The sequence below is a fragment of the Microcebus murinus genome, chromosome 16 (assembly GCF_040939455.1).
Source record: "Microcebus murinus isolate Inina chromosome 16, M.murinus_Inina_mat1.0, whole genome shotgun sequence".
Classification (NCBI taxonomy): Eukaryota; Metazoa; Chordata; class Mammalia; order Primates; family Cheirogaleidae; genus Microcebus; species Microcebus murinus.
Window position 1 is genome coordinate 45,277,053 of NC_134119.1, and position 71,135 is coordinate 45,348,187.

Consider the following 71,135-nt stretch of genomic DNA (forward strand, 5'->3'; position numbering starts at 1 on the left):
CATGTCAGTCATCGGCTCAGGGATGGGGAGTCCCTCTGGGCAAGGTGGCTCTCACTTGGTCATGGTCCCCGTGAGCTGCCTCTCCCATCCACCCATGCCACATCCAAACGCGGAGCTGCAGGAGGCTGGAGAGCAGGCGCCATGCTGCGAGTGCCACTCAGTGGCTGTCAGTGCAGTCGCTCACAGGAGCCCGTCTGGGACGGAGCAGCTGCTCCCTCCTGTGCGCAGAGCCACAGCCTGGGTGGAGGAGACAGTCCCGCTCTGCAGAGCCTTGCCGCCTGCCTGCCACTAGCGATCTGTGGGCCCCACGGCCTCTGCACACATTCCTCTCCAGCGGGGATTTGGCCTTAGGCACAAAAGGGCTTTGATAACTGTTCACAAGCTCTTAAAAAATCACCTGCATCTGTTTTTCATTCCAGCAATTCATAAGCACAGGTTGTTTGTTTCGACAAAACTGTCTTAGCGTCTTGCTTGTCAGGTTCAAAAGAAAAAGCACAAAATTAGGGTTTATTTAAATATACCAAAGGTCATGCTACCCCAGGCCTGAACACTGCCAGCAACTAAAAGCCCGTCTGTGACAGATGAGTTAGCGTTTGATTTTTCAAAGGAGGCTTATTTCCAAGGATCACATAATTTTTATCTTTTTTTTTATCTCTTTTTTTTTGAGACAGAGTCTCGCTTTGTTGCCCAGGCTAGAGTGAGTGTCGTGGCATCAGTCTAGCTCACAGCAACCTCAATCTCCTGGGCTCAAGCGATCCTCCTGCCTCAGCCTCCCAAGTAGCTGGGACTACAGGCATGCGCCACCATGCTGGGCTAAGATCACATAATTTTTAAAAAAGAAGATTTTTACATTTAAAGGCTTGTAGTAAAAAACCTAGACTTTAAAGCTCCTTCTTCTTGGCCCCCACCATGGCAGTGACATAATGAGACACGCAGAGACAGTCCCATCCACAGCCTGCACTGCTCCCTCCCTGGTGCCTGGGTCCCTGAGGCTGTGGGTGGAGCCTGGCGAAATAGCTGACTTCCAGCCAGGGGCCGCTGTGCCACCACCGCCATGCCTGGCAGCGGGGTGCCCTCCCCTGCACACGTCCTCAGTGCCTCTGTCTCAGAAGAGTCTGTCGTCATCCTTTGGGTGCCCACAAGCACAGCCTTGTCACACAAGCATCCTTGTTATTGCACCGATTCTCTCCCAGGTATGATGCTAAGCGCTGTGCACATATTCCCTCCTTTGATATTCGCCACAGTCTTAGGAGTCATCGCCACTATGATCTCACTGTACAAATGAGGAAACAGAGGCAGAGAGGGTGAATGGTGAGCTTGCAGCACACAGGGAGGAGGGAGGAAGCCAGGGCCACTGACCAGGCCCAGCCGCGCCCGGGCTCTGCCTCCACCTGGGTCTTTCCACCAAGAACGCCTGGTGCAGCAGGTGTGCATTCGATTTTTCTAGTAAATGTGAGATTTCCCAGATTAGGTGATTGAAGATACAGCAATAGTAACTGGAGCCTCCCCCGCCCCTCCCCCACATGTACATAATCCAAGGATCAGAACAGATCAAGGGATGCTTGGGATCAGAAAAGGACTCTTCACTTGATGCAAAAAAAAGGAGGCATGTAGAGCCAGTGGGGAATGGATTTGAGGCACCCAGACTTCCCTGCAAGTTCTGCCCCTGCCTGACCCAAGCATCACCTTCCTAAGCGTCTCAATCTGTAGAGTGGGACGGACAGTCGAGAGTCCGCGTGGACGAGGAGAAAGTATATATATGTGCATTTGTGTGTGTGTGTGTGTGTCTGTAATTATGTAGATAGGTGTGTACATACACATGTATACATATATGTGTATATACATGTTCCCATATTCATATCTGAAGGTGCACAGGAATTTCACCCCAAAATATGACTCCTTGGTATGAAGAATATTTTGATTTAAAGGCCCTTCCAGATAAAAAGGGCATTGGAAGGGGCCTTCCTGCTATTTGCATAAACCCTACTGACAGATCAAAAAGAACAATGGACTTCCCTTCCTCTCCCTGTTATCTCAATATATTGCAGAACGCAACCAGACCTGGCCCAAATCATTTTAAACATAACACCTGTCTCTCAGGTTAACTTACACGTCAATCTGTTTCCTCATCCATTTGTCCTCCCTAGCAACCATTTATTGCCCCTGAATAGAATTACCTACACCCCTCGTTTTCCCCTACCCTCTAAAAGGCAAGCATAAAAATATCTGGATCCCACTGGGATATTGAGTCCACTACTCAATATCACTCTGTGATTCTCTGCCATCTCTGTGAGAGTCACTCTGTGATTCTCCCCGTGTGTGTGGTAAATAAACCTTTTCTTTTATTAATCTGCCTCAGCTGCCCTGCTCACTCTCTCCAAGGCCACAGAGAGGAAAATGGGGACTCCAACCAGCCAGCAACATGGTAAGATTCCCTAACTTTCCGGCCAGGCTCCTGGTTCTCCTGTCTCTCTGTGGGCTGCGGTTGAGCAGGTGGTGAAAGATCATTGTGCTTTCCAAATGTCAGATTAATGAGAGGAAAGCTTTTTGTGAGTGACTAGTCTTGTGAGGGACTCTGGTATTGGTGCTTTTTTTGGTACTTTGCGGTATGAATATTCATATTGTCTGATTCCCTCTGCTCTCAGAAATAGCCTTTTTTTTGTCATTGTTGATTCATTGTTGTTGATTTCTTCTGCCGTTGTCTTTCTGTGTTGTTTTTGTCATAAAGAGCGTTACCATGGACCAGAACCCAGGCCTAGCACCTCCAGATGCCCGACGTGTGAGTCGGCCCTGTGCACGGGCCAGTGACACGGTTCTGGCTAGACCGGTGTCTATCAAGACAAACTTTGCTGCAGGTTCCCGCAGACAAACCCGAGTCAGGTTTCCCTGTCGTCCTGTTTCATGTCCCTGAGCTCGTCTTCAGACTGCGTGGGGAATTCTCTCCTCAGTCTCCGCCATCCGGGGACATGTCAGACGGCCAATCTGAAGAGACTGGGAGTCCCAGACACACAAGATTCTAAACTGCACACTCTTTATACCGAACGTGTCAAGCTCTGGGGGAGTGAGTCGTTGTCTTAAAAGGTCTTTGTCTATCATAAGTCTATTTCTGAGAGTGAATTTTCAGGAATCTTGGGAACTGCCTTCTCTGTGCCTTTTCCAGGCTAAACCTGGAAAATTACCACCTCGGTTTTCTATGAAGAGGCGTTGGATTGAGTCGCTTTCGCAGTAAATATGCTCTTGAGATTAACGACCGCAAGGTGGTTCTTTTAAATTAAAAGACTTCTGATTTTTTAAAAATAAACTTTAGAGATCTCTTATTGGAAACAATTGCCTTATTTGTATTAATAAAGCTAGATTAAAAGAAAGACACAGATTTTTATGGCTAGCCTTAAAGATTCTCTTGACAAAATTGAAGAGCAAATATCTGATCTAAAACAAGATAAAAATCCTTTGACTCCTTACTATCCCTGTAGAAATAATAGCAAAAGCCAGTTTGTGTCATAGCCTAATGGCTAAGGTTTTATGCTTTTTACCCCAGCAGCCTGGGTTTGATTCCTAGACAGGGAATAGGCCTATTCTGGTTTGATATTTGTATAACTTTCACTGTTCATTGATTCTCTTCCCTTCTGCTCATAGCTTTTGCCTTCCTTTATTTTGTGGATACATTTGAGGCTTTTAGATATTTATGTATGAATGGTCAGCTGAAAAACTGGGACCCTAGAAAACAAGACTGGAAAAAATTCTGGGTTACACGATCTTTTTTATGACAAGTGAGACTTTTCTTTCTTTGAGGTGCTTTTGTGACTTTTCTGGATCTTGCAAAAATTGTTCTCCACCTCTTTAAAGGCACCTCTTTCTTCCTTGATTAAGTTACAACCTTGGTTAAGCCTTATTGGTTTCACTTAAAAAGATACTCAAGGCTGGGTGCGGTGGCTCATGCCTGTAATCTTAGCACTCTGGGAGGTCGAGGCAGGAGGATAGCTTGAGGTCAGGAGTTCAAGACCAGCCTGAGCAAGAGCGAGACGCTGTATCTACTGAAAATAGAAAAATTAGCTGGGAATTGTGACGCATGCTGCAGTCCCAGCTACTCGGGAGGTTGAGGCAGGAGAATCTCTTGAGCCCAGGAGTTTGAGGTTGCTGTGAGCTAGGCTGACACCACGGCACTCTAGCCCAGGTGACAAAGGAAGACTTCGTCTCAAAAAACAAGATACTTTAGTTTAAAGGTTCAAACATAGATATACAGACAGAAACAGTTCTAGTAGCTCTTCTAAAGAATTTATTTGCCAGCTCTTAAATATTTCTCTTCTTTTATTCAGACTACCAATCTTTTAATTACCTATTTTATTATTTTAAGCAATTACTAGCTAGGCAACAATTTGCCCTTATTAAGGCTTTGCCATTTCTGTAAGAGTTTGTTGTTTCCAGGGCCTAATATTTATATATGCATGGCATACTAGAGCACTCAGTTTTTCAGAACTTAAGGATCCTATTTTCACCTTGAACCTTGGCTTTAGCTCTCTCTATGATCAACTTAGGCAATGATTTTTCCTTACCCAAGAGCACAAGCAAAAGGAACAAAGGGATAGAACAAAGAAATCTCTGCAAATTCCTGAAAGCTGGAGTCTATACCCCTGCAGTGTTGCCATTTACTGTTGGTGTCTGCCTGACGCAGTCAGACATTTGAGGCCTGTAACTGGAATCTAAGCTCATTAATTGTCAGATCTAATCTGATCCCGGACCTAGTTCAGTTTCTGTCGTGACTTCTCAACCCAGTTAGGATAAAAAAATTTGCTCAAACAAACTCAGAGAGCTCAAAACACAGAGCTGTGGCACTTTGGGATCTAAGGAGAACTTACCCCCAAGCCCAGCTGCAATGAGAGAGAAAAGGACAGCAGGTCCCACGACGGGTCCCGCACTCGGACTCTCAGTGCCCCTGGGATCTCTGGGAGCTCTATCTCCGAACCCACTTTTGATAAAAAGTAAATTGATAGAGTTAAATTGAGCAAAGAGCAATTCGCAAATTAGGCAGCTGAACTAGAACAGGTTCAGAGAGACCCCAACGCTGGTGAAGAGTCATGGACAGAAAAGAGACAGTGACACACAGAGAGTGGAACTGAGGTATAGACACGGCTGGACTGGTTACAGCTCAGCATTTGCCTTACTTAAGTACGGTTTGAACACTGTCTGCCTTTGCTTTGCCAAAACCCTATGGTTGGCAAAGATGAATGGAGTTAACTTTGCTCAAGCAAAATGCCGGCTGTTTCCTCCACTAAAGTCTGCTCCATTCGCCTTCACTCTTCCCTGCTCCTTCCTCTTTGCCAATCATAGAGTTTTGGCAAATCAAAGGCAATAAAAAAAAACCATTTGTATATCAAGATTCTAAGTTCTTTTTGGTGCTCACGACTCTTTGCCTGGCATTTGGAACTCGTGAGATTGAAAAGGCAGTTTTGACTCTCCCCGTGGTAACAGGACAAGAGTTCAATATTGCCATACAATCCCTGGGAGCACCTCAGTTGGGTGTCAACAGCCTGCCTTCTGCTGTGTCTCAAAACCGTGTGTCCTGGGTGCCCTGACACCCCAACATGGAGGAGCTTGTGTGACTATTGGCAAAAACGCTTGCCACTCAGGGCGAGTGCAGACTGTCATCTATACCTCTTAAAACACCGGTCCCCCGCCCCCAACCTTTTTGGCATCATGGTTTCATGGAAGATAATTTTTCCATGGACAGGGTTGGGATTGGGGCAGAGCTCTGGAGGGCTGCTGTAAACATGCTTGCCCGTCACTCACCTCCTGCTGTGCACTCCCCCTTCCTAAGTTTCATGGAAGACAATTTTTCCATGGATGGAGGTGGGGGTGGAGAGCTCTGTGGCACAGTCCCTAACAGGCCATGGACTGGTACCAGGGGTTGGGGTTGGAGACCGAAGTCTTCAAAGAGAAGGTAAATATTCTCTATCAGATTAATGAGGACCTATTCCTAGGAATGGGAGATTGGTTTAATGGGGTATGGGCAAATGTGATTAGATCTGTTCTTTTTTACTTATTTATTCTCATTCTAATCTGTGTTCTTGCCTCCCTTTTCAGATCTCTTGTTACTTGACTTCTAAACACATCGCTCCCTCCACACCCATCACTCAACTTTTACTATGTGAAAATTCTAGGGCAGCTCCAGACAAAGAGAATGAAGGAGCTCAGGAAATTTCACCCCAAACATATGACTCCTTGGTATAAAGAATATTTTGAATTAAAGGCTCTTCCAGATAAAAAGGGCATTGGAAGGGGCCTTTCCACTACCTCCCTAAACCAGACTAACAGATCAAAGAGTAACGGACTTTGCTCCCTGTTATCTCAATATATTACAGAATGCAACCAGACCTGACACAAATCCTTTTAAGCATAACACCTGTCTCTCAGGTTAATTTACAAGTCAATCTGTTCCCCCATCCATTCATCCTCCCTAGCAACCATTTATTGCCCCTAAATAGAATTACTAACACTCCTCATTCCCCCCCCACTCTAAAAGGCAAGTATAAAAATATCTGGATCCCGCCTTTCTGCCCATGGACACTGCCAAGGAAGCATCATTAAAGTCTCTCTTCCCACTGCCGTTGTGTCTAAGTCAGAGTCTCCTAAAGAACCCCACAGCCGCGGAAGCTCTTCATTGGAGGGTTGAGCTTTGAAACGACCAATGAGAATCTGAGGAGCCATTTTGAGTGATGGGAATCGCTCATGGGCTGTGTGGTAATGAGAGATCCAAACACCAAGCACTCCAGGGGCTTTGGGTTTTGTCACATATGCCACTGTGGAGGAGGCGGATGCACAAGGTGGATGGAAGAGTTGTGGAACCAAAGAGAGCTGTCTCCAGAGAAGATTCTCAAAAACCAGGTGCCCACTTTGTTGGTGGCATTAAAGAAGACACTGAAGAATATCACCTAAGAGACTATTTTGAACAGCATGGGAAAATTGAAGTGATTGAAATCATGACTGACAGAGGCAGTGGCAAGAAGAGGGGCTTTGCTTTTGTAACCTTTGATGACCATGATTCTGTGGATAAGACTGTCATTCAGAAATACCATGCTGTGAATGGCCACAACTGTGAAGTAAGGAAAGCCCTGTGGAAGCAAGGGATGGCTAGTGCTCCATCCAGCCAAAGAGGTCGAAGTGGTTCTGGAAACTTTGGTGATGGTCTTGGAGGTTGTTTTGATGGGAATGACAACTTTGGCCATGGAGGAAACTTCAATGGTCGAGGTGGCTTTGGTGGCAGCCGTGGTGGTGGTGGATATGGTGGCAGTGGGCATGAGTACAATGAATTTGGTAATGATGGAAGCAATTTTGGAGGTTTGGGAAGCTACAATGATTATGGCAATTACAACAATCAGTCTTCAAACTTTGGACCCATGAAGGGAAGAAATTTCGGAGGCAGAAGCTCCGGCCCCTAAGGTGGTGGAGGCCAATACTTTGCCAAACCATGAAACCAAGGTGGCTATGGTGGTTCCAGTAGTACCAGTAGCTATGACAGTGGCAGAAGATTTTAATTACTTCCAGGAAACAAAACTTGGCAGGAGAGGAGAGCCTGAGAAGTGACAGGGAAGCTATGGGTTACAACAGATTTGTGAACTCAGCCGAGCACAGTGGTGGCAGGGCCTGGCTGCTATAAAGAAGACATGTTTTAGACAATACTCATGTGTATGGGCAAAAAAACTCAAGGATTGTATTTGTGACTAATTGTATAACAGGTTATTTTAGTTTCTGTTCTGTGGAAAGTGGAAAGCATTCCAACAAAGGGTTTTAATGCAGATTTTTTTTTTGCACCCATGCTGTTGATTGCTAAATGTAATAGTGTAATTATGACGCTGAATAAATGTGTCTTTAAAAATATATATATCTATATATGTATATAGATATATATCTGAATCCCATTGGGATGTTCAACAATCATTCTGTGATTCTCCCCATGAGCATGATAAATAAACCTTTCTCTTATTAATCTGCCTTATTTGTGAGATGATCTTTCAGCCAACTTTTGGAGGAAGGGGCAAGTTTCCCCTCAAACCTGCATATCCAGATACATATGCATGGCTCTGTGTATACGCGCACACGAACACACACACACGCACACGCCTACCATGCCTGGCGGTGTCTGGCACACGTTCCTCATCCTTGCTCCAGAACAGATGATGCACAAGTCTCCTCCAAACAATATCCTTCCTAAACAAACATAAAATGGGTATCATTTCTAAAATGTGATCTTAAAGAACACTGGACCTCTATCCTGTCACCAAGCCTTTCTAGGTCACCCCTCCTCCTCCCCACTGCAGACTGGAAAGTGCTTGGGCCCTGTGGAATTGCAGGCACGCCTACACCCCAGGCTGCATTCTTTCAGGAACTGAGCTCAGATCCCCTTGGGATCCTGTTAAAATGCAGATTCTGAATCAGACTTTCGGGGTGGGGCCGGAGGGTCTGCATTTCTGACTTGCTCCCAGCTGGTGAAGCAACTTCACACACAAGAGTACATTTCCCAGGAGGGCTGCAGAGGTCTCTGCTACTCCGTGGAATCTGGAAATCTCGGCTCTGCAAGAGGGAGCGAGGCCTCAGCGCAGCTCATAGTAGTTGGTTAGACATCCAATGATTTACTTACTTCAACAGGTATTTATTGAACAAAGGTGCCATGGGCCACAGCAGGTCTTTCATGACCAAAAGGTCTTGGTTTTATTAACTAGAGTGTGTTTTACAGCTGTCACTATTGAGAGTCTGCTCTTGAACACTAGCACAGAGTTCTGCAAATATAAACAGGTATTTCTAAGAAATTGCGTTATTTTTAACAACTGGCAAAGCAGTAGTAAATATATCTTTAAAAAAACCAACGAAGAAATACACATGGGAGAATTAAAAAAAAGTGGTTGGGGAGAGCCTCGGCTCTGGCCCTTTAAGACAAGGACAGGGCGTTCTAGCTCAGCAGAGAGCTTTTCTAGAAGCATTTCCTTCAGGCTCACCACCCATTGTTTGGAAGGAAAATGGAGTGCATTGACCACCCTTGGCAGAGATCTAAGGTCCTGATTCCACCCCACTGCACTTCAAGCTAATCAAGAGACTCCCTTATATTGTACTGTTTATGTGTCCAAAACCAAGCTCATTGTCCTGAGTCCCTCTGTGATCTGCCTGTGTTATCTCAGTAACTGTATTTGCAGAGGAGGAAGATCCTTAAAATAACAGCCATTATCTTGCATGCTTGGCATCTGCAAAGTATTGTCCTGATCTGCACATGGTAACAATGCTAAAATTACCAGAAAAGATAAGTATCTACATAATACCTCAAGATGCTTAGCCAGGCAGGCAAAGCAAAAGGAAGGTAATTTAGTGCCTCCCTGAAGGCCAGGTGACCTCACCCATGGCAGGACAAAGGAGCAAGCAGCTGCAGGATAGGAGAAAGAGTGTCCTTTAGATAGGATAACTGCTGGGAACATACTATTAACAATTTTGTGTGGGGGACAGATATTATCAGTAGACTAGGGCCTGGAAAAATTAGAGCTTCCGAAAATAAAGGGGCTGAGGCAGTAAATGGTCTCATCAGTGGTCGAATTAGTTAAATGTATAGTTTTGTCCTATTTTTTGAAATCAAAACAAAAATGCAGAGATGAATCTCTAAATTTAGCACCTCTTTTGGGAAGAAAGAATTGCAATTCAGGGTGCACACGAAGATTCTGTGGTCTTCAGAATGTCCAAAGAACAAAGGGAAAGTTGGAGGTTTTACAGCAAAGAGGAACGTTACATATTGCTCTGTGAGAAACTTCATTGGCACCACTGAGTTCCAATTGGTGAGCAAAGGCAGTGGGTAAAATGAGTCTCAGAGCTGCAGCAGGTCATTTTAGCAACTGGTATGTAAAACCGGTTTCAGGTTACAGCAAGCAGTTTCAGCAGCCCAGCTTTCAGAGAATTACATCCTTGGAGCAGGGCTGTGTATACTGAGTGTTTTTTCCTCCCAGCTTCTGGACTCCGTTTTAGTTGGTATGAGGAGAATGACTCAATTCCTGTGATCGACTGTCACAGGTGGTTCTTGTGTTTCTCACTCGAAGAGATTGCCTATCCTTTGGAAGAGCAGACATGGAAGAAAGAACAACAAAACATGGCACCTTCCAGCCAGCAGAAAAAAGAGAAAATGCAGGAGCCCCAGGACACTCCCAGCTTCAGGGGGTGGTGGCTGAAGAGGGTGAGCAATGGATGGGGGTGGTGGGGACTTCACGTCCTGTTCCAGCCTTCTAAACCTTTCTTTCAGCATACTACATTGAAGAAAGTATGAAAAGAAAGAGCCACTTTTTTCATTTCCTTTATTCTGCTCTCTTTTCAAGTATAGGTCATACTTATTATAGAATATTTGAGGGGAAACAGATTTTTTCTTTAAAAAAAAAAAAGAAATACCACCCATAATCCCACTACTCAAAAATTACTGTTAGTGACTTGAATATTCTTTCTATATATCTATACACAGTCCTTTTAGTAAATTTCCACAGAAAAGTTGTAACAATAGTTCAAAGACTTCCATATACCCTTTTCCCAGATTAAATGTTTACATTTCACCCCATTATCATTCTCTCTAACTCCCCTTCTAAATTATTTGAGGGTAAATCCAGGAAAGGTAGTTCACCCTGTAATACCAGTGCTTTGGGAGGCTAAGGTGGGAGGATCACTTGAGGCCAGGAGTTTGAAGCCAGGCTGGGCAAGATAGTGAGACCCCATCTCTACAAAAACAAAATCAAAAATTATCCGGATGTGGTGGCACCCGCCTATAGTCCCGGCTACTCAGGAGGCTGAGGAAAGAGGATCCCTTGAGCCCAGGAGTTTGAAGCTGCAGTGAGCTGTATCATGCCACTGCACTCCACCCTGGGCAACAGAGCAAGACCCTGCCTCTAATAAATAAAAAAAATAAATAAATACATAATTTGAGAATAAGTTACAACATCCTACAGACATACTCCCTAAACATTTAAATGTTTTTTTTTTTTTCCTTGAGAACATGAACATTCCCTTACATAACCATAGTACAATAATCAAAATCGGGACATTTAACATTAAACTGTACTACTATCAAATCCACAACCACATTAAATGCCAGCAATTGTCCCAGGGATGCCTTCGTGTCCCCCTCCTTGTCCAGCATCCAACACAAGACCACTCAGGCATTCACTGTGCAGTCAGTGCCCTTGCATCTCTTTGGTCTGGAACAGCCCCCTCGCTCTTCACTGTGCTCCTAGACCTTCATGTTTTTTGGAGAATATAAGTCAGTTATGCTGCAGGACAGCATAACTCGGTTTGGGTCTGCCTGATGCTTCCTAAAGAATCCATTTGGGCAGTAATGCCACAGACGTGACTTCTGTTCCCATCGGGGCATCACATCAGGTGTTATGTTAGCTGGTCTGTCCCGGTGTTGCTGATTTGAGATTCCATCACTTGGTTTAAGGTGGTGCTCACCAGGTCTCTTCATAGAAAAGCTACTATTTTCTAAAAGTGAAATTCTGTCACTTCATCTTGCATCAACCCAGAATGTTACTATATACTTTAGAGAACATTTCTGCCCCATAAAAGACAAAGAGCTTCATTTGAATCCTCCAAAAATGGTGGCAGTTGGATGTCAAGGAAATATGGGCATGTAGGTTGCAGGATGGCTTGGGTGCTGCTGCTGGTGGTAGGAGGAGGGAGGCGGATTTGGGGTCTCCATCCAATCAGAAGACACCGACTGTCCACCAAAGTCAAGAACACAGGCTCTCAAACTAGAGCACCAGCAGAATCTTCTAGAGGGGATGTCAGACAGCTTCCTGGGCCCCCAGAGTGAATGATTCAGAGCCAGAGCATGGAGTTTGGAGCCCAGAATCTGCATTTATCTGGGGTGCAAAGGGATGCTTATGCTGCTGGTCCAGGGATCCCACTTTGAGAACCAGTGGCCTGGTGGTCTTTAAAATGATGATGTCTAGCAGCGACCTGCCCAAACAGGGGATTTCTTTTTCTGGGAGTTATCCTGTCCTGCGGGCTAAACCTGAGAAGTTCATGGCCACCATCTCAAAGTCCGCTGTGGCCTCCAGCTCCTCACATCACTGTTGTTTAATGTTGGCTATAGAAATCACCTCATTCAAATCATGGAGCTCAGATTTTTTTTTTAGAAAAAGGTTTATGATGTTGAGAATACTGCAAATCCATTCTATCTGCTCTGCTCCAAAATCATCATCTTGTCCACATTTATAAGTAATGGGAATGTTTATGAATATGCACTTAGCTCCAGACTCTGGAGCTAAGTGGGCCCAGGAATCTGCACTCTAACAAGAAAATCCAAGAGACATGCATTCGCTTCTGAGAGTTCCTGTTATGAACCCTTCGCAGGGCTGCTTCGAGGATCAGCTGTGACAGTTTCTGATCTCCTTTACACTGCCCTTTTACCCATTTTTCAGAGCAAGACTCTCACATTTTGGTTCGTACTGGAATCATCTGGGGAGTTGTGTTAAAAATGCAGATCCCAGGAGTTGTGTTAAAAATACAGATCCCAGGCCACAAGTCCCCATCTCTCCCTGAGTTCTCAAGTCAGCGTTGGGCCCCAGAACCTGCATTAACCAAGCACGTTGGGCTCATCAGAGGAGTGTTGTTCAAAAGGAAAGTGGATAGCTCCATTCCCAGCCTCTGCACGATTAGTGTCAAGTCAGTCACTCAGGAAATATTTATTTTTAGCATGAATTTTGTTACCAAAACAGAAGAGTTGGAACCTGCTGGTGTAATTGCTTCTAATGCTATGAAAACACACCTCCTGGGGTTGTTCCAGATGCTGCCTTTGAACATGATCGTCACTCCCCACGTTCTGCAGCCCAGCTTCCAGGGGGTAGGCAGAGAAGAGAGTGCACATGGAGACCTAAAACACACCTTCTTTTCCTCTGAGCATGCCTCTGTGTGCACTTTTCTAGACATATTGAATTATACGGACAAAAGTGAACGGTTGAAGATTCTCCAGTCCAGGCATCCACCCAGAATCCAACTCTCTTTGCCAAAGTGATGGGGAGAAATGTCCTCCTATAAGGCACCTGTGGGGACCAGAAGGGGAAGGAGAGGGGAGATGAAGAGACGGTGCTCTGCTCTAGCTCATGGAGAAACTCAAGTCCTTGGATTGCCCCCTACCCACGCGGCTCCATCCCTGCCCTCCTTCTCTGATTCTCAAGCTATCTCCCACAGCGAAGTCTGCCCCAGGCCCCAAGCTAAGAAGCTCCTTCCTCCCTGCTCCCTAAATCATTGACCCGGCTCTGCCTGGGCCCTTGGTGTGCTAGGGGAGTTCTTTGCTTACCTGCCTGTCTCTACCCCCACAGTGGATTGTGGGGTCTCAAGAGAAGTAGAAGCCAGGAGTTTGTTTTCATCGCTGTTTCTCTCAAAATGCTTTATCTGATGTCTGAGCTTACGAAATCCTAGATGGATGGATGAATGAATGAATGAATGAATGGCCAAGGACCCCAGTTCTAGACAGACGGTGCAGATACAAGGCAGAAAGCCCCTGTTTGAGGAATGGAGTTCCCACACCCAGGAGCAGCACACAGGAGAGAGGAAACAGCCTCATGTCAGGGCTGCAAGGTGGGGACTCAGGCACAGGGCAAGGCCGGAAGCCAGTCCTGGCGTGTGTTTGGGAGAAGGCAGGCTTGGTGCTCAGCGTGTGATGAAATCTGCGTGGAAGGGGTTGACTGGTGGGTAGGGGTCATGGGATGCAGGACTCCCCAGTTATAGGAGCAGGGCAGGGAGCCAGAGGGGTCCAGATAATCCCAAGGGCAAAGGAAACAGGCCCAGCTCCCCACGCCCTCAAGCTTCCCCTTTAATGCTGGGTTTTGACATATTGTGAACTAGAGACTAGCTCTGACCGAGCACTCAAAGCTGCCCATTTCTTATCTCTTGCTTTGTCTTGACCAAACTTGAGTCATGCTTCTCTGACAGCTCGTTCATTTTATTAAGAGAGAATAATTAAAATGCAAATAAATCCATGAAGTATCCCGGGGAATGGAAACTCATCCAACACAAAAGCAGAAATTCACAAGATCAGAGCCTGTTCTTTCTGAGAGGTGATGGTTGGAAGACTGGAGGGATTGCACTGAGGAGGGTGATCATAGCATGAGGCCATGCCTGGCTAGTCCTACCCCTTGTTTACATTCAGCAGAATGGCACAGAGGGACACCCTGCAGGGCAGATGCAAGGAGCATTGCTTTCTCCCAGGACACCCTTCCCACTGGGCTGCGCTTCCTCTAGCTGCTGGCTTGGTTTGCAATTGCTGTTCTGTTTTTCTAAGTAGGGTTTACATAAACAGCACATTTCAGTGACAGTACAAATGATTCTGGCACTTTCCAAAGAGCATAAACCCAGCAAGCCATTAGCAATAAAAGAAGCTGTCAAGCACTGCTCTGAGTACATGCAGCTGCATGGCACAATCCACTTTTCTGAATATTCAGAATTTGTAGACATATAATTAAATGACTGTATTATGGTGACTGTTTTCTGCTGAAGTTATTTGAGTCATATTTGATGACTTTTTTTTAAAGATAAGTGATTTACAAGATTTCTAAAGAGACTACTGCTACTAACGACTATGATACCAGTTAAGCAGTAAATGTTTGTTGAATGAGCCTTTGCTAAACCTGTCTCCCTGTCCTTACCCATCATCTCCAGAGGGTGGCCAAAGTGTGTCAAATGCCATTGCCAATTCAATTAGCCCCAGCTAATTGAACAAGGCCTGGATACTGGGCCTGTGCTGGACCAATCACTTCCCTACTAATTTCAACTTGGACCACTGAGAATAATTTATTTAGAAAGCCGTGGACCACCAAGAGGTAATACTTGGGATATGGGGGCAGCTTAGAGCCAAATGCAAATACAGTGAGGGGATCTGCACAGATAAAAATAGGGTACACTTGAGGAGTATGGTAGAGGTGACAGTGACCATGGGGTTTCCACTATACTGGGGAGTGCTGGGAGAAAATTCTTCTGGGCCTGTCCCATTTCTGTGGCTCTGACAGCCTTTGCCTTGAACTATCTTTTCAAGGATGTTTGTATAGCAGTAGTCTTAGGAAACAGATAATATTTCTTTGGGGCAGAGGGAAGATTTGTTTTCTGATCAGGAAAATAAAGATAATACTTCCCACTGGGGCAAAGGTTGGGCAGGTCAGCTATCAGACCTTTGTAAGATTAAGATTTCTTAAACTCAGGGCTCTTGAGTTTATGATATAAACCCATAGTATGTGCAGCATCTACCTGACCCCACCTCCCTACCATGAGGGCAAGGGGAATGGGTGACCATGCCCTCTGTACCCTGAGTAAAGCAGCCCTCAATCTCTGACCCAGGAGTCTCCTGCCTTTGGCCAGCATCCGTGAGATTAGCTTTCAAGTAGGGTAAATCTTCAGCCCTTTATAGTCCTTGACAGACAGTCAAGAAATAGACTACTGAAGGGGCTCAAAAAATTTTACCCCAAAATATGACTCCTTGGCATTTTGAATTATAGGCCCTTAGAGATCAGCAAGCTCTTGGAAGGGGCTTTCCCTCTATCTGCATAACCAGACAGACCCATCAAAAGAACAATTGACTTCCCTTTCCTTCCCTGTTATCTCACTGTATTGCAGGAAAGATCAAGAATGCAACCAGACTAGGCCCAAATCATTTTTTTTTGTTTCAGCATATTATGGGGGTACAAATGTTTAGGTTACATGTGTTCCCTTCTTCCCCCCCCCCCACCTACAGTCAGAGCTTCAAGCGTGTCCATGCCCCATATGGTACGCATCGCCAAATCATTTTAAACATAATACCTGTTTCTCAGGTTAATTTACAAGTCAATCTGTTTCCCCATCCATTCATCTTCCCTAGCAAGCATTTCTTACCCCTAAAAGGAATTACCTATACCTCTCATCTCCCTTCCACCCCCAAAAGACAGGTATAAAATCTCTGGATCCTGTTGAGATATTGGGTAATCACTCTGTGATTCTCCCCCTGTGCATGGTAAATAAACCTCTTCCTCTCATTAATCTGCCTCATGGAAGAAAGAGGAACTTTCCCCACTCTCCTAGGGAGATACTCCACCTACGCAGGAAAGAATGATAGGTAGAGAGTACAGCGTACTGAAAAAGCACAAAACCCATTTCTAAACTGAGAAGTTTAGAATCCATCTAGAAAAACGCTTTTAGTTCTTTTAGCTTCCAAATAGATTTGCAAAATCTTTTAGTGAATCTATTTTTAAATATATTCATTATACCCTGAACACTGGAAAGGCAACATTTTCTATGCAATGATTCCTGTGCCATTCAATTGTGAGAGGATTTGCATTTCCGAAACAGTTTTCAAATGCTTCTGTAATTTTCCTCATGGCATGGCAAAAGGAGCACAGGAAAGGCTATTTTTCACTATTAGTAAATGTCTCAGAACAGAAGGTCTGAATTAATACCATGATTTCTGCAATTATGATGATCGCAAGGATGAGTCTGAGAACATATAAGGTTCAGAATCCTATGCTAAGCCTTTTATGTACGTTAAATGAGTCAATTCATTTACATGAACTCATAGATGAACAGGGTGCAGTATGCAGGAAGTGCAACATGAACGTCTGCTATTCTTATCATCACATTATCTCATTGTTGACAAGGTAAGAACTCTTGTGCTCTTCTCTTACAGATGAGAAAACTGAAGCTTCAAACAGACAGTGACTTACCCGAGGACAACAGGTTAGAGTGTTTTGGGCTGCAAGTAACAGAAAACACAACTAAACACAATAAAACAAGAATGTAGATCATCCCGCATATAAAGAAATTCAAGTTGGTTGCCTTATCATCAGCTCTCACCATGTTGCTTCCTGCCGTCTACCCTACCATCTTCAACACAGTGGCTATCACACTGCACAAGCTTTCCACCTCATGGTCACAAGGCAGCTGCAGCTCCTCCAAGCGTAATATCTCCCCAGAGCAAGAGCCAAGCCTTTCCTGCAGACCTCCCCCAAAGTCTCATTGGCCCGAGTTGGGGCCTCCATGCCCACCCTTAAAGCAATCTCAGATTCCAGGGAGGAAACCAACTTGAGCACACGAGTGCATTTAAAATGCAGTAATTAATAAAATCAGAGACCTGCCCACAAGGAAAAAGCAGCAGGGGAGGTTGGGAGGCATGTAACAGAGACTGAAACTGCCAAAGCCAGACTGGAACCCTGGGGTCTGACGGCTCTACTTTGCATTGTGATGGAAGCTTCCCAGGTCAGCACTGTCTGGCACGGTGGCCACAGTTGCGTGCAGCTACTGAGCACTTCAAATATAGTTAATGTGCTGAGAAATTTAATTTAATTTTTTGACGTTAATTAACTTAAATTCAAAGAGCCAGAGGGGTTTAGTGGATACTGTTTCGGCAGCACAAGGCCAGCATGATAGTAGCACTGTTTATGACCCCGGGCAGCATCTCTATAGGAGTAATAATGTCCTGTAGGCTTATAATGCTGCAGAAATATAATGTGAGGCACAAATGCAATTTAAAATTTCTAGTAGCCACAGTTAAGAAAATAAAAAGAAACAGGTAAAATCCATTTTATAATATACTTTATTTTACCTCTATATATATTAAAAATGTATCATTTCAATATGCAATCAATATAAAAAATATTACTGAGATATTTTACAGTCTTTTGTTTATCCTGAGTCTTTGAAGTCCCGTGACACAGCATCTCTTCGTTTGAACTCACCACATGTCAAGTGCTCTCTAGCCCATGTGGCCAGCACTGGCCCAGAGATTTCAGAAAGCATTCACAGAAAATCCTCTTTCTTGACGCTCTTTCACAACTCTGGGGAGTGGAAAGCCAGATGAGGAAAGCCAGGCTCAGAGAGCTAAGCCAGAGGCTGTCGGACTTGAGCGTCAATCTGTGTAACATCAGAGTCACACAGACAACTGGACTGCACCCTGAGTGTCAACAGTTTAAGAGGTCTGGGTGAGCCCCAAGATGTGCACTTCTAATGTTACTGAAAGCCAATGAAGAATGAGGACAAGTGGTTTGAGGAAAAGGAAAGAGGAGTTTATTCATTTGCCAGCAAATGAGGAGGATGGCAGACTCCCGTCTTAAAGAATCATAGTCCCCCTTTAAGCAAAAATACAGGGTTTCTAAAGGGGGTTTTCAGGCTATTGCTGTTTAACTATAGCAACTCCAGTGAAGATGATCTCATGACCTCTGTCCAGATAATTCTGCTGAGCCATCTCCTGTGGTTTTAGATACTAGAAAACAAAGAACAGAGAACATTCCCCTGCCCCTCTGATTACTGGCCTCAGGCAGGAAAGCAGGTTTTAATTCCTCAAAAAGGGTGAGAGGTTTTAAAAAGACAACTCGTAAAACATGTTGCCCTTTTTCAGACCCTTACCTGTCACACTAGCAGGTGACACTGATGCTGCAGGTCCAGGGTCCAGGGCCACGCCCTGAGAACCACTGCCCACCCCAGCCCACACTCAGAACCACTGCTCATCTAAGTTCACACTCAGAGAACCATTGCTTATCCCAGCTCACCCCCCAGTAAGTAGAAGGTTCAGAATTAAAACCCTTGCTTTCTGCTTTCCAGCTCATTCTCTTTCTATACACAAAGCCATAAGGCCCAGGTGCTGAGACAGTCTGGAAACAACTTCCGAAGAACAGAATGCCACTCGCATCTCCTCCAGTGGGCTGTGGCCCCTGTTCTCCAAAGGGTTAACAGCAGAGTCTACATAATTTGGATACTTTGTAAACATCGTGCCAATGTTACCTATCCCAGACTTGTGCCTTTTTCATGCTGACTCTTCCTTTATCTCATACGATTTTAGGTTCCATTTCTTTAAAGGAAATCAGTTAATAAGTAATCACATGTTAAGGAAGCCCTCACCCTTAAATTTAGTGTAAGAGTAGGGTCTTCGGAAGTAGATGCGCCCGGATGATACAAGCGCATTACATTTCTTGTGCAGGCAAACCTCTCTGCTAATGATAATCTGTATTTGAAGGAATCTGAAGATGCTTTCCTGATCCACAGAGGACACGGTATAAATCTGCAGTAGCCAACTCCCGGGCTGTGAACTGGTGCCAGTCGGTGGCCTGTTAGAAACCTGGCTGCACGGCAGGAGGGGAGTGGCAGGTGAGCAAGCAAAGCTTCGTCCGTATTTGCAGCCCGCCTCCTGTCAGGTCAGTGGCAGCATTAGATTCTTTCTTATAGGAGTGTGAACCCTACTGTAAACTGCTCATGCGAGGGGGCTCAGTTGCCTGCTCCCTTTGAGAATCTACTGCCTAATGATCTAGGTGGAGCTGAGGCGGTGATGCTAGCTCTGGGGAGCGGCGGCAAACACAGATTATCATTAGCAGGGAGGTTTGACTGCACCATAAATGTAATGTGCTTGGATCATCCTGAAACCATCTTCCCCACGCCTCCCCCATCTGTGAAAAAAATTGTCTCCCATGAAACCGGTCCTCGGTGCCAAAAAGGTTGGGGATCGCTTAGTGTAAATCACTTCTGGCAATGCCCTGCGCTTAGCCCTGGGTAAATCACGCCTTTAATGTGCTCCATGATAGAACTGGTCAAAGCCACTCAGAGCTGCTGAGAGCAGCTCAGAGGATTTTCTACAGCAGCAGGTGATAGGGAGCTCTCAGGGACAGCTGTCATTGCTGCCCAGAGCCAAGTCTCCCCTTGATGCATGGCTATTTGCAGGAGAAACTGCGTCCCCCTGACCTATGGGACAGAGGCTCTGAGGTTAGTTCAAGGTAGCAAGTGCCTGCAAGCCTGAGCAGTGTGGAGGTGAAGGAAACTTGCCTGGGAAGGTTTGCTGAAATACCAACTCACAATAAGGCAGGTTAATAAGAGAAAGAGATTTACTTACCTTGCACGTGGGGAGAATCACAGATTGGTTACCCAATATCCCAATGGGGGCCATATATTTATATGACCTCATTTTAGAGAGGAGGGGAAATGAGGAATACAAATAATTCTGTTGAGGGGCAACAAATGGTTACTGGGGGGGGGGGTTGTATAGACACTTGGGAGAATGAAGGGATGGAGGACCAGATTGACTTGTAAATGATTCTCTTTGCAAATTAAATTAACCTGAGAGATAGGTATCATATTTAAAATGATTTGGGCCAGGTCTGGTTGCATCCTTGATCTTCTTTCCTGCAATATATTGAGATAACAGGGAGAGGAAGGGAAATTAATTGTTCTTTTTGATGGGCCCTGGCTGGTTTATGCAGACAGAGGGAGAACCCCTTCCAATGCCTGTGGATCTCTAAGGGCCTTTAATTCAAAATACTCTTTATACCAAGGAGTCATATTTTGGGGTGAAATTTCCTGAGCTCCTTCGGTGGCACATCTGAAGTAGGAGAGAGGAGGCAAAGGATTCAAGTCGCTAACAAAGGAGCTGCTCCTCTCGGCTTGGGGGTGCTGTCCCGGCCCTGGCTCACGCTGTCATCACTGCCTGGAAACTCCACAGCCCTCCCGGCAGCTGGGCCCAGCTGGGCCTGTGCTGGGTCCTTTCCTCACCTGGAGGAAAAGGCCCCTTGGATCCAGCTCGGGCTCCACACCGCTCCTGACAACGTGCCGGGGAGCGGTGTGGGCCTGACGCCAGGCATGCCATCAGCAGAGCAGAAGCAGGCCCCAGGGTGCACGTCCTACAGCACAGCGGCTGGCCGGCCGGCTGGAAAGAATCTTCTCAACAAACTTCACTTTCCAGCACTTGTGCTCAGCGTGCGTGTTTCTCTGGGTCTCCTCTCCTGGTGGAGAAAGGTAGTGGATAATTCCACCTTTGGGTGCAAATTTAGTGTCCTGGGAGAGACAGGGGTACCCAGCTGCCCTGGGGCCCCCGGCTGCTCCTCCCCCATCTCTGGCTTCCTGCCCCTCTGAGCAGAGGGGTCTGTTTTTGGCTCTCCTGACATTTCTCCTGACTCTTTTTCCAGGCCTCCTGGAGGCACAGTAATAGCTGTACACTGTGGTCCCCAGGCTGCCTGCCTGTCTGTCCCTCTATCTAACTAAGGGCTATATCCATGCACTTTGGAAGTACCTGGGAGGCTTCAAAATATGTGGATGCCTGGGCCCTCTCCGTGCTAATGAACTCACAGTCTCTGAGGACGACAGGCCCAGGCCTCAGTGTCTGTGCAGCTTCCAGGTGATTCCAACATGCAGCCTGGCCTGCAAACCCCATGTGCAGAGGGGGCCTGGCACTCAGGGAAGTGAGTTTCCGGAAGCTGGGGCTGGGCCAGTTCCATGTCCTATGCACTAGGGCAGGACTGGACCTCCTCTTCTGTTGTCACAATCCAACAACTAGCACGTTCCGGGAAAGACACTCTGACAAACGGGATACGCTGTTTAACATCAGCATATTAAGGGGCAAAAGCAGGTGCACACAGGAGATTCGAACAAGTACCAGAGCCTTGGCTTGGGGCGTTAATAATAAGAAACACATGTAGAGCTCACCAGTGCCAGACGCTGTTCTAACTGCTTCCTGTCTGTCAACTGTACAACAGCCCACCTGTGATGGAGCTAGGATTAATACCATTTTACAGGGCAGGAAGGCACAGAGAGGTTAAGTGACTTGCCCAAGGCCACACAGCAGGTATGCAGTGAAGCCAGGATTCACACCAAAGCAGTCCCAGCATGCTACACTGCCTCCAGATTCAGAACTCACCCCCCCCCCCACCTCACACTGCCAGCAGAATCAAACTCCAACTAACTCAGCCTCATGATTTTTCTCTTGACTTTAGGAAAGAATTCTCATATCAGACCTGAATCTCCTAATCTCCCATTCTCCACCTTCAGGAGAATCTGTCATTGGGATGGGGCTCTGCTGAGAAAGGGGCCTCTTGGTATCAACACAACTTTGTTTTCCTTATTGTACAATTTTTAGCACCTAAGATGCCCTCCCCAATCCCTGAACCCCACATCTGACATGGGCTCAGAGTTCGAGGCTTAGTGGAATTTGAGGGTGAAGTAGAAATGCCGGATGGGGGGTCAGGAAAAGGGTCATATTCCCTACAGCCCTGTGTACCCCCTATCACTTCGGGAGGGGCCAAACACCCTGTCACTTTGGGAAGGGCCAAACACCCGTGTGCTTGATTGATCCATGTCTCAAATTCTTCTCTAATTCCTTCCTGAACACACAAGTCTCGGGAGGATGTGTTGTAAACAGAGTGGTCCCCACTCTCCTTGGACACAAAGGACATTTCAGAGCAACCCCCAGCAGCTCCTGGGGTTATGGGTGAAATGCACACCTCGTGTTCACCATTGCAAAACTCTAGTCCAGAAAATGTTTTGAAAATAGAAGCATCAACCCCTTGGAAGTTAACTTGGTGCCTACTTTTCAAATCTTTTTCTTCTGATTAAAAATTATAATATATTCATAAAAACCACTTAATGTAGTAATAAATAAATTAAAATGGAAAGTCTGCATGATTAGAGAATCCATTTGTCCTGGTTTGGCTGGAATAGCCAGGGTTACCCGTGCTGCTCCAGGCGGGGGGGTGACTGCTAGAGCCTCCTTTTGCTCTCCAAAGGAGCTGGTTGAGCACAGCCATCACCAAGGTGTGAGCTGGGGACAGAATAAGGGTCAGGCTATCACCGAAGCTTGCTCGGTTCTGGTCATTTGGACAAAGTGGGGACAGCATTCACACTTTTCCCACGTGTCAGGATTGCTTTAAATACAAGTTAGATGTGAAAAGACTGTAAATTGAAACCTACGTACAGCTAACAACAAAAACAAAAACAGTCATCCAGGATGGACCATGAATGGCCCACATCACCCCTTCCCCTTTGCCCTTTGCCCTCATGTCCTGCGGTATGGGAGCAGGGGACCTCCTTTTAGTCTCATCATTCAGATTCTACCTTTAAAGCCACCCTTAGAAGTGTCAAAAAAGAAATGACCGGGCGAACTGACCACAGGGCTGCGTACTCTCCCAGTCTTTGCACGCATCCTGATGTGGCAGATCCTCACAGCACCTCACAAGGTAGTTACCCACTTTCCAAATGGGGAAACTGAGGCATAAAGAGTTTGGAGATCTTGCCCAAAGCTGCATAAGAGGTGAAGCTGGGATTTGAACCAGGCGGCCTAGGCTCAAGGCCAGTAGTCTTATGCTAGGCTACACTGCAATGCTCCCTGCTCCGCCCAGAGCGTGTGCCTGAGCGCCTGGCATGTCCCGCTCTGCTCCCTGCGGCAGCAGCCTCGGCACAACACTAGCTCTTGCCTGCAATATTGCCCCAAAGGATTCCTTGTGCAGATCTCACAGACCTGGGCCCTCCACTGTTCTATGCCAGCAGCCAGGGAGCCAGACAGATCCATGTTCTGACCCTGACACCCGGCTTACCCGCACCCTCTGCATTTCCATGCTTCCATGACGGCCCCAGGCCTCCACTGGGCATGCAAGGCTCTCTCAAGCCTTTGCAGCCTCAGCACCTTCCTCTCCACACTCCCGGCAGGCACTCCACACTACAGACACCTCTCGCCCACCTGGGCCTCCTGTCCCAGGCCCCTGGCAGCACCTGCCCTGGAAGCCACCCTGCCTCTCACTGCCATAGCAGAACCCTGTTCTGTGTCTTCCCTGCAATCCCCTCCCACTCCTGCCCTTCTCCTACAATCCTAAGCACTTTGTCTTTGCTCTTCTGCCAGGTGGTGTGAAAGTCACAGGGGCCCAGTAGCTCTGTACACAGTGGGCTGTCATCTCACACTGAGGCAGACGACGCATTGCCTTGAATGCTGCTCCATGGCAGTGCTGGGCATGGGACAGAGTCTCCTGATTATCGTTTGTTGATTGAATGAACAAATAAATGAGTGACCTGTGCCCCCGCTCCCTGGGACTCCAGAAGTGCTGGTTTCGGATGTTCATGATATTACATCCATCAAGTTCATTAACATGAACTGCTTACCATGTCTGTCCAATAACCATGGAAGCAGAAGCACGTGTTTATCTTATTAAATCTAGCTTACTTTGCTTTTAGGTGTGTGTACATGTGTGTGCTAGGGGGTGGGCAGGATCAGGAAAACACTCTAAAGTAGAAATGGGGAAGATTCCAAAGCCTCACACTTTAGGCAGGACAACAGGAAATACCTTTTCAGGACAGGGAGGGGGCTGAGCATTGGGTGGGCAGAGAGAACAGCAGAAAAGAGGAGTCCAGCAAGATGGGACAGCTCCCAGCACCTCTGCCTTGGTCCCAGAGGAGGCTGTCTGCTAAGGGGCCGTTTAAGGGTCTCCCTAAGTCCAAGAGTAAAGGAAAAAGCCCCCATACTCCTCCTCCCACCCAAATCTGAGGCTCCCCTTGTTCCCTTCCACTAAACACTGGCATCATCTAAAATGACAAAGGTGTCATCTTGCCCTTTCTGGGAGAAGGGTCTCTCCCTTAGGGACAATGATGTCAATGAGACCAGAGGAAAGGACAGACCAACTCAGAGAGTGCACATAAAGGGGTGGAGAAGTGCCAGGCCAAATATTCCCGAGGAGTCCGCTTGGGTGGCAGAAACTGGAGACCGGCTGTGTCAACTACGGAGCTGCACCAGCGCCGACCACGCCACACCCCCATCCCAAGCCTGGGCGAAGAGCAGGGGCAGCCTCCAACCCCTTTCTGGGAAAGGGCACCTGTGGTTGGCCTCAAGCATCCTTACGCTTCCCCCACCCCGAGCCACCCAGCCTGAGAACTGGACCCAGCCCAGGAGGGAGGCCACTTCCAAACTCGCCAGAGGCCTTTCTGGGGGCTGTGTTGAAGGTAGGAGGAGGCCACCGCCTCACAAAGGTGGGGTTAAAGCCAGCCGGGCCCCTAAAAGTCAGCGATACCTTGAGAATAATTTTCCAAGACAAACCGCCACTTCAGGACTTCCGCCGCACCCGGGACAGCTAGGGAGCCAGGGCTGGCTTGGGGGCTGCCTGCGGAGGTTCCGCCCCGTGAGCTCACAGTCCCTGGAGTTTTGGGGGAGGGGGAAACCCAGGCAGGAACCTCAACGCTTCCCCGCTACCCCCTTAGGCAGGCACATTTCAGAGACCTGGGCTGGAGCCCCCACGTGGGTGACTGGCAGGGTCACAAAGTGCGGGTTCCCAGGCGTCCGGCTCTAGCACCTGCCACTGTCTTCTCACGTGGAGCCCGCGCACGGAGCGCCCAGGTTGGCTTTCTTCCGTGGCATCTCTACCTGCGCCTGCCCACCCCCATTCCCTGCAGCCACCACACCTCAACCCCTCGGAAAACTAAGTGAAAAGGCCCCAGATCCAATTGTCAGGGTCGGTGGGGGAGGGGGAAGGTGCGGGAGAAGCAGGAAAAACTGGGGCCCCCTGACGGCCTGGAATTCAGCACCACACGGAGGGAGCCTCAGGTTCGCCTGTATAATGTGGGTCTAATGATGGGACAGGTCGTCGCGAGGATTGAAGGGGCGGGGGAGAGGATGGCCAGTGTGCGGCAATTGGCTCCGGGTGTTCCGGGTGGTCCGGGGCCAATCCCGGCCCCTCTTTACCCAAACGGAGGACTCGGAGACCCCCGACCCCGCGGCTGCAGTCCCAGGGAGCGGGGCAGGGGAGTGGACGCCTGGGGGCTGGAGAAGACAGGATCTGTGACCCTGGGTGGCGGAGCAGAGCGAAGCGGCCGGTCGGCTGGGGGCGGAGGGGGCGTGTCGCCGGGGCGGTGCCGCAGGGGGAGCGGGTGGCGTCTGCAGCGGGGCGGGGGCGGCCGAGGTGGGGAAACGGGTCGGAGGACCAGGGCGGGGCGGGGCGAGGCGGGGCACTGGCACCCCGGAGTGGGGGTACGGAGGGGCCCGGGCCGGTGTGAAGCAACAGGGACCCCGCGGCCGTGGGCGCGCGGCGCAGGGATTGGCTGCGCTCCCGGGCGCCCGCCACCCGCTATTTAGGCGGAGCAGGCTGAGAGCCACGCGTCTGCGCGCGACACCCCGCCCCACCGGCCGCCCGCGGTCTCTCGCGCTGCGCTCGCTCTGTGTCGCTCTGCCGCCGGGGCCCGGCACCCCCGGGCATGAGCGCCCCCGCGACGCTGCCCCCTGAGGGAGAGGAGGGGCTGGAGACGGCCTGGCCCCCCGCAGCCAACGCCAGCCAGGCTCCCGCAGAAGATGCGGTGGCGGCGGGGACAGGGGGCTCGGGGGCGGCGGGCATGGTCACCATCCAGTGTATCTACGCGCTGGTGTGCCTACTGGGCCTGGTGGGCAACGCCCTGGTCATCTTCGTGATCCTTCGCTACGCCAAGATGAAGACGGCCACCAACATCTACCTGCTCAACCTGGCCATCGCGGACGAGCTGTTCATGCTGAGCGTGCCGTTCGTGGCCTCGTCGGCCGCCCTGCGCCACTGGCCCTTCGGGCCGGTGCTGTGCCGCGCGGTGCTCAGCGTCGACGGCCTCAACATGTTCACCAGCGTCTTCTGCCTGACCGTGCTCAGCGTGGACCGCTACGTGGCCGTGGTGCACCCTCTGCGCGCGGCCACCTACCGGCGGCCCAGCGTGGCCAAGCTGATCAACCTGGGAGTGTGGCTGGCGTCCCTGCTGGTCACCCTGCCCATCGCCATCTTCGCAGACACCAGGCCGGCTCGCGGGGGCCAGGCTGTGGCCTGCAACCTGCACTGGCCGCACCCGGCATGGTCGGCGGTCTTCGTGGTTTATACTTTCCTGCTGGGCTTCCTGCTGCCGGTTCTGGCCATCGGCCTGTGCTACCTGCTCATCGTGGGCAAGATGCGGGCCGTGGCGCTGCGGGCTGGCTGGCAGCAGCGACGGCGCTCGGAGAAGAAGATCACTAGACTGGTGCTGATGGTCGTGGCCGTCTTTGTGCTCTGCTGGATGCCTTTCTACGTGGTGCAGCTGCTGAACCTCTTTGTGACCAGCCTTGATGCCACAGTCAACCACGTGTCCCTCATCCTCAGCTATGCCAACAGCTGCGCCAACCCCATTCTCTATGGCTTCCTCTCCGACAACTTCCGGCGTTCCTTCCAGCGGGTTCTCTGTCTGCGCTGCTGCCTCTTGGATGCTGCTGGCGGGGCGGAGGAAGAGCCCCTGGACTACTACGCCACTGCTCTCAAGAGCAGAGGTGGGGCAGGATGCATGTGCCCCCCGCTCCCCTGCCAGCAGGAGCCCGTGCCACCAGAACCCAGCCGCAAGCACATGCCCCTCACCAAGACCACCATCTTCTGAAGAGCCTTCACCACCCACCTGGCTTGGCCACCTCCTAAGGGGTGGGCACCACGTTACAGCCTAGCAGACTGCATCTCCCGGATGCTCATCTAAGGACTACGACCTGTCCCTACCAAAGCCTTCTCCTTCCAGCAGTCGATGTGCCATGGCCAAGAGCATCAGATCCCCTCTGCTGTTCTCCTCTGCACAGAGCTCCGGCTTTAGAAGGATGGCTCCATGGGGGTAGGACTGCTCTGGGTACTGGGCTAGAGTATTTATTAATCATTCCTGAACCTCTGGCTGATTTTCAAGGGGTGGGAAGCAGGAGGTGGCAAAAGAATGGCCACCTGCCTATGACTTGTTACAGTGACTGCTTGGGAACAGACTCCAGAGGGTGGAGGGGGGTAGTGCCCTCCCTCTCCGCAGACTCTCTGCCTTGTGGGGGGAGCACAGCATGCATAGAGAGACAGGGGAGGGAGGAAGATGCCCCCAAGCTCACTCCCTTTGCATCTATTCCTGGGCTCTTGTTGCTAAGTGAGACTTATGTGCAACAGTCTGGGGCACTTTCTTTGTCACCCCACCAAGTCCAACACCTGCTCGCAATCACACGAGTCCCCCAGGTTTTCCTGGGCCAGAAGCAGTCTTCCTGTGAGTAGAAAAGATTTGGAGCGACATGACATGGAGTTTGTTGCAAGACATAAAACCAGGTCAGTAATAAAAAACAGTAGAGAGAATAAAATCTCATCTAGCTGCTATGATGTAATTTTTTGTCCCTGATTCTTTGTTATAGAAACATGAGACCTCATTAAAGCAGCGATTTATGCCGGTGGTGAGTGGGAGGGGAGCCGGGGTGGGGAAAGTAGACCAGAGAGTGTGGGGATGGAAACCAGCCCAGGTTTGGGATAGAAGAGGCAGCTCTGTCACTTTCTATTTTAAAATATCAACATTCATTAAAACATCAGCTGCATGTAGATAGTAACATGTAAGATGAACACAAAAGACCATAACTTTTTACCTAATATATAAACCAAATGGTAAACTAGCTGTCTCAAAAGGAAAAAGTCAGCTTAAGAGGAGCCTGAGTTCCACTTTCTGCCAGAAGCAGAGGAGGAGGCTAAGGAGAAGCTCTCAACGCTTACATTGGCATCTGGGGTGAAAACCAGATGGGTCTAAACATGGATGGGATGCTGTTTGGCACCACCTGGCTTAGCATCGCAAAAGCTACTTCTGGGTTTGACTGACCTGACCCTGCTGGAGAAGATATGCCAAGGGTGTGGGTAGGGGGACACCATGGGGTGAGCCTCTCTGCTCTCCAGGGTGGTCAGCTTCTCAGCGCCCCCAGTGACCAGGCAGGAGGACTTGGAGAGAAAACACCCTGGACCTGTCAGCCTAGCAGGCGATGCCTGGCTCCTGGCCTTCTAGGACACATGAGAGCTGACGCAGGTAGGACCAATGGAGCAGGGCCAGCCCGAGAGGATGCTCCACTCCCACAGGTGGCCAGAGCCCAGGGTCAGCAGGATGAGGCCCTCCTCCGGGGTGCTGGTCTGGAGACAGAGTTTCATACAATGTGAGCAGCTGCTGGATGAGTGCTAAACACACAGGAGAGCTGAGTGCTGGTCCTATTATACTTAAAAAAGTTGCGTGACCCAGGAGAGGGACTGTCATCCCCCAGGTCCTCAGAGCTCTCCTGTAAAATCAGCAGGTCCTTCCAGCACTAGCACATGGCAGCTCCTATGCTTTTGTCCATACTGCTGTAGATGCCAACTTCCCCCTTACAACATGAAAAGGAAAGGCCTTGCCTCAACTGCCTTTGGTGTCTATAACCCATATAGCTATTAAACACTTGCCCCCTTCAGCCAGCAGAATGATCTGAGAGTGTTAATCCATGTTGATCCCATGTTCATCTTAGGGTCGGTGGGCATGCAGGTGTTTACAGTCCATAAAAATGGTCTACATCCATCTCTGACAGAATTGTGTAGCCAAGTCTGTATTGCATGCCAGAGACATGGCTGTGGCTTGGATGTTTCTAACTAAGGCACGGAACCCTTTGATCCCATAGCATGCATGCCCACACACACAGACGCCCACCTCCCCTAACTTACCAGCACCCACCAGAGTGACCTTGGACATCCAGAGTAAGTCAGCGCCCATGTGTGTGGGCCTTAGGTAAGGGCAACTTCTTGGAGGTTTTTAAGACTGAACTTGTGCCCCAGTGCCTGGGACCTGATGCATGTGGGTGAACTGAACTGCAAAGAACACCCAGGCTGACAGCAGCAAAGCAAAGTGGGGGTTCATGGCACTGGCAACGGTCCCTGATGGGCATGGGGTGCTGGGCCTTTGGGATCCTTTTGGGGATGGGGATCCCCTCCTCAGTCTCCCAGTGACTCATAGGGGCAAAGTCTCCAATAAGCAAGATGGAGTGCTGACCAGAAGCCTTGGCAACACTCATGTTCAGCTGCGCAGGTCAGCACAGAATAAATAAGACACATTTTACTTTAAAACTGCAAACCTTTTTAACTTAGTTGATGATGGTTGAAGGAGAGGCAGTGTCAGGTGATAGAAAGAAAAGTCCCTGGGAGGCAGGAGACCTCAGCTTCAGCCGCCCCATGAGTAGTGATTTAATCTCTCTACGCCTCAGTTTTCCCCTTGAAATATGCACAAAGGGACGTTTTGACTTTTTAGTTAGTTCTTCCCAGCTGTAAACTCTGCTTTCTCAGAGACACTCCTGGAGGGCAGGGCCCACCCCATCACTAGTAAGAAATGAGCATGAACAGTGCCATCAACCCTGCAGCTATAAATCCCGCAAGGAGCGGGGGGATCCTGTCGGTTGTTCCGTTCTTCAGTTGTGGAGCTTTTGCAATTCTTGGAGCTCGACAGCTCAGCAGCAGCGAAGTATCCAGTATCCTGAGTGTCTGTCCAGGGTGTGTCTGGAGCCTGTCAGCAGTACAGCTGGCTTTGGTTGCCATTGACCCTGAGGTCTTTGTAAGAACCGGTTGCATAAAACCCTCCCTCCTCGTTCGTGTGCAGCAAGATTGCAGTAATTGAAGTCAGGGAACTGTACAGCCAGGGTCCCAAGGGCCACTGGCACACTTCCCCTGCCGGGGAAGCCGGCACAGAGGCACATCTTGATGGTCGTCTTGTCCTGCCTGCTAGGACCGGGAGTGGCAGCTTTCGGCTTCAACGTGAATGAAAACATTTTATGCTACAGGTGGGAACGGCTTTCGCCTACCCCTCAATCTGTCAGAGAAGTTGCCTTGCCTTTCTAAATTGCCTTTAATTTACTGTTCCGTGACAAGCCAGGTGTTCCATTTTTCCAGACAGTGGGGAAGATGGCATTTGGACAGGACAGGCGGTCACTCAGCAGATTCCTGCCCAGTTTCTCAGCAGTCTTCTTTGACCAGAGAGGAGCACACTTTCTTACTCATCTGTGAATTCTTGACTTTACTTGCATTAAAAGCACCATACCTGGCATTCTTAGGTGCTACAGGCTGCTGCCAAGGATGAATCAAATGCAGCATGCTCCGGCTGCACAGCCTCAGAAATGAATCCCAGCAAATTTGGCTACTGAAGCTCTTCTCTGACAGGTTGTAAGTTGTGAATCACCCCATCTCTCTCACCCTCTCACCAGAGGCAGATGACAGTATAGCCTCCAATTGCTGAAAGCACAAATGTCAGAATCCTAAGCCTGTGTTTTCTGAGACGACTCTACTGTGTCGTATAATGTCAGCCAGCACCGAACCCTGGAACCTCTGCCCCGTTGATCTGTGTGCAGGTGGGACACACTGGACAGTTCAAAGTGCATCTGTCAGACAGGGCAGTCAGCTTCAAGACAACATGGTGAGTCTGCACAGACAGGAGCTTGGAGGTCAGCGGCAAAAGATTGACATTAATCAAACAACCACAGAAATGAGAGTGCAATTCTCAAGTGAAATAAGCACTCTACAGGAAATGAATCCGATTTCCATGAGATGATATCATAAAAGAACCTGCCCTTGTCTCCTTGGGGGAGTCTGATCTCCTTGGGGATCAGACTCCCCCAAGGAAGGTTGCTGGAGACCGCTTCCTCTGAAGGATACATAGGAAATACTAGGAGAGGAAAGGGAAGGGCACAGGGTGGGGTGGGCCCCAAGCTGAGGGAACAGCGTGTGCAAAGGGCCCGCAATGGCAGGCACTGAAGGGCCCCTATGTGACAGGACAGAGACAATGGGTGGTGATGCCAATCAGCTAGAGGCACTGGCAGACACTGATGGGTGGAAAACGATTAGCATTGCCTTATGAGCCGCCTTAAGGATTAGGACTTTGTCCTAAGGGACGTGGGTCAGTGGTGACAGGCTCTAATGAGGGGCTTGGGTCTACCTGGCAAGAGACGCTCACCAAGAGTTCTGAGGTCTTTGTGAAACTGGGGCTCGCCTGCTGCCACTCTTCAGGGAGGGGTTGGTGGACCATCGTGTCTTTCTTTTCATTTCAACTTTTATCAACTTTGTATCAACTGAAAGGCAAGGTCCCCAGTCATATGAATGGATTGACTTCGGGTCTAACAGCAAGGGCATTTTTTAAAATGGGGGAGAACCAACATTGAAAAAAAAATTGAGATCATTAACGGTGTTGCCTGCAATGGGAGTGCTGACTTTGTACAAATAAAGACGTGTAGCTTCTTATTATCAAAAGACACCATGAGCATCAACGCACTGCAACACAGGGCTTGAAATGACTGGATTCTTCAGGCTCTATCTGCCCGGAGAGTGGTGCTGCCCAAGTTCAGTGCTGGCTGTGACACACGCAGACCACGTGCCTGGCCCCAGAAGAAGTCTGTCCATTCAGATGGCGACTGCTTCAGGACCAAACAACAGAGAGGGATTTCCATGAGATGATATGGAAGGAGGAAGAGGGAGCTGGGTGCAGAGTGGGGCTTCTTTATTTCATTTTGTTTTAATCAGGCTTTCATTAGATGTGCTGAAGAGGCTGTGATTTCTCTTTAATCTATTTTTATTGAACTATAATTTACATATGGTAGAATTCACTTTTTTTTAGGTGCATAGTTCTCCAAATTTTGACATGCAATTACAGTTGAGTGACTGCCACCCTAATCAAGGCAGGGATTGTTTCCATCGCCACCTACTTCCCTCTTCATGGCTGTGACTTGTGGCTTAAGGAGGGGGCATGTGGGGGTGCAGAATGGTGGATGGTGCAATCCCCAAATCCAGGGAGGCCACCTGACAATACCATTTTCTAAGTTCCTCTCCCCAGACTGGGAGAGCTCAATCAATTTACTCAGGAAACTGGTGCTCTTTTGACCTCCCAAATTTGAAAAAAAAATTCATCCTGAATTCCAGAAACTACCTGGACAAACTAGGGGTTTGAGTATATCCCTGGGCAAGTTGCTGATTTTGTAATGACCTTGTACTCCTTTACTCTGAGCACTGGAGAGAGAGTACAGCCCCTACTCCAAGCCCCTTTCCAGATAGACTGATCAGAGTATCCCTCAAGACTCAGCCCCATCAGAAAGCCATCATTTCCATTAATTCCAGGCCTGTGGACAGCTTGCCATTGAGTTTGTGCAGCTTTCTTCATTTTAGCTTCGTGTTTATTGTGGCCATATTTTGTGCTCTGGAGAGTCACAAATTAAACAGAGACACTGGGACCCACCCCAAGCCCTTCTCGGACTTCCCTTTCTCCTGGCTTCACTGCCGGATTTCTGCAGTGCCACCTCTTAGAGGAGGGCAAACATGTTTGGAGAAAGATGGGAGTCAAATCCCAGCAAAGAATCATCGTGAAGGGTGCTTTGGGTTTGCATTATATCATCATTTAAAAATAAATGAAAAGGTGTGCTCTTATTATGAGGATGATGGTGCACAAGCCTTAGCATATCCACAGAGTTTGTGGAAGGTGGGGTCCCCGTTCTCAAGGGAATTAAATTGAAGTAAATGGAAGAGAGAGGGAAGGAATAGGAAAACTGTTGAACAAAGGTTTGCCCGACTCCAACGGTGGAGTGAGTTAGCGCTCGGAATGGCCCCAGTGAGAAGGCAGAAGGCAGACTGGAGGAGGGCGGTAGCGAGGTGTGCTGCCACTCATTGCCTATGCAGAAGACAAGTGGGTTTGTCTCAGAATAATATTGGTACAAAATGTCTTATTTTAACAGAAGGTTTCTTTCAGTCAGGGATCCAGGGAAATCCCTGGCTGTGGCCTGGTGGCATTAATTGCCAGGTACCCCAGCTTTGAATCTCTTGTGTTTTGCACTGGGACCCTCTGCCGTCTGCTCCCCTTTCAAGTGGGTGTGACTTTGAGTTAACCCAGCCCCAGGGTTCTTTTATTTCTGGCAATTAGTCTTTCGAAAAATACCAAAAAGGATTTTGATTCTCTTAGAATCTGATGTTAAAACAATATTTAGTTTCTCTTGTGAGAGGAAATCGGTTGTTTGCCTACATCCAAACCTGCTGACCAAAAAAAGGAGGAAGGGCCGACTCAAAACAAAAAGGGATAGTGCTGAACCCAGGACATTGATTCTGGAAAAGAAAGAAAGTAAGAGCTGGATGTTGCTTGTGTTATTTTATGAAGAAATGCTGACGAGGTCAGAGGGGGTGTGTTTGGGGTACCCCCCACCGAGCCACAGCCAGGATGAAAATGTGGGTTTATGTATTCTTTGTAATCTCAGTTTTCCTTGAATAGAAGATACGATAATGAATCTCATTCAAGGCAAAAACATCAGGAGCCTCCAAAGTGAGAGGCTGGGGATCTTCTGTCCTCGGTCCCATCCAAAACCACAATGTCGCATGTAGGAGCCTCCCCACAGCTCTGGAGGGGAGGCCTGAGCCTGCCCGGGCAGGAGCCGTGTTCCACTCTCTCCTTTGCGCCCTGAGAGAGTGAGAAGGGCACTTCGGGGCATGATCTCCCCTTCTTTGTGGCCCCCCTGGGAGAACAGGGAGGGGGCTCTGCACCTCTATTTGGATAGGTCCTGTGAGCAGGGAGAATAGACCAGCACATTTGAAGCTAGGTTTTACCACTACAGAGAACTGAGGGGTCACTCCTCCCAGTGCACAAACATGTCTCCCCTTAGGGGGTGATGGATGCCCCCAGTTCCCACCATTACAATTCCTCTAGCACTGGCAACGGTTCCAAGGAACCACAGTTTTCTTCAAAAGAACACTTTCTGCAACCTTGAATCTGCCTGCATGACATGATTCCAATATAACATTTTTTCCATATTTACTTATGCATCCACTATTCCACTGGCACATGAGCTCAAAAGTCAGTGGGCACCTACCATGGGTGACAGGAACCATGTTCACTCACCTCCTCTAATCCTCTTGGAAACTTTGCGAGGGGGCATTGCCTCCCCACCCGGCTTTACAGCCTTAGAGGGGTTACTACAGGTATCCATGGTCACATGACCACCAGGGGTCAGGGTGGGGTCAAGTGTAGGTGTGTATCATGTCCCCTACTCTATGCTAGTCTGGACGTGGCTGTTATTTTCCCAATTTCAGTACACGAATCTAATCCCAGCACACTCTTATCAAAACTCCTTGCGTGGCCCACTTGAACCTAGGACGTTTTTCAATGTCCTTCTCTAAAAGTCTTTTTTTCAATGTCTTTGAGATAGCCTATAACCCCCACGCCTGCCTTTATTATGTCTGTTTCTACTTCTTCTGCCTCACCTTGCACCCCCTCGCCCTGCCTCGCTCCATCCCCTCCACCCAGCACCAGCGCAGGGCCTTTGCACATGCTGTGCTGTCCCTCCCACCTGGACTGCTCCCCTCCTCTGCATGGGTCTAGCCCCTACTCCCCCTGCAGGTTGGCACGTCCAGGAAGCCTTCTCCAGCCGTACAGTCTAAAACCCGTCCCCCTGCTGTGCCTTCTCAGAGCGTGCTGTGCTTTTCCTCTGGGGCACTTACCATGGTTTTCAAGTTAAGTATCATTTGGGGGTGATCATGCGCTTCATGTCTGTCTCTCCGGCCAGAGAGTAGCTTCACGGGGCAGGGCCTTGTCACCATGCCCATCACTGTGACAGGCACAGAGTAAGTACTCGGTAAATATTTGCTGAGCTAATCTAAGAAAAGGGATGAGGATTGGGGAAAAATAACAGTCATTTCACTTAGGGAATCATATTCTGGCTTATCTAGAAGTACCACCTTGGCCTTCTTGCCCAGCCCCTTAGTGCTGTGAGATATCCCAGAGGTCAAACAGGCCCTGGGACTCTCCCTTGGTCCTGGATGTCCTAGGATGTGAACAAAAGGCAGAGACCACGCAGGTTGACCCATGGCCCTAGTTTCATAAGCTCTATCCTCATTTTAAGTGCTGGGGGATAGTTCATCGCTAACTGATTTGTTTATGTGGTTCTGGTACCTTTCTCAGAGAGGAGCTGTGGCTATGTAGTTGTTTTGAGAATCTCAAGTTCAGATGAGGCCTGCAAACAGAACCTCTGGTTTCTCCAAACCCCCACACTGCAGGAGGTGAGGACAGGGAAGCTCTGGACCCCACCCGACTAGTGTTCTGGGTTCCAAGAGCCCCATTAGGGGTTTTAGCCTCTGGATCTTGAAAGCATGTTTTGGTCTTCCTGTGTTCCTTAAGAAAACACCTCTCCCTGGAAGATGAAATCCTAAAGCAATGAGCCTGCGAGCCAATTTGACAGCTGCTGGGAGAAGACCCTTTTGAAAAATGGAAGGCCGGGTAACTGGGGCAGGTTTGTGCAATATCACCATCTCCTCTGGCCTCCCAGCACCATTTTTCTGCACCTGTTTTGCCCCTGCATACAGACCTACAGTCCTCAGTGGGGACATTGGCCGGCTCGATATCTCCACAGGGCCCTGTGCCCAGCAGCTGCCCCTCACCACTAAAGCTGTCCACGTCATCTGCGATGGATGTTGAAATCTTCAACTGTGTCTTCACAATAACTACTTAGGGTTAAAACAGAAATTCAGCATTATCTAGACACATAAAAAACATTTGACTATTTTCCTGAACTATAACTTCTAATTTCTGCTTTATGAAAACTTTCAGGGCTTGCAGATAGCATTCAGCCATCCCAGAAAAGGGAACCCCTCAACATTTATGTATTGAAAAGGCAGCGTTTTTACTCTCCTACAGAGATGAGAATGATTTAATACTGAATGAGATCTTTAGAAACCATAACTTGAATTAGAGCCACAGACTGAGACCCTTCATGACTACTTTGAGTTTGGATAAGTCATAAACAGATAATGTCAAACCATACACAGGAAAACTGCTGGGATTCTAGAGATGCCCCAGGAAGGACTGTTTATTTAATTCACCCCAACAAATGATCCAATAATGTATTTAAAAACACAGAGACACAAGTCCTCCTGTATGAAGTTGTTATGGTTACGGAAGGAAAAAATAAATATTTGTGCACACAGAGATAACAAGAAATCTTTCTACAGTGAAAATAATCTCCTCTGGAAAGAGCTTTGAAAGTCAGAGATGGTGCTATCCCCAGACGGCACAAATTGGGGGCAGAGCAGCCCTGAATGCATCTCCTGGCATTTGCATGGTTTGTTAGCCCCATTTCATGATATTAAATGAGGGACCTGGGGGAGGAAAGTTGAACCGACACACAACCCAAGAGCACACTGAAATTTGTTTATTTCGTACAAGTGACGTCATAAGCAAGGGTTTTGCCTGTGTTCTAGTTTATCTCCAATAAATAAATAACTATGTACAACTATGTTGAGTTTACAAAATAATGGTGGAAAAACCTTTGCCTTACAAAAGATACATTTATACAATACATTTGTTTCCATACACTGAAGTACAACTTCATGCCTAGCTTACTTGAACCAAAGATCATCTGGACCTTATGTAGCAGAGTACTTTCTTTTCTACCAGAAAGCAAAGCTATACAGTGAAAATTCCTCAGTTTCTTGAAAATAAAAGGCCTGACTTGGCCTGCTACTTATTACTGATTCATATTTAATGTATTCCAGAAAATTGGAAGCAGTCTGAAACAATTGTCCTCAAATTACCGGGCAGACAAGCCCCCTGCAGATCTTGTTAAAATATAGATTCTCATGAACTAGGTGGGGTGGAACTTAAGATCCTACATTTCTAACCAGCTCCCACGGGCAGCTTCCAATTCTTATTTAGGGACCACGTTCCGATGGCAGGGCTTGAAGTCCACACTGAAATGGAAGAAATTCTCCAAGGACCTGATTAAGGTGGCCCTAATGGGGCCTCCTTCAGGCTGCACCCAGCTCCTAATTTCACAGAACTAGTAAAGCTGGTTTTATTTTGGTCTACAAAGTGACAAGAACAGTGCAAGTCGATGGATAATTGGCATGAATCACGCAGCTCAAATGTTCTTAAACTGTCTCCTGGGAGGTGTTTCTCTCTTATCTCAATCTAGAGCAACCATCTGAATAGTTTCAACACGGTCAAAAATAAGAACAATAATAATAATAAAGGAAACCGCATAAGAAGCTTAACAACTATTACTGTTTTTCAATCCGAATCAAAACAACAACAACAACAACAACAACACAACAAAACTCAGGCTCACTGTTTATAAAATAAAGATAAAAAACTCCTTGGGTTTAATTTCTATGATAGTCCAGCAACATTCATTTAATTACCACCTTTTATATCTTAACCTTTCTTAAAATTATTTTGCTCTAGCAACCTGGAAATTTCAGGATAAGTTAGCAAATCTGGTGAAAGAGCAAATGACCAACTACTTTCACTTTTAGTGTTTTTGTTTGTGTTTCACATAGGAGTTCTGTCTGGGCAGACAGCTAAGGGGGAAAGAAGTAGGGCCAGGCACAGGTAAAGTGACTTAGGTGGGTGAGTCCAGTTTCTGCGAGGAGAAAACGGGGAGGAATGAGGGGAGAAATGGGGTTTGCTTCATAAATTTTAGAGGGCTGGGGGCGGGGGAATAAATCCACCAAGGTAATTTAACTGCCACGGGACAAGTGGGAGTGTGCAGTATCTCTAGGGAAGGGGAGGAGGAGTGTGTGTAAAGTGAGGATTGGAGACTTACAGGTGGGGAAAAATGGGGAGGAGGAGCAAAGGAAAAAATTCCTAAATACTTAAAAAAATAAATATCTTGGTCATCACTGGGTCAAGGTCTGCCCAAAAGGCTGCCTACAAAAAACGCTCACCCGTCCCGCGCCCTGTGACGAGGACGGTACACACTACGCAGTCTGTGTCTTCATTGTAAAATCGCCATTTCTGCCCAGTTGTCCCGTGATGTCCTGAAAGAGGTTGGGGCTTCTCAACCCCCTTCCAAACACCTCCTCCCCAGCGAGGCACGCAGTCAGCGAAAACAGCTGGGGGAGGATGGAGGAGGGTCTTCTCCAGCTCTAACGCCAGCTAAAGTGCTTTTGGGTAGACAGGGAGTAAAGCTGGGGCCCGGGCGGGCACAGGAGGGAGGGAAAGGCCACAGCAATGCGGGCTGCGGGAGGGAGGGAGCCCCTCAGAGTCTCTGTGGCGTCTGCTCGGTCCGCACATGCTGCAACACCATCTCCTTGGCGGGGGCGGCGGACTTGTACTCCATCTTGCCCTGCTTCTTGCGCAGGTGACAGAGGAGTGCCAAAAGCGCCACCACCAGGGACAGGCTGGCGATGGAGATGCCCATGAGCACACCTGAATGCACCTGCCCTGGGGACGGGGGACCTGAGGGGGAGCTGGGCGTTGAGCTGGGCGTCGGGCTGGCCGGGGGCTCCCCAGAGCCGCCGTCTTCGTCATCACTCACCTTGCCGGGGTTGCAGTTGGTGCTAACCTGACCAGCCAGGGCCGAGTCGGGCCCACAAATACACTCGTAGCTGCCAGGGAGGTTGTGGCACTCGCCGCCGGCGCAGTAGTCGTTGTCGCACTCGTCGATGTCAGTGCACATAAAACCCTCATCCAGGATGTAGCCGTCGGGGCACCTGCAGCTAGCCGGGGTGTTGGGGTCGCAGTCAGCGGGACATGCAGTCTGGTTGCAGAACATCTGGCACCTGTGGGGCTCCTGCGGCCTGGGCACGAATCCCTCCGCACAGACGCAGCTGTAGTTAGTCTGGCCCACGGGCTGGCACTGGTACTCACAGTTAGCTCCGAAGCACGGGTCCACGGGCTCCACGCACTCGCCGTCCACCAATTCGTAGCCAGGATAGCAGTGGCACTCAAAGCCACCCTGCGTGTTGACACACCGCTGCGGGCACGGACCGTCGTCCAGCAAACAGTCGTCCACATCCTCGCACCGGTGCTGGTCAGCCGCCAGCTGGTAGCCGGTCTCGCACATGCAGGAGTAGGAGCCTGGCACGTCTGGGTTGCGGAAGCACAAGTGCTCACAGAGGTCGTCGCAAGACTGCTCGGTAGGTGCTGCGCAGGAGCGCCCGTCGGCCTGCAGGGCGGCGTCAGCTGGGCAGAGGCAGCGCGGCGCCCCGGCGCTCCCATTGCACGCGTGCTCACAGCCGCCGTTCTCCACGCTGCAGTGCCAGGCGCCCGGCGCCTCCCGGCCCCAGCGCGCCTCGGCCGCTCCGGGCGGCGCAGCGCACTCCAGCTCCAAGCCAAGGGGCGCCACCGCCGCGGAGCTGCCCACCGGCAGCGCCTGAAAGTCCGCGCCGCGGGCCGCGAACGGGGTGCTGTAGGTAATCGAGGCGTTGGCAGCCGCCAGGGCTCCGAGCTCCACCGCCAGGGGCCTGCAGGAAGCTGGGAAGTGGAACTCGCAGAGGAAACCATCGGCCTTGGTGTCGCACTGCTGCTCCTCCCAGGCGGGCTCGCTCGGTGCAGGGGCCCCAGCCGCCGAAACAGCGACGCACAGCGGGCCGCAGAGGGGCGCCCCATAGCGGTCGAGCCGCGCCCACCTGCTGTAGCTGGTGCCATTGTCCCCCGTTACCCACTGGAAGCCGCGCAGGACCCCGAGGTGCCCGGGGGTGCTGCAGCCTGGTGGGAGATGCAGGCCGATCCAGAGTCGCGGGACATCACCGCCGTCGCCACTCAGCAGCAGGGAGATGACTTCGGCAGCCACTGTGGAGCGCACGGTCATCAGGTGGCCCTGGAGGCGCTCGCAGATCTGGCTAGCAGCGAAGAAAGTCGCAGGGCCCCGAAAAAGCGCGAAGCAGTCGTGCTCGACGCACTGGCTGCCACGGGGTTGCGGTTCTGCGGGTGTCGGGAGCCCCAGGCCGGCTGGGGCCAGCAAGCCGAGGAGCAGGACCCCGAGCATGTTGCCCAGGTGCGCCGGGTGCAGGCGCCGGGGAAAGCACGGGCGCTGCCACAGGGCCGGGCCGGAGCAGAGGGGCGCAGGGTGCCGCTGGTGACAGTCGCTTGTGTCCGTCCCAGCCCAGGCGCTTCTGGCCATGGCGCGCGGCCCCAGCGAGGCAGCCTCTGACATGCCGTTGGACCGGGGCTCGAGTTTATAAGTGCGCGGCCCTCCCTCCCTGGACGTTCGGGAAAAGGAAGGAAGTGCCTGGTGGGAAGGGCTGATGCCGCATTCTCGGATTACTGGGTTCTCCGGACGCCATGCGCCCGCCCTCGAGCCTGGGATCACCTCGCGGGGATGAGTAAACCGGGCCGGGCTCGGGGAGGTTCTCGGGCGGGGCCGGCAGTCACAGGCGCCACGGAGGACAGCACCCTCGTAGCAAGGCGACAGTCCCCGCCCCCACCATTCCTGACCCCACTGGTGCAGCCCCTCCTTAGTCTCTTAGTCCTTCCCCACCCCCGCCCCCACCATAAATGTTACCACCGATTTCAAGGAAAGAAAGCCTGGATTGCAGAGCCCTGGGAACTGGAGACCCGGGAGGAGAGAAAAGGGCTTTGATACGACGTGGGGGAGACAGTGCCCAGCACTCTGGGAGGGGGTGCTCCGCACAAAGAGGACTTTGGGAGGGGCTGCCTAGTACGTGGACTTCCACAAAGACAGCGGTGGGTCCCGGTCTGGAGCCAGGGCACCTGACTCAGGAGACCAGGGGAGCGCTTGTCCCCAGAGGACAGTGAGTGTGACCCGGGCGAAGGTCAAAGCCAAGAGGACTGGCCTGACACCAGCGCCCCCTCCCCGTGGCTTGCTATGGACCTGTGCGTTCCTGGGCGCGCGCTGCCAGGCGCGAAGCCAGACCCCTTGTCGTCGCGTGGGGAATTCGCAGGGGGCTCTGAGCTCCTCTCACCCTTAAGAAGCCGTGGCGGGTGAATTGCTGCGCAGGCCCGTAGGGGCGGGCGTGTGGGGGAGCGCTTCAGCCTGTTCTGCTGTCGTCTGGGTCACGGAGGGACACCCCCAACGGAGTTCGCCGGCACCCCCGCGAGGAGGCGCTGCAAGCTCCAAGTGGACCCCACCAAGGTCCGTTAAGGAGCTTTCCATTTCGTTCGGAGGCTGAATCGATACAGAGGTGCATATAAATGCCACTGGTTCAGCAAAGGACATTGAAGGGGGACTGTCCTGTGGATGGCAGGGTGGGGAGAGCTGGGAGGAGGGGATGGGAATCTGTCACTTTCGACCTCATCCGCTTGTTCACTTACCAAGAATGCGGAGGGGTGGGTCCAAAACCTAACCCCAGAGGCAAACTTTGTTTAAAAACACCCTCGCGGTCCTCCTCAGTGGGCACTCACAGCCAAGCACCGGGAGGCGGCGCTGTTGAGCTCTAAACAAAGCCAAAGAAGCTGGAGAACTTGGGCTAAAAAGGGTTAAGAGTGTGGGGGTCGCAGAGGCCTAGCCCGAGGGTAGGCGACTCCGCTCCACGGAAGCTCCGCGTGGATTCCAGGGCTTACACCTCTTGCCTTCCTGGTTCAGTCTTTAAAGGAGAACAGGAGAGTGTGGCGTCCTCTCGTGCAAAAGGCAAGCACCAGTGGGCCGGACTGGACTGGACTGGCAGTGTCCAAGGGGGTGATTGTGGACACTCCGAAAAGGAAAGGGGGCTGGTAGGACTGTCCCTCCCTACACGGCCCAACGCCCTGGGGCAGAGAGCCACAGCTGGGACCTGCAGAGCTCGCTGCATCTCCCCAGGGCGGACCCTCTGGGAGGAGGAAGAGAAGAGCACCAGATTGCAGAGTCGGGCAGTCCCCAATGGGAGCAGGGCAGCCACTGGCTGCCTGGGCTGAGTCCGGATCGTGACTCCGTGACTCCGTTGCACAGCCTGCCCACTCCCGCCTCCAAAGCAGGGATGCCTGGGGGGTGGCCATGGGGGTGGAGAGGCTTCAGATAGGGGCAGGAATCCCGTTGGGGCGCTGCTAAAAGGTTCGGAAAGTGGGGAAAACTCCCAGGTGGATGAGACAAGAGAGGGGACAGGACCAGCTATCGTCTGCAGAGCCCAGTGCAAAGTAAAAATGTGGAGTCCCTCGTTCAATTGCTAAGAATTTCAACCCTATAACAGCAAAGCAGGAAGCAGGGGGTGGGGCCCTTTGGATGGGAGGGACCTCCTGGGCACGGCCCTTCTGAGCCCGCCTCCCCTAAAAGGGGCCGAGGATCATTTTCCGGATCCAGGGTTGCCCCACACCAGGTTTGTTGGACTCTTGGATGCATTCTACCTGATTCACCACCACCATTTTTGGTTGGGCACCCTATTCAGGTCTCCTTGAACCAATTACTGATTCTTGCAAAAAAGAAGAAAAAAAAATAAAAAAGGAAAGTATGAGAACAGCCCTGGTAACTGAGTCCATTGAAAACCCATGATGCCTTTGAAACTTGGCCCAACTCTATATGAGGAGATATTGGATGATTCTATATTATAAAAAAACTAGAGCAATGGCAAAAGGAAGCATTGTGCCATGGGAGGAGCCGCTGTCTCAAGGCCACCCTGTAGAAGGATGGGTAGACATGATTCATTTTGCTTTCTCCACCCTCCCCCCCCCAACCAGGGCTTTACGCCTGGCCCACAGCACATGTCACCTTTACCTCCCAGGCCTGCCCTTTGCCAATTCATTTTCCTCTCCAGCCAGCACTTTGGAGACTATTTTGCATGTTTTAAACTGCCTCCAATGACTGAGGGTCCCCAGGCCTCTGTTCACGCCCCCCCCATCTTCCTGTCTGTACCTCCAGTGTGCCTAGGACAGGCCACTCCCTCTGTCTCTATGTGGGTGACACATCCACCTCCCTCTTCTTGGCCCAGTCCCTGATCCCACCACCCTCATGGTGGACCACCAGCCAAGACTTGCTTTACTGTTGAAACAGTCACCTCCAAGAACACCCATCATATCCTAAATACTGATGCCAAAAACGTGTTTTCAGTTGTCCTTCTAGATGTCATGTGTCATTTGCATTCCCAACGCCTCATCATTCTCAAGGCTCTTCCTCCAGGGACTATTGAGACACATCTCCTCCTTCCTCTCCGCTTCTATGGCCGTTGGACAACCCCTCAGGCCCTCCCACTCAACCCACCAGGGTGGCCGGCTGCTGGGCTCTGCTTGTGGTCTTCACCATCTTTTCACAACCCACCTTTGTTGAACTCACTAATGCCCCTTGCAATGATATCGATGTCAGAGGAGACTGGGGAAAGGATGTCCTAGAGGGGCCCCCAATTCTATCTTTCCCTGAATCAATAGTTGATCCACCCAGGTTTGAAACTATGCATTTGTCTTCGACTTCCTGCCCTCCATCATCCATCCTCTGCCTCAGATTTCACCAGTTTTTCTATCTCATCCTTCTTTCTCATCACTGCTCCTGCCTTATCAATTTATGTGGAGTTGGGTCCCTAGCTCTCTTCCTTGCTTTTCTCTCCAGCACTTTACACCTGCTGATGCCACCTGGATCCTCACACCCCTTCTGCACTGCCCGCCACCTGCTGGGGGAAGCCCAAGCTCCTTTCCACTCCCCTCCCCCATGCTCATGGTTGTGCCTCTACTCTGTGGACAAAGATGAGGAAATATGCACTCGAGGGGCTGCGCTGGAATTTAGACTGAGAGCCTGTACACCTTCTTCCTCACAAGAGTTCGATGACCAGTGTCCTACAGTCCCCATGGAAGTCAAAACATCCCAGCAAGGGAGGTTCCTGGTCATTCCAAGAGAAATGCCCCATCCTATCTCACCTCCATTCTGTGGCTCATTATCTCTTTCTCTTCCAGGAACATGCTTTTCTTAGCCCCCATCGCCACCCACTGAAATCTTTCCCTTAAGTCCCATTTGACAGGCTGTCCCATCAGCAAGTGTTTCTGAGTAACCCAACCAGAACTGATCTCTCTATGGACTTCTATTGACAGGACTTTCTCTCAGCTGAGACAATTGTCTTGGTCTTCAGTACTTACCACTGCTTCCCTGCTTTGTAAGTAAGCATGTGCATGCCATACTCTTTCTACACTTACAATCTAGGTTCCCCTGGGTGGAGCATAGTTCTTATACATCTTTGTATCCCCATATATCAATAGCACGCTTTGTCTTAGACAGTGCCAGGACTTATTTGAGCACCTGTTGTGGTTGCTTCTTTGAACCCTTTCCTGGGTGATTTTCTCGTGTTAAATAGCAAAGACAAGGACAGGGGACCTCATAGCCTCAGGGTTAATTAAGAGTGTAGGCTTTGGAGTCAACTTGACTGGATTGAGTCCCAGCTCCATCATTTACAAGTTTTTTGTTTGTTTGTTTGAAGATTTGGCATGTAACCCAGCCTCTCTGTGCCTCAGTTTCCTCCACTGTGTAATAGGACTCATAACAATCCCTTCTTGAAAGTATGATGATGAGAATTAGATGGTTTATGCATGTAAAGCATTTAGAATGGTTGAGTCACAGTCAACTCTCAACAAATTTTAACAGAATAGGAAACACTCAAAGTCCCTAGAATTTGGATTCAGCCACTGATTGTATTCAGCATCCAGCATGGTTCCTTGTCTGTGGTAGAGACTCACTAAATGTTCGTTGGATTAAATTAAGTCCAGCTAAGCATTTATTTTTACCAATAATAACAATAAGTAATTGTGAAAAAATGCAAAGACCAAGGAGGCACAGGGGAGGAACTGCAAATTGCAGATATCCAGAAAAGCTCGTCCTGTCTCAGGCTTCCAGTCTGTGCTGCAGGCATGCGTTGTTACTTTTTTCATTTCCCAGATGTGGACGCTGAAGGTCAGGGACAATAAATGACAAGGTCCCCAAGGTCACACAGATAGTAAGGAGGGAAACTAAGATTCACCTAACAGCTCATGTTAGGGTGAAAGAAATACAGCATGGAGTATGTCTGAGCACCAATTTTGCCACATATCAGTTAATTTGGTTAAGTTACTAAAATCTCTGACTTTCCTCAAACCTGGAGATGTAATATCTAATTTACAGGACTGTTGTAAAAATTAAACATAAATTTTGTGTACAGTAACTATTACTATTCTTGGAACACAGCAGCTATTCAACAAATACAGTTGCAACTACTGGTTAAAAAAAAAAGAGAGTTTTATCAAAGGCTCCTGTGTTCACTTGTATCCTTCCGGAAAGTCTGGCTTTTTAGATGGCAGTTTCTGTTTGATGTCTGTGGAGAAGGCTGGACCAACTACCTGGGAAGTGAACAGACTTCAGCCATTTTTATTGAAAGCAAACATGTGAATGTTGTTAAAACAGAGATGAAGAGGAGTCCACAAACAGAAGGGGGCCCCAGTGACATTGTGCTGATCCCATACATACCTGAGCCATATATAGAAGACATAGCAATACTCAAATGCCAACATAAAAATTAAGTCTCTGTTTCTATGCAGCAATATAAATCCAAGGGTGGAAAAATAAATGCCTCTTGAGCAAAAGGTATCCAACAAATAACTGCTGTCAGGATAGCATAACAAATATTTTATTAAACTCTGATTCTTACCCAGATTTTCTTCAAGAAACAAGGTTAAATATGGAAAATCCTTCACTGGTCTATTCTTTATAAAAGAAAATATGCTACATCTACAAAAAAACCTACAGCAGAGACCACACTTGATGGTGAAACAATGATAGCTTTCCCCCTAAGATCAGGAACAATACAAGAACATATGCTCTTTCTACTTCTAATCAATATTATACCAGAGAGTCTAGCCAGACCAGTTAGGCATGAAAAGGAAATTTTAAAATCCAGGTTGTAAAGGAACAAATACAACTCTCTCTATTTGCAGATTATGTTATCATGTTTATATATTGAAAATCCTAAGGAATACATTTAAAAACTATAAGAACTAATAAATTAGTTCAGTAGATGCAGGATATAAGAGCAGTATGCAAAAATCCATTGAATTTCTATGTAGTAACAATCCACAAAATGAAAATTAAGTTAAGAAAATAATTCCATTTATAACAGCATCAAAAAGAGTAAAATACTTGGGAATAAATGTATCAAAATAAGTACAAAACAAAACGTATACTCTGAAAACTGCAAAACCTTGTCAAAGGAAATAGCAAGAAACCTAAATAAATGGGAAGACATCCTATGTTCATGGATTAGAACACTCAATGTGGCTAAAGTGGCAATACTCCCAAAATTGATATGTAGTTCAATGCAATCCCCATTAAAATCTCAGCTGATTTCCTTGCAGAAATTTACACATTGATCCTAGAATTCACATGGAAGTTCAAGGGACTCCAAAAAGTGATAACAATCTTGGAAAAGAAGAACAAAGTTGTAAGACTCATACTTCCTGATTTCAAAACTTACTACAGAGGTACACTAATCAAAACAATAGGGTACTGGGAAAAAGATAGATATAAATCAATGGAATAGATTTGAGAATCTAAGAACAGCCCTCATATTTATAGTCAATTGATTTCCACAAGGGTGCCAAGACAATTGTCTCTTCAACAAATGATGCTAGGACAGCTGGGCATCTACATGAAGCAGTGTGACCTTTGCCTCACATTATATATATATATATATATATATATATATATATATATATATATATATAAACTCTGAATCCATTTTTCATCACAGGTAACAATACCGTGTAGAGATGGCTCACCTTTTTGTTATGACAGCAAAGAAAGTCAAGCTTTGAGACTATTTCTCTTCTGACCCTTGTTTAATTCATGTGGAACTCATCTATCCAGCTTCTCTACCTTTCTTATTTTTTTCAAGTGGTCCAATATTATTGGAATAGTAATGTCAAACCTTGCTGCCAATTCACACGACGGTTGAGAAAAATTTGCTTACACTACACCTTGCAGCTCATCGTTATCCACATTGGTCTCATATCGCCACGTGGCTCATTTTCAAGATTAAAATTGCGAGAATGGAACTTCTCAAACTATCGATGTACTGTGCATTCATTAGCTACATCCTTCCCAAGCACTTCGTTGGTATTTCAAGCTGTTTGCACTGCACTGTTTCCACGATGGAACTCATATTGGAAAATAACACGAATTTTTGACAAAAAATTGCTCTAAAAAATTTTTGAAAGATAATCACAAGCCAAACCACGTGTTAGAAAGACTGAGGATGTGCCTTCACAATATAAATAAAACAAGAAGTGTCAAAGTGAAATGTCAGAGATATCAACTGTCAAACTTAGTATTTAAGGAAATTGAACTTTTTACTTCATAACCTAATCTTTGTTTTTTATTGAAAATACAATGCATATTTGAAAGGAATGCTCTCACACTCAGAAACACTGTCCTTGAAGACAAAGTCCTCATAAGGAAGCCAAGAAATCCAAAAGTGTTGCTTGAAAATGTCAACTATGCCCCCATGGGGTAAGTTCACAGCTCAAATGCATGCAGGACAACAGGCTGACAAATGAACATGTGTAGAGAATATAACTTGCTTAGTTAGGAGAATAAGAGAAGGGGAGCTATATATTTTAATGTTATTTCACAAAAGTATATTTTCATATGTTTGTAAATATATTAAATGTGAGAAATTCAGCAATGAAAATATCTATCATAAAACTAACTGCACATATTGAGTGCTCGCTTTTAATCTTTTCTGAAAATTAGCTGAACATTTGTTCACATAATAAATACATTTAACAGATTATAAATGACATATCCACTGGATGGAAGGTGCTGGAAACAGATGCACCTAATTTAGGAAAAAAACTACATATAGGTAATATATATGTGTATAAAATTATCTCTGGGTTGAAGCATAACAGATAATTTTTACTTCTGTATTTTCTATACTTTCTACAAGAAGCATGTATTTCATGATGAGTAAAAGACTCCTGTATAAAAAAGATAAAGGTTTTTTTTTTTTTTTTGGCAATTGAAAACTAGTGAATTCAAAGCAATTTGGTTAGTAATACACAATCTCATTTTTGCAGTCTCATGCAAAACAGAAACTATTTTGGCTTCCTCTTAGCTCACTGATTTTCAAGCATTTAATAGAAGGGTTTTGGTTAACTTCATGAGAAAGCCACTCCTGTGAACTTGGGAAGATCTGGGTCTTTGTACCCATTGAGGTCAGTGACACTGTCTCCCCAAACACACATTTCACAAGTGGACAGATTTTTATCACATGAATTCAACCAGGCCGGGTAGTAGAGACCTGTACCAACCCCATATTATCACCAATGTACTATTGAGTTGCTAAATCTTTCGGATTATTGATTCGAGTTATGGAAGGCAGGACAGTAAGAGCACCCATTAAGACCCAGATATCCAGAGGAATCCTGTGGATGTCCTAGAGCAGGGTTGGCACATTTTTTTCTGTAAAGTTCCAGGGAGTAAATATTTCAGGGGCAGGTCCTTTTGTCTCTTTGGTAATCTCTCACCTCTGCCTTTGTCATGTTGAAAAGAGCAGTCTTGGCAAAGCCCTGCACAGCGGGGTATCTACCGCTGCATAAAAATTCTCCCCAAAACTTAGTGATAGGAACACTCAATATTTGAAACTCCATTGTCTAGCCAAGTTGTTACTGAATAAATTTGCACAGAGTTCTTTCAGATGCTGGTGCAGGCAGACAAGTTAATCGATATTTGGCTCAATCAGTACTGAAAACTGCAGACCAGCTATGCAGACTGTTGGTGGCTGAGAACAAGCTCTGCGGTAGCCAATGCTTGAGTTGATTACTAGAATTCCACTTCCACCTGCAGGCCTGTGGGTAACCGAGGCTCCAGCTGGCTCTGCGGGAGGGGGAGGGAGTGCTTTCCCACTGGGGGGCCTCAGAGGCCACTCACCTCCACCCAGAGCCAGCCAGCCACCAGGGTGCACAAAAGTCGAAGAAAGGACGGGGAAATTCTGAGTCCACACCTGAATCGTTGAGAATGTTTTTGAGATTGGGAGTAATTCTGAACCCAGACCCCAGGAGAGACACTGACAAAAGCTCCTCTTTGGAGTCTATTTTCCTTTGAAAGGGACTTTTGGGACATACAGCAAGATGTAGCCTTCCAGAGTCCCTTAAAGAGCCCTCTAGAAAAGAAGGGCAGTAGGACAGTAGGGAAGGATGCTTCCTCCTTGGAACCAGTAGTCACTTTTCTGTCAATGACCGGCTGGCCCTGGAGAACCACAGAGCCAACAGCTGCAAAGAATAATTTTGGCAGCATCACCAACGTTGCACACTTACAACTCCAGCTGGTTCTACTGCAGGCAGGATAAACACAAACAGCTGATAATAAGTCAATTCAGAACTTGAAACATGCCACAGAGACACTTTTTAACTCTATTTTCTCATGGTCAACACTTTTTCCACTATTGCCCCGTGCTCTTGAGGGTGGACATCATTTTCATACTTTATCTTGCCATCTCAGAGCTGTATTTCATTGGGAAATAAGCAGTCCCTGAATCTGGGGAAAATAATCATTGAAAACAAAATATTTGGCTTCCTGTTTCCCAGAAAGTGTCTGCGGCTGTTTCCATTTCTGGCCCAGCACTTTCCCAAAGAGTTGAGAATGTCATTCAGATGCGTCAGTCCCCAGGCTCGGCAGCAATGATAAAGATGTGGACACCCTGGCCCAGAATGTTGGTGCATCGCCACCATGAGCAGACTGAGAGGAGCTAGCATTGGAGAGAGGATGTCCCTGCTGCAGTGCAGGCTCAGGAACAGGAGGGGTCTACAAACCAAGGCTGTCTGCTGCAGCCTTGTCCCTCACCATGTGGTCCCAGACCAACAGCCTCGAGGCACCTGGAAGCTTATTAGAATTGCAAAATCTCTGACCCTACACCGTATCTCCTGCATCAGTATCTGCCTGCTGACGATAAGCTCCTGGGGGAGGGCTGCTCAGGCATTTGCAGCAGACACATTCCCTTCCAGTGCTTGTGCCTGGGAAGGAGCTGACAAGACAACTGGATGTCCTCACTGAGAGCATCCTGCACAGTTGCAAAGCTCCCCTCTAGGTGCATGGAAAAGGAGAGCCAGAGACCACCAGCATCAGCTTTGTATCATCTCCTCTCTGTAATAACCACACATCACTTGGTAACGTATCAGAAAGGCAGCTTCCAGAGCCCCAACCCAGATCTCCTGAATCAGAAACTCTGGGTGTTGGGCGTCACCATCTGGGTTTTCGCAAACCCTCCAGTGGATTCTGATGCACAGGTTTGGGAACCACTAGCTCACTGTATGTGGCCTTCAAGGCTCTGATCACATCCTCACCACTCCATCTCCTCGTCTTTCCCTCCTGGGCTTTCCACTTTGGACCCTGGCTCCACGTACTCTTCCCTGGACCCCACAACCAGTTTCTGCCTGCAGGGGCACAGGTACCCCACACCTTAACCTGATGGGATGGTGGAAATCCAACTTCTGGCCATGATAAAGGGAATTTGTATAATTTTTGCACAAAGGAAGTGCAGAAGGCATCAATATGAAGTCATGTCATAGAGTGAAAAGGAGGAAGACTGAGGAATCCAAGATGCTAAAAGTATTAAGAATCCATGGCCCCAACCACAGACTGTGGCCCTCTGGACTTCTTATCAGGGGAGATAATAAATCCCCATTTGGTTCCACCACTTTGATGGGATTGCTGTCACATGCAGCCAAGGCCAGCCTAGTTGGTGCAAACATGTATAAGTTTCAAGTGTGGTTTCCTGGATTGCCTTTTATTTGATCCAAACCCTTCAAACTATGTTTAGTCAAATGCCATCATTAAATAGTATCCTCTATAAGTTCATTAGGTCCTACCCCTTAAACCAAAGGTCAACAAACTTTTTCTGTAAAAGAACAGATAATAAATATTTTAGGCTTTGCAGGCCATTTGGTCTCTGCTGCTATAGCAGGAAGGCAGCCATAGGCCATATGTGCATGCATGAATGTGGCTGTCTTCCAATACAACTTTGTTTACAGACTTTGAGATTTTTATAATTTTTACATGCCGTGAAATATTTTCTTCTTTTGATTTTGCCAACCATTTAAAAGTGTAAAAAACCATTTTTAGCTCATGGGCCATAGAAAAACTGGCAGTGGGCCAGACTGGGCCTGTGGGCCATCATTTTCCAACCCCTGCCTGAAGCACATTAGAAAAGAAAAATCCCAGAAGAGGGAGAAGTCCCAAAAGAAAAATCCCAGAAGAGACCTTGCTTATAGAAACTTCCTCTAATTCAAAGAAGATATGGAGACAGCAGGGCAAAACCCAACCACTAAGAAGCATTTTATTCAAAGACAAGAGTCAACTGGGAGTAGAGGGGGACTCTATCTCTTATTTTCACTTATTACGGATGTTTTTATCACTGTGGTGCAATTCTAGTGGGTGAAAGAGAGGCTGTTAATTAGGAAGGAAGAGGGGAGAAAGGAGAAGCAAAATACCAGAAGTTGTAGAAGGGAAAGTGAGAGTTCAGATGGCCATAGGCTTTTACTGCAAAGAGAGAAATACAGTTCTCTTCTTCTGGTTAAAGGGAAGAAAGCTTCCACCTGGCTCCCACGCAGAACCACAGATCTCAGAGTGAGCTTGGTGGAGACCACTGTCCATTGGATGCTGGAATCCTTCATCCTGTGGCTTCTTTCAGTAAGTCCTGAGTCTGTGCTTGACATTCTTCCACACTCTGAGCTCAATAGCTCCCAAAGTAGGAACAACCCATTTCTTCTTTAGTTATGTAACCAGCTCATGAGCAAATTTCAATAACTCCTATATTTTTTTTAAATATTTCTCTCTTTAATTACTTGACTTTTTGAGTTTTGTTTCCCAGAAACGATGGATATTTTGCAAGACAAAGGAGCTGAGATTCTGAAGGCCCCTGGGCAGACTTCCTGATGCCAAGATTCACCAAGCCCCACAAAACTTTCCCCAATTCGAGTTGCCCCTTGTTAGTTACACCACAACCTGCCCCAAGGCAAGGAGCCCCTCCTTAAAAAGCCCATGACCTCCATTAGTCAGAGAGAGGGATTTGAGGCAGCCTCTCCTGACATCTGTTGTATTAAAAATTCCTTCTTCTTTGGCATCCTCATTGTCTCAATAATTGGATCTTTGTGCAAAGAGCAACTAGACCTAGGCCAAAGCTCTCTTGTGGGTTTCCACAACAGTTAACCAAGCCACTCTGTTTTGCTACAAAAGGTGTTTCTGTTCCACAAATTGTTCAGACAAAGTTGGCGAATGGGTGCTGGGGCCACTGTCCTGCAGACATTGTCGTGATTCATATACCGTTTTGCATCCACTTGTTCTAATGGCTCTACGGTGAGCACTTCCATTATTCTATATGACAGAATTAAGTTATATTTTCTGAAAACTTAAAAGTATCTATTGTTTGTAGTAAGTAGATTAGTATTTTCTGTGATAGAGCATATGAGTTTTCTATTGCTGCTGTAGCCAATTACTATAAATTAGTAATTTAAAACAACACAAATGTATTAGCTTACAGTTCTGGAAATGAAAAGTCCAAAATCAAGGTGTTAACAGGGCTTCCTTCCTTCCTTCTTGAGAATCTAAGGAAGATTCTAAGATAGAGAATCTAAGGAAGAATTCTTTCTTTACCTTTCTAATAGGTCTCCTGTATTTCTTGGCCTAAGGCCCTACCTCCATCTTCAAAGTCAAGAGCAAACCTAATATCTTCTAATCTCTGTTCTCTGACCTCTGCTTCCACTGTTACATCTTTCTCTAACTCTTCTCCCTCAACATCCCATTGTTTTAAGGACCTTGTGATTGTATTGGGCCAACCAGACTAAAGCCCTAGAGTCAAAAGGCAATTGAAGATTAACAATAAAAGCAAGAGGAAAAAATCCTTTTGCCTGCATGACATAATTGCCCTAACATTTCTGGTACAGCACAGGGGCATGTAATATAGAATACTATTTGGATTGCGTTTTATGAAATCTTAAATGGCTTATAAATGAAATGAGTTAAGACTATCATCCATCTCTTTTTGAACTGAACTTACTGTTCCCACTTAAAAATTCCATTTCTGAGTTTCACAAAATCTTTTACATCTCACTCTGAAAACTGTTGTACTGTCTGCTGATTGCTGGGGTGGAGGGCATTGATGATGTAATGGATCCTCTTCATCCAGACTTTCCTGGCCAGTTGTATTTCTGGCACCCCTCTGACCACCGTAGAGCATCTGTTCTTTGTTGTTTAAAAATAAAACTCACCTGGATTTAGCAGCAAGAACTGTAAGAACTCTTAAGTCTCTTGAGCTTATTGTTGGGGCTGCAAATCTGAGTTTGAAAATATCAGTCTATTTACAATATCTCACACTCTTTATTTTTCATGAGGAGCCATAGAATATAAGATAGGAGAATGAGGAAAATGGAAAGAGAAAACTCACCTGTATGCTGTTCCCTTGGACTTGGTTTATACTGTGCCTCCTCCAGAGGTCCTGAGCCTCAGGGACATCAGAGTGGGTGGTCTGATCCCCCTGCTTGTGGCCCACACAGTGACTAGAGATTCTGTATCAGTCACTTTCAATTCCTTCTCCCTGGCAATTAGTGTTCCTTGTAAGAGAACCTCCCCTTCTGGCCAAACAACCATTGAAAAGATGGAACCGACCTTCCACAAAAGCATACATCTTAAGCCCCATTAAAACCCAAAATGGTAAATGTAAATGTCACCTGTCAGTTACTCCTCCAGTTTCAAAGTGGGCACAAAGCACTATTGTCAACCTTAATGTTATGGTGAAAAGGAATGATTAGAAGCAGGAAAGCACCAGGGGGAATAACAATAGTTCATTTTTGGAGGGATTTTATTTGCTTTAACAACCTAATGGAAGAAAAAGACAATTTCCATTGTCAGAACATCACTTATCAAGGTGCCTGGTAATAAAAGTGCAAGCATTAATCAGGTTATTAAAAGGAAACGTGTTTTCTAGGTTTTGCTACCCACATTTTGCATCCCTTAAAAAGAAAGCGTTGTAGGTAGTGCAATGGCTGTGGAGGCTGAGCTGGACAAGGATTTATGTTTGCCTCGAAGTTTTGTATCAGCAGTGTGGGCACCTAAGCTCTGACTTTCTGATAAAATGAGGTGCGTAATATGGAGTTTGTTGACAATTGTGGCCAAGGAACTCATTGTTCTTCCCATTCTTCTTTTTAGCAAGATCTACACTGGCATGTCATTTTGTAGGAATGCTGATTCCCAGGCTAACCAAAACCAAGCCATCCCCCCAACCCAAGGCAAATAGCAAAGTTCTCTTTGAAGACAAAAAATAAAAATAGTCCATGTGCTGGACAACTGGGTGTGTTTTGGAAAGCTCTCTTTATTTTCAGCAAGATATTAAAACCACTTTTTTCAGATGAGTCATAAAACATGTAAGCAATTATACTGTAGATGTCTCTTATGGAAAGTTCTAGAATTTTCATCCTGTTTTCTGGTGCCAGTAGTTACATTTTTTGGCTAATATTTATTGGACCTTTGTTGTATATCCTTTTTTACTTATCCATTCCATTTCTGATCCCTTCCATTGTGCCAGGTGCCACATTAAATACGCTGCATGGATTATCTCATTGAATCCTCACAGCAAACAAGTATCAAATTATTTTTATTATTCCTAGTTTATAGAGGACAGAAGCAAATCTAGGGAAGTTAACCCAGCCAGGTCACAGGGCAGAGGTGAAGGCAGGATTCAATTGCAAGTCTGTGTAACTCTGACATCCGGCACATAACTACATGTCTACCCGTAAAATGACTTAAGCTAAAAGAAAGAAATCAGAAGAAACGTGTGCTTTTTGCAGTCTGATGTACTGTGTATGGGTCTGCCTCTGAGATGTATCAAGGCTCTGTTGATACGGCCCTGTGAAAAGCAGCTTCAGAAAGACTTAGAAGTAAGCTTTGTAGTGATAATTGTCCCAAACTGGAAACACCTAGGTGTTGTCAGCAGGTGAACGGATAGACAAATGGCGGTATACCTGCACAGTGGAATTCTACTGAGCAATGAAAGATTGAACCCACACTGGCATGGACAAATCCCAAACACAATGTGCTGAGTGAAAGCAGCTTTACATAAAAGAATATGTTCCGTCTGATTCTAACTATATGAAGTTTTTAAACAGGCTACACTAATCCATGATGGGGGGAGGGAAATAAAACAGTGGCTGCCTCTAGTTGGGGGCCACATGGTTAAAATTGACTGAGAAGGGGGATGACAGAACTTCCTGGGGTGATGCTCGTGGTCTTTTATCTTGAAAAGGGTTTGGATTGCACAGGTGTCTGCATTTGTCGAAACTCACAGAATGGCACATTTAAATGTGTACATTTAATTGTATGTGAATCTTACTCCAAAAGAAAAACATAAACAAATATTGGCTTCTAGTTAATGACATGGGTTGCCATGTCTAGGGTGATATGCACTGATGTCTGCAACTTACTTTGAAATGCATCAAAGATAAGATGTATTGATGGGTGGACAGATGGACAGATCTGTGTGATAAAGCAAGTCCAGTGACATATCAGAGGGAGAATCCAGGTGGTGTCTACATAGGAATTCACCGTGCGTTTGAAAATTTTCATAGCAACATTTTAGAAAAAAGACATTGCTTGCAAAGCACATGCTCTTTCGGTCACGGGCCTTTCCTCCCAGTGTGGGGAGCAGTCTCCCTGCTCTGTTAAGGATGCGTGGTGATCCCGACCGGAAGGACGCCCTTGCTTTAGGCACCATGGGGTTATTCATGTGACAGCTGCCCTAGCAAATGCAGCGGATTTTCCGTACCAACCAGTGATTTCATCCTTGTCAAAGTGGGAAGGAGTGCAAGAAAGCCATGGGGAGAGCCCTGTAAGGGGCTGTGGCCCCAAGTCCAGCAGGTCGATGTCCAGCACTGTCATCTCTAGGTGGCATGTTTTGAATAAAAGCAAGATTCTGAGGAGCCAGACAGACTTCGGTTTAGTGCTTGGTTCTAACGCTTGCTTGCTATGTGACCTCAGACAATCTACTGAAATATTTTTAAGCCTCAATTTCTCCAGCTGTAAAATGGGCACAACCCATGGTGCCCAGCACATGTGAAGTAAGGCAATTCTGGGCCCATAGGATGTGTTCGCGCAAGTGTTATTTCTCTTAGCTCCACTTCCATGATGGGTAAGCTTCCCAAGTCTCAGCTTTCCATCTCGAAACAAGGATAAGACCTACATCCTAGGGTTAGGGTGTCAATGGATGGTCCTCTTCTTATGGAGGGACCTTAAATGCATTTCCCTACTCTGACTTGATCTACTACTAGCCCGTCCCCCCAATCTGATCTCCAGGGGGCCCATAAAGCTGCCTTTTGTGGGACTCTGTCAATAGTGGGACGACCCTCAACCTGAACTTTGACTGATGCTCTGCAGTCCCACGGGGGAAATGAAACCTGGAAGTCAACGTTTCCCCTCGTTTCAGACTCGTACTGTTGTAGCAAGTGATCGGAGTCCCCACTGTCACTTCCACCTTGGCTTACTGGTGCTTTAACCGACTACTCCAACACCTGACAGCTCAGCACGCTCTCTCCAGCTCAGCTGAACTCCTGACACCCAACAGAGGCATTAAAATGCAATAGTAAAATAGGCGTAAAATTAGAAACAGCTGCTCTGCAAAAGACACTGTGGAAAGAATGAAAAGACCAGCCATAGACTGGAAGGAAATATTTGCAAAACATATACAGTCTTGTGTCACTTAATGACGGGGACACGTATACATTTATCAAAATGTGCCAAATCGTACAGTTGGGATTGGTACCTTTCTCTGCACACAAATCTTTGTTGTTTTTTTTTTTTTTTAACAAGAAATAAAAAAAAAAAGAACTGCCTTGGTGGGCTGGCTGGAGGTGCAGCAGCTATGTTGTAGGCATGAGGATGAAAACCACATGCTGGTATGGGAGGACCAGAAAGATGAAAAAGACTAAAGGGAGCAGCAGCAGTCCTGGCATTTCCACCTCTGAACCTCTTGTCATGTGAGAAAAATAAGCATTATGCTAACCAGGCTTTGTTACACACAGGCAAATTTACTGCTAAATATTAGAAGTTCATTAACATACTCAGATATAGGCAGAACCGGAATAAAATACCTAAACGGACGTTGATTCTCTTGCATTGATGTAATAATCATTTATAATTTGTACTGTTTTACACAAGTAGATGTAAACATAGAGTTTTGTACCCCATAAGATAAATTTTTAGTAGACTAAACTGCTCAGCTAAAATCTCTTATAAACCTCATTTCCCCTAGCAAATCTCCTCCCCTCCTTTTTTTTGGTTTGTTTTCTTGTTTATTAAGCTAACAAGTTGATTCCAGCCCAACGTGACTCCAAAATGTAAAATTATGAAGCCCAAATGAATCATCTTTTCCTTTGCTCAAAAATACCTTCCGCTGAGAATCATTCGACACAAAACCAAAGTTAATAAAAAGCATTTCATTTCAGCCACAAACCCTTGAAGCATCAAATCCAGTCCCCGTGAGCAGCAAACAAGTCCAGCTGGGCATCTGGTCTCCCCCGGGCCATAGGACAGACCACTTAATGAAAGGCCATGACTTTCGTGTTGACACCGGCTTCACTTCAAACTGGGCAGCTGCAAACTCCACCAGAAGCTTTTACGAGGTTGTTTTTACTCATAAAGTTTAATGACGTGAAATGTTGTTTCCAGACTAAAAGAAGCTTCTCTCAAACTGCAGGGCCTACAGCCAAAGGGCAGGGTTGACTGGGGCCGCCTCTAAGAAGGAAATGTAGACGGACGATTTGAAGTAACAAGGGTAAAAGAAAGAACCCAACTCTGTGAATTTAAAAAGCTCATACCCAGGACAGACGAGAGGAAAATGGTAACGGACCAGACAGGGGCTCCGATCCCTTGCATGACGCGTGTGTTTCCACGGTGATCAGAGCCACTGAGGGATTCAGGACTCCGGTGCTGCTCTGGTGGGAGGGGAAGGGGCGCGGGGGTCAGGGACTGGGAGCCTTCACAATCACTAGCTCCAGCCCACGGTAGATTTGTTCATTTTTTTCTTACCTCTGAAATAATAAAAATCCAAAGCAATCATTTCCCTCTTCTAGAAAAAATTCAGGCCACAACTTGTAAACCTTTATTTTATTCCTAACATTGATAAGCAACATCTTTAAATCAACTTTATTGAGGTCTAATTTACATAAAATAAAATGCACCCGTTTTCCCTGTATGGTTTAATGAGTTTTGACAAATACAAAACACCCACATAACTAATGCCCAGTCAGGACATGGATTATTTCCACTGTCCCATGAAGGTCCTCCAGGTCCTTTGCTGCCAGCCCTCACCCCCACCCTCACACAACCACTGAACTACCTTGTTCAGGTAGAGATTAGCTCTACCTATTCTAGAGTTTCATAGAAATGGATTCAGACAGTGCATGGCTGACTTTGTCCATTTGTGTCTGTCTGACTTTGCTTGCTGTGTGTATCAGGAATCCCGTTTCCTTGGTGAGGACATTGTACAAAGAACCCACAATCTTCACCCCTTTACCTGCTGCTGATATCTGGGTTGTTTCCTGGTTGAGCCTGTCTATATAAACCTCCTGTGAATATCTGTGGCTAAGACTGTGCAGATCATGGTTTCCTTTCCCTTAAACAAATATCTAAGGGCAGAAATGCTGGAATGTATGTGTAAGTGTATGTTTAACTTTTTAAGAAACGAACCACCCATTTCTGAAGAGGTTTCGTCATTTACATTCCCATGAGCGTGTACAAGAGTTCCAGCTGAGAAGTAGCCATTGATGGCAGGACAGGCCCTCGGGGTGATTTGTGCCTCCCTGACCCCCCCCCCCCCCACACACACACAGAGACACGCCATTCTGACCAAGGCAGACGGGAGTGGCCAGCTGGTTCAGTGAGGGTGTGTCCCATGGGACCTGCCCTCAGGTCAGGCAAGCTGGATCTCAGGGTACATAATCTCTGTGGGGATGTCAGAGGGCTTTTGAGCAGTTTTACTCCCAGTACGTGTGTGTGTGTGTGTGTTTGTGTGTGTGTGTTTGTGTGTGTGTGTGTGTTTGGGGGTGGTACACAAATGCAAGTATGTTCATTTGAACATAAGATATTATTTTATTAAAAATACCCACATTGCTTAATGCTCTACTTTTCCAGTCTGGAGCAGGCTGAGAAACCCATTTACTCCTAGCTCTTTGCTGGTTGACACTTTTCAATTGCAGCTCCCAGTCGTGTTTAACGGGAGGCCGTGAACCAGGGGATGAAGAGTGAGAACCCAAAATTCCAGCCCCACTTCATCGCCTGTCAGCTATGACAAATGTCTTAACTTCTCTATGCCTCAATTTTCTCATCTATAAAGTGGGGATAGTAATACTACCTATTTCTCAATAAATAAATACCACTTTCACATCTGGTAGAGGGCAAAAAGTCAGCACATTTTGCCCCTACATTGCTTTAATAACATATACAGTATGAAATAGTATATCCAGATGTCTTCTATTTAAAAACTATTAGAGACTTGACCATGAGTCAGGCACAAGAAAGATTATACTCCTTGTACTTGAGTGCCTTGCAGTGTCTTAGAAAGACATAAGGGGTGTCTGTCACATGAGGAACACAGTGATGAGGGCTGTTAGAGAACGAAGGGGGACTCCAGCCTCGAGGGGACAGCTCCTCCTGGGGACATGGACCTGTGGGAGCAGGAAGGGCTTCAGAGGCTGCCGCCAGAGCTCACAGTGGCCCTGGACTGTTCCCTGGGCTCAGGCCAGTGCCTGCCCCTTTCCCTGAAGGCTGTCCCCTCCCCGGTGAGGAGGCCACTCTGTCCACACGTCAGGTCACCTGAAAGTGCTGGAAATCACGCACCCACACCAACCCGGAGCAGCCTCGTTACTGACGGGGAGTTTACACTCCAGGTCCCTTGGCTCTCAGGCAGGACGACTCTGGTGTGTTTTGCCCCATTTCCCAGTGTTTCCACGGTTACATCGTTGTCCCATGCTCCTGCCCCTGTCCCCTGCACTTCCCAATGGACTCATGCACTTGAATCCTTGTTGTAGGATCTGCTTCCAGAAGCTGGAGCGGAAAGACCCCCGGACCAGATGGCCACGCTGACCACAGCCTAGGTCAGCAGTAGTGAAGGCTTGAGTGCCCTGAGCCAGGGACCAGGAGCCAGTGAGCAGACTGTGGAGCCGGGGTCGGCTTCAGGGCTGCAGGGGAGGGAGAGGAAGGTCCTGGACAACATCAGGGCTTCACACAGGACAACCCAGGGGTTGCACTGGCTCACCCTGTCTGCTATACTGCTCCCACCCTTAGCTCAGTCATGCATGCCACATACAGTTATTGAGCACCACTGTATGCCAGGCCCTCATCTAGATGCCTGGGGCATATCAGAGACCAAAAGACAAAAAAAAAAAAAAAGTGCTCTGATAGACTTTACATTCTAGTGAATATAGACAATAAATAATAGATTACAATGTGCAAAATGAAATCATATACTGAGTTAGAAGGTGACTGGTGTTTTGAGAAAAGTAGGGCAGGGAAAGGGTGATTGGGGAGAGAGAAGTTGCAACCTCATAACCCACTGGGACAGGATGGAACAATGGAAAGCGTGGAAGGAAAGTCAAAAAATTGTTTCCAGAATAAGAGAGTCAAGCGAATGAATGGGGAATATACCTGCAATAGTAAGAGAAGAAAATTACTCAAAACGGAATAGAGCAACAGTTCTCCAAGTGGGCTTTCTGGGCCAGCAGTATCAGCTACTCCAGGAAGCTTGTTGAAATTGTATCTGGGCTCCATCCCAGACCTGCTGCGTCAGAAACTCGGGGGGGGGGGAAGGGGGCTGGCAATCTGGGTTTTAATGAGCCCTGCAGGAGACTCCAGCAGGTTCTGACACAGCCTCAAGTTCAAATACCCCTTGGAATGAAGCATCCTCTTGATGTGGAAAATGCTGACCTAGTGCAGGCAGGATGGGAAAAGAACCGCACCTGTACACCTAAAGGGACACGTCAGAACACAGCAGAGAACAAGAAAATAATCAAAGCACTCAGGGGAGGAAAGGGAAAAAAAAAAAAGAAAGAAGTGTCCCAATGAAAGAAAACACATCATTTGCCATCAGCCTTCTCATCAGGAACAATGTCTGCAAGAAAGCAAAGGCTCAAAGTTCTGAGGGATCATCATAGTTTAGAACGTAGAAAGGTATATCCAGGTAAGACATCATTAGACCAAGAAAAAAAGGCATTTCCAGTTAAGTAAGCATGCAGAAAGCCTGCCCTTTGATGATTCTCTCAGGAAAAAGCAATGATCAAAACAAAACATTCCTCTGAAAGCTGAATCCTAGAGCCCTGGGAATCAGCAGTGAGGGGGAGAAAAACATCAAGTGAAACTCATGATATCTACACAGGTGCTGATCCAACGTATTACAGTGGAAAAATAAAATTCAGATACAGTCAAGGTGGGCAATGGTGGTGGAAACTGGGATAGTTTGAGAAGAGGGGAAATTTCCGAGGTTTTATCTTTTTCTCAGGAAGAAGGATTTGACTATTAGCTAACATGAGACATTGATAGGAAGATACAGGTTCAAATAAGTGAGGCGAAAAGTTAACACTAAGTATTTGAAGAAAACAAATAGTCCACATAAATTCCAAACTATTAGAGGGAAAAAGTAGAAACAAAGAAAACTTAATCTAATCATTGACAAGAATGAGAGAATAGAGGCACCAAAAAACCCATTATAAATAGAATGTATCAAATGAACCACTATAAATTTATTAATAAGCTTAGTGAATGTGAATAGGTTGAATTCTCTCATTAAAAGGCAGACTTTTGATTGCATAAAAGAAAAAAAAAATAAAGTGAAACCCAGCTTTGTTATTTGTGAGAAACACAAGAAGGCTGAAATTAAAAAGAAAAATCTGACAAAGTTAGCATTCATCAGATGCAAAGGAATGAATTGAGTATTATCAGTTTTAAAGTCAGACAAAATAGAATTTGAAGTGAAAAAGCTCAAAAAGGTGTATTTCCTATTGGTAAAGGAAGCAATGTGTTAAAAACATTATCAGTCACCTCACCACACAGCTTTAAATAGGAGACAAAACTGGTGGAAATATAAGTAGAAACTGAGGAAACCACAGCTGCCCTGGGGTAGGACGCTGTGCACAGAGGCTGGTCAGCGAGGACCCGCAGGCCGTGCCTAACGCAGGGGACAAGCCGGGGTGATTTTCCCGTAGAGCCTGCATGCCACCCAACACACATGTGTGGAAGGGACATCGGTGGTTTGAACAAAGAAGTAAAACGTTTGGGACATAATCTTTTGGGGACAGGCAGACCCTGGAGAGAGAAGGTAAAAGCCCCAATTATTTTCTTCCACCTCACAGATTTTGTTATTTTCATGTGATATTTGAACATAGAAGGAGCCCAGCGGAGCAGAAGTCACGGGCTCGGCTTAAGGCTGTATGACCTAAATCATGTGGACAGGCGCAAACATGCAGTGGGAGAGCAAGAGGGCTTTGGAGGGAAAGGGAGGGGAGTGCTGGTCCTCCCCAGGGCCAGCAGAAGGAGCTCTGCTGTCCTGCCAGTGTGGTGGTGGCTGCCAAGTGTGGCCCAGGAAGTCACATGGACATCGCTGTGGGGGAAGGAGTCCTTCATCTTCTCAAGCTAAAAGCCAACAGGGCCCTTTATTGGGTGGTGGAAGGCGTTAGGAATGTGACCCAATGACTTTCACCACGTCTGTGTCATTCCTCCAGCCTCTTTTGTTCTCTGTCTCTGTTCTCCTCCCTCTTTCTCTTTCTCTCCTCACTCTCTTTTTCTTCCATTGATTCATTCTTCTTACTCCCTCTCCCTCCCTCCCTCTCTTCCTTTCTTCCACCTCTTCCTTCAGCTCAGTTGAATTCTACGGACCAGTTTCAACCACAAGAGAACATCCAAGACTATGAGGAAAAAAACCTCAAATACCCCCATATATTTTTGCCTCTTCATTCACCTTTTCACCGTTGACCTGCAATTATTTCCTATGAGAGGAGGAGCCAGGAGGTATACAGAGACCGTGCAGGACAAACCTCTCAGTTGTTCTCTTTTTTAAGCAACTGTAATGTCAACGTATAATTCAGGGGAAGGATGAATAAGACTTTTTTCAGCTTTCAAGTTTATTATGTCTGCTGTCTCTGTCTCTGCTTGCTGAACACACTTAAGAGTTGGCTTATAACTCCATACGCTCACTCGATTCATGTTACATGCCATGGAATGTAGACAGTATATATCTGAGTCTCGCATTTTAATCTGCATGCTGTCTGCTGGCAATACAAATGTACTTTATGCTGTGGAATAGATACAACTGTGTAAACTAAATCTGGGGTAAATGAATCATATTGGAAAGATTTACCCTAGCATTTAAGAAATTTTAGTTAAATGGCAAAAGTCACCAAGAGGAGTCACTATTAAAGGCTGGCATTTCTATTTATGAGCTTTTCCTAAATTAGGAAATGCTGGCCTCAAGTTTTTCAGCACAAAACAAAAGGATGTTAGAATCGTGTGTGTTTGTATCTGCATGTTTGTGGATGCATGTTTGTATGTGTGTGTGCGTTTGTGAATACGTTTGTGTTGTGTGTTTGCAGGTGCCTGTCTGTGTGTTTGTGTTTGGGGAGGCAGCCATGGTTGCTCTTATTAAGGTATAATTTCCAAATGTATGTGGTTAGTGACTAGACTGCTAAAAGGATTGGCTTTATTTAACCCTAAATAATGGGTGTTTATTGCAAGTGTCCTGTGCATTAGCATAACAGAGCAGAGCATTTTATCCTGCTTAAGCCCCGTTCTTTTGCAGCGGCCTTTACCAAGCACACAATCTTACAGCAGGCAGACTCCTAATCGACCACCATCTGCTGTCTCTGACTTGGAATCACAGTGAGATTTGTTCCGCCAAACAACCAATGATCTGGTCTGCCCGTCCAATTAGTTAAATAAACTGAAAGAGCTTTGCTGACAAAGTAGTGATAAATGTTCCTATGATAATTAAAGAATGGCGTTTTCACATCACATCAATTGGATGTGTTTAATCTTGCACCGGCCATCACCCATACATTTAAAAAGATGCAGGGAATTAAAGGGAGACATGGATGAGTGGCTCCAGATCAGAATGCAAAGGTAGGGAGCATCGAGTCCAGTGTGGGTGCCCCCGCTGCCTCGGACACTGGGCACACTGCAGCCTAGTCCCTCTGTGTCCCATGTCCCTGAGGGCAGTGTGCTGAGGGCCATGCGTGCATTCACCGAGGAAACGGAGGGCAGAGCCCTGCACCTAATGCAGAAACTCCGCCAGCAAGGCATCTTCTTTTTAGCAATCCTTTGGAAAGGGAAACGGGTAAATTGAATGACTACAAAAGCAAGTTCTGCCATGTATTTTGCATTGCCATGACATATATTAAAACAAGTTCACAACAAATGTGTTCCAGAGTTTATTACGATAGATGCATAACAGGAAGCTCAAAGATGACAGAGCTGGTACTCCTTAGAGGCCGACCCGAGGAGATGCCACTCAAGCTACCCTTTTGTTGGATCTCTGCAGAGAAGCTAGTCTCCAGCCTCCCCTGCCTGCAGTCAGGGAAGCACGCACAGGATGAAAGTAAATCCTGCACAGAAATCCTGTAATTCCAGAATTAGTCAAACATTTCAAATACACACATTGAAAAAATATTTATATTCTCCTTTAGCCTTCATGAAACCATTACTGACCCTGACAATCACATCTGACATCGCAGAGAAAGGCCTTGCAAGGATCTAATTCTAGCTTAAGCCTTATCTGTGCACAGAACTTCAACTGGAGCAACAGCAAAATCTACTGAAAAGAAGCACTTGCAGGCTGGGTGCAGTGGCTCAAGCCTGTAATTCTAGCTCTCTGGGAGGCCGAGGCAGGAGGATGGCTCAAGGTCAGGAGTTCGAAACCAGCCTGAGCAAGAGTAAGACCAAGACCCCATCTCTACTAGAAATAGAAAGAAATTAATTGGCCAACTAAAAATATACAGAAAAAACTAACCGGGCATGGTGGCACATGCTCGTAGTCCCAGTTACTCGGGAGGCTGAGGCAGAAGGATTGCTTGAGCCCAGGAGTTTGAGGTTGCTGTGAGCTAGGCTGACGCCATGGCACTCTAGCCTGGGCAACAGAGTGAGACTCTGTCTAAAAAAAAAAAAAAAAAAAAAAAAAGCACTTGCCACCTGCAGACAAGGGTAAAATGCAAGCAAGGGAGTCCAGAGTTTCTACCTAAAATACACAGGCATTATCTACAGGAACAGACAGAAAGGCAATTCAGTTTTTAACAAGTCTTGGGAACCTGGTGTGGAACAGAGTATTTGACTATTGAATATGTGGCGAATTTGGATTATCATAGTCTTTTTGTTGACAAACTGCACAAGCCACACAGATTTGAGTTGTGGGCTTTGCAGCCAGAGTTGAGACAGATGTTTTCAGGGACCATATCTCAGATTCCCATGCTAAAGCTATTGTTCAAGGGGATGGAAATATGCAGGGGGCATTAAACCATTCCACAGCTGCTAGAAAGCACTGCCTTCCTGTTTTCCTGATTTAGACAATGGAGACACTAAGAAGAAAAATAATAGGAAAAGACTTTCCTATATTAGCTTTAAAAAAAAAAAAAGACTGTTATTTTGGATTTAGTCATTTTTTTGTCAAATCTCATCTCTGTTCTCTTAATTTTCACAGAAGTATTTATGGGAATGAAGGTCAGGACAAAAGTACCAAATCTATCCATCCAAAAGCTGCTCAGTGATAATATGCTCAAACAAGGGCTCTGGATTAGGACTTAGAAGATGACAGCAACTTTAAAAGAAATCCATTTCCACTCAGTTCACCCCGCACAGTGGACATAAGCATGCACATGAACAGGTTTCACTTTTACTCCTGTTTTGCCTGATGACAGTGAAGAAGACACTAGGCTGGCCCTTCCTTTAGGTCTGCCACTGCATAACACGCCAGGGTGGCCCGTAAGGCCAGTGGTGACCACAGCCGGCTTCGGCATCCTCAGAGTCCGGTGTCATTTGTCCCTTCAGCGTGGCTGAACAAAGCGATATGCAGATATGCAGCACCACGATGTTATGACAGACAGTGGGGAATAGTTGCGTGAGCAACCGCAGGTGCAGACCAGCTGCGTCTGGTCCTGCCTCGAAGCCCAGCTGCCGTGCAGGGGCGGATGCCCGCCACAGAGGATGCTCACCAAGTCTCTCCTAAGCCCTGTGGACGTTGTGGACAATCGTCCTAACCTGGATTTTTCTGCATTCCTCAGATTATCTGAGGGAATTGTCTACCCTGCATCATTCTTCTCCAAATAACGAACAAGAAAAAAAGAGCAATGAAGGTCACCTGAAATCCAGGAATGAGTGGGCACAGCGAGTGGCATGTTTGAGGGGGTGTTCTCCCCTTTAGATTATTTGCTTTGGGAGGTGGGAAGGAGAGAGGGCAGAGTTTTTCTAAGAGTTTCCCAGAATTATTGAGTGAGCTATGGGAAATTATATTTGGACCAAAAAATCTCCATTGCCTTGGAGCCCAATGCCAAGTGGAACCTTCCTCATCTCCCCATCTCCCGGCTTCTGCTGCTGCTAGACAGGTCACTGGGACAGAAATACTGTATCTACCGAAAAGTTAGTACCTGGCAGAGTGCACCTATCCTTGCCCTCTCTTTGGCTGTGCCTCAGTCAGCCAAGCAATTGTCTCCTCTGGATAAACAATGGTTTGTCAATGGCCACTTGGCTGGTGGGCATCTGTTTATCCACTGCCATGGCCCCCAGAGGGGCTCCCTGCTGGTGATGGGGCTGCAAATTGCCAGTTACAGAAAAATTCAGAGACCAGATGATGCGCTGGGGTGTGTGAGCAATCAGAATGCTGTGAAAGCCAGAGGGTGCTTTGGAACCCCAGCAGACTCAAGGCCCACAAGATCTGTGCATGGGGTTGCTGTGCGAAACCTAGAATAGAAACGTCTCCTTCACCCCACATAAGGGCACGAATTTTAAAGGCCTAGAGGCAAAGGTGTTGCACTTGCATTTATTTACCTTAAGTGCAGATATAGGTTAGCAGCACATCCAGCCATGCCTTGAGTGTCATCGGAATGGCCAGACGTTTGCTTTCCAAACGACAGACTGCTCATCTCCACAGATTGCCTACGGTCGTGCGGCCAGTGAAGTTTTGTCCAATGGACCCAGCCTTTGTCTCCCTTCGGTGTCAAACATCGGAATTCCAGCTGAAAACTGGAGACTATGAGATGACTTTCAAAAACAGAAGTTGCAGATGCCCCGCTGAACCCTAGGAAGCCTCCATCTTTCCTGTCATCTCCCCCACCCTTTGAGTTTTCCATTTTCTTAAAAACAAAAATCTGAACTATAGCATCTACATTTCACAATTGACAAAAGGATATTTACTTAATTCCCAAGGCCGTGCACCTGGAGGGCATTCAGTTCCCGCCCCCCTCGGGCTGTGGCCCTCTGGGACAGATGTGTTGCTAAGGCCAGGCCAGGAACAATAGGACACCCAGGCTCCGAAAGGCAAAGGCTTTGGAACCTTGGAAGGAAACACATTTCCTCTGTCTGCTGTCCTGCATGGTGGCAGCTAAAAGCCTCTGGACACTCAAGGCCTCCCAGAGATACTCAGACAACTTGTAACAACCCTGACCACGGTGAACAGGGAGGGGGGTGGCCTGCTTTCCAACACCCCAGGGGAGACAGAAAGAGAGAGAGAGAGAGAGAAGGAACAGTGCTATCAACCACATCGTAAGGGAAAAATCTTTGCAAATGTACTCTTTAAAACGAGGATATAAATTAAAATGGCTTCGAGCAATTTTTGCTGTTGCAAAAGCTTTTGGTTATTTTCTTTCCTTCTCCTTTCTGAGAGATATGACAAAAGTTCCTTAACCGTCCTCCCTGGCGAGTCCCTGTGCGTTACACCCACACGTCAGGATTCAAGTTCTCAGAATGTGGGATCCACTGTGAACTGTGAACCCCGCCAACGTGCTTCAGAATGACAGCTTTCAAAACACACCCTATCATCTCCCGCTCACACATCCTTTAGCAAACAGCCAGTGCGGAAGACTTTGCAGGGCTTCCCCCCCTCTGCACTCAAAGGTCCAAAGTCAGAGCAGGGCGAATGGAGGCAGAGCCTCTGGCGGGCATCTCGGGCCCGCCCTGGCACGAAGGCACATTGTCCTTGACTTTTTTTCTTGTTATGTGTTTATCTCATCAGGAGTCAAGTGTGTGTTAATATCGGTACATTTAGACAAATAAATTCAAGTATCTGTGAAACCAATCCCTGGCCTCCCTCTCAACCCAGCCTTTCGGGTTGTATGTTTTCACAAACACCTTTAACTCGCTTAAAGAAACTTTTCAAACCCTGATCGCAAATAAACCCAAGATTATTAGAAACTTAAGAACTAGGGAACGTGATTTTGAAACGTCCTGCTTCCTTGCTGCCTAAGCAATTATCTGCTGCCGAAGCAGTTAATTGCACTTCTGGTCATCCCGGAGGATTTCAACAAAATCCGAGCAGCAGGGCTTGTGCTGGGGAAAGCATGCATGCCAATGAGTATGTCCAGAATCCGATCCCTCTGACAAGCAGAAGGAGGCCTCTTGTCTAATTAAATAGTTGGTTCACTTAGTTTCTAGCTAGGAAGAGGAACAAATCACAGCAATCCTAATGAGCACTAGCATCTGCCGTTTCCTCCTAGATGGGAAAAGTGAGCAGAGAAGCCAGCTCCAAGGGAGCCCGTTAGCGCTCACTCCTCACCCCATCCAGAAGCAGTCACATTGGGATTGGAAAAGGGAGAAGGAGTGAGAATCGTTAACATTCACAAAATCCCCACAACGGGCAGGCCAACACACGGCTTCCACTTCTGGAACACCACACACGTGTGGAAAATACCTGCACATTCCAAATCGCCAGGCTCGTAGGAGAAGGTTTATGATTGCTGAGATTCTGGTCCAGTCTTTCCAAAGATGTGGGTCCTCCCTTGGGACCGGGGAGTTCAAAGCTCTGAGGATGGTGGCTGCCACCTCTAAGTGTCCCTGGGGCCACCTCGCCTTCAGCAGTCTGTCCCAGGTGTCGGGCTGTGGGGAACAAAAGACAACAGTGTTGGGAGCCACTGTGCCCCAGCCACGTGCACATCTGGACCCTCAGAGAAAGCCCCACAGGCACCCGTGCGTGCTGCAGATGTGGCGACCTGTGCTGAGTGGTGGGGGGGAAGGAGGGGCGCTGGAGGGGTTGGCGCCTGTCGTTGGTCATCTGTGGGGACCCTGTGTGGGCTCCTGGCCTCCGCCTCTTTGTACTGTGGCCGGGGTCTCCCCCTCCCCCCATTGCTGCCCCACTCCCTCTCCCGGGGTCCTCGGGGCGCCTTTACCTGTACTGGTTCTCCGTGGCCCTGCTCTCGGCTCGCTCTGGGGCCCAGGAGTAACTGTCCGCCGCGCTCTGGGGCTTCTTCTCCTTCTTCTCCTCCTGCTTCGCCCTCCGTTTACGGTAGACCAGCAGCCCTAGAGCCAGAGCCAGCAGAAGCAAGATGGCCACCACGGTGCCCAGGATGTAGAACAAAAGCAGCTTTTGCCCGTCAGTGCCGTCATCGCTTTGTGTGGCCACGAAATCCCCATCTGCAGAGTCACGGTGGCCAGTGGTGGCCGTCGGGTGGCGGGTGCTGGGCTCCATCGAGACGCCAGGGGGCCCACTGGGAGCCAACATCTCGGGCAGGGCAGAGGTGAGGGGGCCGTTGGGTGGGAGGGAAGGCCTGCTGGAGGTGGGTGCTGCCTCAGAGGTGCCCTCAGGGCCCCTGGTGACACTGGGCGTTGCGGCGGGGGCCAGGGTGCTCCCCTCTCTCTCTCCCTTGTCCTCCTCCTGGGAAGGCCCCGCCAGTGGTCCCAGGGACGCAGGGCCCATGGTGCAGGAGACCCCGTCGGGGGCCAGCTCCCAGCCCGGCAGGCAGCCGCAGCGGAAGGAGCCCTGTGTGTTGAAGCACAGGCTGTCACAGGGGCTGTCCCCAGGGCCCGCACACTCGTCCACGTCCTGGCACTGGGTGCCGTCCTCCCCGGCCAGGACGTAGCCCTGCTCGCAGGAGCAATGGAATGAGCCGTCGGTGTTGGTGCAGCCCTGGGCGCAGGGCGAGCGGCCAGGGGCGCACTCGTCCACATCCCGACAGGCCCCATCTCCAGAGCCGCCCGGCTCGTAGCCCACCCAGCATTCACAGCGGAAGCCCCCAGGGGTGTTGACACATTCCTGGGCACAGGGGCCGTCCCGGCACTCGTCCACATCCACACAGCCCAGCTGACTCGAGTCCAGTTGGAAGCCTTGGGGGCAGCGGCATGCGTAGCTTTTCCCCTGAGGATCAGGGACACATACGGCCTCCCCGCTGCACGGGCTGGAGCTGCAAGGGTTCCGGGAGGCGCAGGTCACTAGGTCGTCTAGCAGCCGGAACCCCGGCCGGCAGCCGCAGCGGAAGGAGCCGTCGCCCCCCTCGAAGCACTCCTGCTGGCAGCCCCCGTTGTTGAAGTCGCAGCCGTGCTTGGGGCTGACACAAAGGGGGCCCGAGCTGCCCCAATCAAACACGTCGGGGTCCTTCTCCTTGCACAGGAAATAATGGCTCGTAGTCTCGTCCCCGTCCCCACAGGTCACATCAGCCCCAGAGGCAAAAGGCACAGTGTCCAGGGAGGAGCTGACAGCCTGGAAGGGGGTGATGTAGGTCACCTGGCCTGGGCCCCCCAGGGCCAGGGGCCGGCACATGCCTTTGAAGCTGAACTTGCACACGAAGCCCTCGATGTTACTTCCGGGCGAGCCGGGGCTCCCACATGGGCCCTCTGACCACTTGGGGAGGCGGCCGGCGGGGGGCGGCACGGACAGGTCCAGTAGCAGGGACACGCAGCGCTTGGAGATGCACGAGCTCCGGACCTCCTTGTGCCAGTTGGCGTAAGGCGTGTCCCCCCCGCCGCCCACCCAGCTAAAGCCCTTCAG

At 47.9% G+C, this 71,135-nt stretch overlaps 3 protein-coding genes and 1 pseudogene across 3 annotated transcripts in view; 2 read left to right on the top strand and 2 right to left on the bottom strand.

Moving 5' to 3' along the window:
* Positions 1-6,812: 6,812 nt before the first annotated feature.
* Positions 6,813-7,532, top strand: LOC105857075 (heterogeneous nuclear ribonucleoprotein A1-like; annotated as a pseudogene).
* An 18,394-nt stretch (positions 7,533-25,926) lies between these two features.
* SSTR4 (somatostatin receptor 4) lies at positions 25,927-27,922 on the top strand. The gene has a single exon (XM_012739208.2). The coding sequence runs from the start codon at positions 25,960-25,962 to the stop codon at positions 27,121-27,123; it is 1,164 nt and encodes a 387-aa protein (XP_012594662.2). The 5' UTR covers positions 25,927-25,959; the 3' UTR covers positions 27,124-27,922.
* An 8,760-nt stretch (positions 27,923-36,682) lies between these two features.
* Positions 36,683-40,628, bottom strand: THBD (thrombomodulin). The gene has a single exon (XM_012739207.3). It carries the CDS (start codon positions 40,421-40,423, stop codon positions 38,525-38,527), a length of 1,899 nt encoding a protein of 632 aa, XP_012594661.1. The 5' UTR covers positions 40,424-40,628; the 3' UTR covers positions 36,683-38,524.
* Positions 40,629-69,130: 28,502 nt separating this feature from the next.
* The window catches only part of CD93 (CD93 molecule), a 3,157-nt gene continuing 1,152 nt past the window's right edge, over positions 69,131-71,135 (bottom strand). Inside the window, exons 1-2 of the mRNA XM_012739206.3 lie at positions 69,541-71,135; positions 69,131-69,250 (exon numbers count right to left, since the gene is read on the bottom strand). The exon at positions 69,541-71,135 is cut by the window's right edge and continues 1,152 nt beyond it. Of these exons, the coding sequence (XP_012594660.2) occupies positions 69,226-69,250; positions 69,541-71,135 (1,620 nt within the window). The 3' untranslated portion in view covers positions 69,131-69,225. The remainder of the gene's footprint in view (positions 69,251-69,540) is intronic.

Bases quoted from the DNA above. Each gene is read 5' to 3' on its own strand.
- THBD (XM_012739207.3), bottom strand. From the start codon at position 40,423: ATGTCAGAGGCTGCCTCGCTGGGGCCGCGCGCCATGGCCAGAAGCGCC.
- SSTR4 (XM_012739208.2), top strand. From the start codon at position 25,960: ATGAGCGCCCCCGCGACGCTGCCCCCTGAGGGAGAGGAGGGGCTGGAG.